At 44.7% G+C, this 72,089-nt stretch overlaps 1 protein-coding gene across 1 annotated transcript; it reads right to left on the bottom strand.

Moving 5' to 3' along the window:
• Positions 1 to 18,312: 18,312 nt before the first annotated feature.
• On the bottom strand, positions 18,313 to 70,003 carry TAF1A (TATA-box binding protein associated factor, RNA polymerase I subunit A; the record flags this gene model as incomplete). The annotated part of the gene is made up of 11 exons (XM_082250982.1): positions 69,956 to 70,003; positions 66,360 to 66,464; positions 61,603 to 61,760; positions 61,139 to 61,252; positions 59,442 to 59,640; positions 57,528 to 57,658; positions 54,647 to 54,805; positions 50,642 to 50,708; positions 36,869 to 36,992; positions 21,993 to 22,147; positions 18,313 to 18,401 (listed from the first exon to the last, which is right to left on the bottom strand). The coding sequence occupies exons 2-11, from the start codon at positions 66,460 to 66,462 to the stop codon at positions 18,313 to 18,315; spliced, it is 1,299 nt and encodes a 432-aa protein (XP_082107108.1). The 5' UTR covers positions 66,463 to 66,464; positions 69,956 to 70,003.
• Positions 70,004 to 72,089: the final 2,086 nt, after the last annotated feature.

Raw genomic sequence — 72,089 nt, 5'->3', positions numbered from 1 at the left:
CCAGAGGTTGTCTTTGGGAAATAGACGCATGAGTGCTGCCAGCACTGCTGCAGAGATTGAAGGGGTGGCGGGTCAGCCTGTCAGTGCTCAGACCATACGCCGCACACTGCATCAAATTGGCCTGCATGGCTTTTGTCCCAGAAGGAAGCCTCTTCTAAAGATGATGCAAAAGAAAGCCTGCAAACAGTTTGCTGAAAACAAGCAGACTAAGGACATGGATTACTGGAACCATGTCCTGTGGTCTGATGAGACCAAGATAAACATATTTGGTTCAGATGGTATCAAGCGTGTGTGGCGGCAACCAGGTGAGGAGTTCAAAGACAAGTGTGTCTTGCCTACAGTCAAGCATGGTGGTGGGAGTGTCATGGTCTGGAGTGCAGTGCTGGGGAGCTACAGTTCATTGAAGGAACCACGAATGCCAACATGTACTGTGACATACTGCAGAAGAGGAGGATCCCTTCCCTTTGGGGACTTGGCCACAGGGCAGTATTCCAACAAGATAACAACCCAAAACACACCTCCAACACGACCATTGCTCTGCTACAGAAGCTGAGGGTAAAGGTGATGAATTGGCCAAGCATATCTCCAGACCTAAACCCTATTGAGCATCTGTGGGGCATCTTTAAATGGAAAGTGGAGGAGCGCAAGGTCTCTAACATCCACCAGCTCCGTGATGTTGTCATGGAGGAGTGGAAGAGGACTCCAGTGGCAACCTGTGAAGCTCTGGTGAACTCCATGCCCAAGGAGGTTAAGGCAGTGCTAGAAAATAGTGGTGGCCACACAAAATATTGAAACATTGGGCCCAATTTGGACATTTCCACCGTGTACTGACTTTTGTTGCCAAAGGTTTAGATAATAATGGCTGTGTGTTGAGTTATTTTGAGGGGACAGCAAAATCACACTGTTATACAAGCTGTACACTCACTACTTTACATTGTTATACAAGCTGTACACTCACTACTTTACATTGTAGCAAAGTGTAATTTCTTCAGTGTTGTCACATGAAAAGATATAATAAAATATTTACAGGGGTGTACTCACTTTTTTGAGATACTGTATAGGTGTACGTTTAATAAACTGTGTTAAGCAGGTGTTAAGTTCTGTTAAGGCCTTATCCCAGAGGATCAGGGTGATAATTTCCTAAGAAGTGTTTAATAAACGGTGTTAACTAAGGTAGGAACCAAATATCTCCTCTCTTCACTGTACTGTGTTATCTCTGTGTTACCTACAGTAGAGTGACCAGAAGTCCATGATTTCCGGGCATCTTCGGACTGAGGACACTGTTCCCAGCATCTGTCCCCGGTTTTGTCCCTGCTTTGCAGGGCTGGAACTTGGTGGGTGCACCGCGAACTGGGGCCAGGGGGGAGCCCAATGTCCTGCTGGGCCTATCAGGCTGCCTCAGAGGGGAAGGGGGTGTCGAGCTCCGCCGGATAACACAGAACAGGGATCTTGCGCTTACACAGCAGCCACTGTCATATGAAGTCCCTCCTCCTGGACCGGCGCCTATGATAGACAGCACACTGGTGACGTCTATCATAGGAGGCAGGACTTCATATGACAGCAGCCGCGCTGGGTAAGCGCAAGATCCCCACTCTGTGTGATCCGGCAGCTCTCCATTCCCCATGCACTGATCACCCTGTATTGATCGGGCACTGGTGAGGCTGCATTGATCTGGCCATGGTGAGGCTGCATTTATGGGGCACTGGTAAGGCTGTATTGATCCGGCATTGGTGAGGCTGTATTGATCTGGCACTGGTGAGGCTGCGATGATGGGGCACTGGTGAGGCTGCATTGATCTGCCACTGGTGAGGCTGCATTGATGGGGCACTGGTGAGGCTGCATTGATCTGGCACGAGTGAGGCTGCATTGATAGGGCACTTTTGAGGCTGCATTGATGGGGCACTGATGAGGCTGCATTGAGCTGGCACTGGTGAGGCTGCATTGAGCTGGCACTGGTGAGGCTGTATTGATGGGGCACTGGTGAGGCTGTATTGATGGGGCACTGGTGAGGCTGCATTTATCTGGCACTGATGAGGCAGTATTAATCTGGCACTGGTGAGGCTGCATTGATGGGGCACTGGTGAGGCTACATTGGTAGGGCACTGGTGAGGCTGCATTGATGTGGCACTGGTGAGGCTGCATTGATGTGGCACTGGAAGACTGCATTGATGGGGCACCGGTGAGGCTGCATTAAAATGGCACTTTTGAGGTTGCATTGACGGGGCACTGGTGAGGCTGCATTGACGGGGCACTGGTGAGGCTGAATTCATGGGCACTGATCACGCTGCACTGATGGAAAACTGGTGAGACTGCATTGATCTGGCACTGGTGAGGCTGCTTTGATGGGGCACTGGTGAGGCTGTATTGATGGGGCACTAGTGAGGCTGTATTGATGGGGCACTAGTGAGGCTGCATTGATGGGGAACTGGTGAGACTGAATTGATCTGGCTCTGGTGAGGCTGCATTTATCTGGCACTGATGAGGCTGCATTGATCTGGCACTAGTGAGGTTGCAATGATGGGGCACTGCTGAGGCTGCATTGACGGGGCACTGCTGAGGCTGCATTGAAGGAGCACTGGTGAGACTGCATTGACGGAGCACTGGTGAGGATGCATTGATGGAGCACTGGTGAGGCTGCATTGATGGAGCACTGGTGAGGCTGTATTGATGGGGCACTGGTGAGGCTGTATTGATGGGGCACTGGTGAGGCTGTATTGATCTGGCACTGGTGAGGTTGCATTGATGGGGCACTGGTGAGGTTGCATTGATGGGGCACTGGTGAAGCTGCATTGATCTACACTGCTGTATTTGTGGACAGGTAAGTGTCCTAATACCAAAAGTCAGCAGCTACAGCAGTTGTTGACTTTACATTTTTTTGATGGAGCCTGGAGCTCTGCTTGATATGAATTTCATATGTTATGATTATCTAGGCTCACATCATTGATTAGCTTATATTTGTAAATCATGTTGTATATGTGATTTTTTTTTTATCAGTTATATTTTGCATAGGTTTTTTTTCTAAGAAATTAAGGAGACAGCTTACCTTTTGTTTAATTAATTTATGGTCACATTTAACCTAGTATTGAGGCGTTATTGAGTGTGGCAGTTTCAACTCTCTTCTCGTTAGTGAAGGTGTTTTTCTTTTAATTTAATAACACAGTTCCTGCCTCTGGGTGGATATGTTCACTCACTTCATAGAATCTATGAAGGGAACCATGATTGTCACCCCGGCTGGAAATCAAACTTATCTTCCTTGTTTCATCTCCATCACAATTCACAAGTGGGATGGGGAGATAACAGAAAATGTTATACTTGCCTGACGGTAATTTTCCTTTCCTGATGCATAAGCATGACAGAATACACGTATGGGTATAGGCTCCGCCCCTTCGTCCAATCAGGACTGGTTATACTATATAAATAAGTCGCTTCCCCTAAGGCTACATTCTCATAACTATACTCAAATGCGAAACCCCCAAGGGAGAGACCTGTATGCGGTCAAGCTTATGCGTCAGGAAAGGAAAATTACCATCAGGTAAGTATAACATTTTCAGTTTTCCTAACACAAGCATGACAGCATACACGTATGGGATGAAGCATGCCAACCAAATACTATAAGGGAGGGCCATGCTGAAGTGTTTTATTCAACGTATCCTTCGACTCACTTACGACTAAACTCAACTCCCCTGCTTACAACGTTGCTTGATTAACTTTGTAATAGGCTAAAAATGGTTTGTAGTATACAAGCCTAGTTAGCATCCTGTAAAAATAATTCTGGACCTTTGAATTCTGCCCATGAGCAAGCCACCTGTCTGGTAAAGTGGGCTGTGCACTAGATTGATGGATTAATCTTTGCCCTATAAGCTCCCTAGGCTACTTTGACCTGAGATGATGCCATCATCCTAGTTGACAGTGAAAGTCTTCTTCTGATCGAGCAAGGCCTGAAGAGGCCACTGTCTGACCATCTAGAGAAGGGCCATTTCCATGTATTTCTTCCACATAGAGTCCACTACCCAAGCTTGTGGTGACTAAAGCCCCGTACACACGTACCGATCGTCGGCCGAACGATCGGCCGTCTTTTGTCCAGGGCTGTCGTGTCTGTTGAAAAGTGCAAAAGACTGCACAAGAATTTTGTCCGCCGACTGCAGCCGACTGCAGAAGTGATGTCATGTAATGGTTAACTTTCCCTGTGTTTTTCCTTTTCTGAGCATGCCCAGTCTTGCAAATCTGCTGTCTGTCGGCCGAATTCTGTACTGACTGGCGAACAATCGGCCGCTCTGGTGTCGGCATACAAAAATTTTAATGCTTGCATGACAGATTCTTTTCGGCCGAATGTGCGCTGTCGGCTGTCGGAGGCATCATACTAACAAGCCTACAATCGGCAGATCGGTCATTGGCCGAAGCTTTTCGGCCAACGAACAGCACGTGTGTACGGGCCTTTAGACATTTCAGTTTGAACATGGTGGAAGCGCAATGTCCTGTTCCAGATGCAAGGATACAGACCTTTGTATGGTACTGGAGGAGAAGAAACTAGAGTTATTTTGTTTGATAATGGTAGCAATAAGGCAGTTTACCGCTTGACACTTGGATATCTGAAATCCTTCTCTCAGACGTGAAAGCCTTAGGAAATACTGCTTTAGTGTCACAGAAAATATTAAGGAAGTCATGCTCAGAGGAATGGAGGAGTGGGACAACCTTCCCAACACTAGTTGCACTGCAAGTTCTAAAGGGGAAAGAAATATCTGTACAGGCCTTTCGGAATTGGTTTACCAAGATGTGCGGCGATCACTGGATCTCAGGAAGTGAGGGCCTGACCAAGACTTGACTACCACTTAATCTCTTATCTCGGCTTAGTTGCAGACATCTTAATGTAAATAGCAAAATATGAGACAGGACTCAAATCAATGTGGCACCGCATCCCAATATGTAATTTACAAAAAAGAAAAAAAGAGAGAGGTGGTGAGACTTTATAGGTAGTCACTTTAATGGAGTTATCAGTGGCTACCCATAAAGTCCAACAACCTCTCTCTTTCTTTTTTGCAGACATCCTAATTTTTACAGTCTGGAGCAGAGGACTCCATCCTTAAATTCTCTGTGGTTTCCAATGTTCTAGTATACCTGAAGTTTGTAGCAGGTGCCCTGGCTTTCACAGGGGTACGAATACTGAAGGTGAGACCCTTAGATGAGCCATCAATGCTTGGTCTCCCAGCTGCAAGTTCTAACTTGGCTGAATTTGGATACACTTGGCCCCACTGTGTAAGGTCTGAAATCTCAGGAAGGAGAAAGGAAGTTCTTGGGCCAAAGACTACTTGAGGACAACGCGCCCTGCAAGGCCACCAGGACAATATTGCATTCATCACAGCTGGATGACTAGGGATCCTGAAGAGGAGCCCGGAGTCCACTGGGCCTGGTGGCTATATAGGCTAACCTGCCAACCCAACTGGATGTTAGTAGATCCACTGCTTTAACTTCAGGGAAGCTTCTTTGTGCAGGAATAACTTCCATTCATGACCATAGAGGTAACAGTCAGGTTGAGATTCATGGACTTGCTTGTTGGTCTAGGGACACACTCTTGACATCCAAGACTGTATTTTACAGTGTCTGACAGGAAGTTCTGGGAAGCCAGAACACAAAGAACAATAAGATGAGAGGTTCTACTGTTGGCAAAACTGAATGGGAGATACCTATGACAGGTTTAATAATATTGTATTCCTTCTTGCCATGAACATGCTGTCCTTGCTTCCGCAAAATGGCCACTACTGGAAGCAATGTTTTGGAAAAATGTCTTGAGTATGTGGAAAGGTCAAAAGGTTGTTGAATGAACCTGAAGCGAAACTCTCAGATGCATAGGTGTAACGAAAACATTTGTACACATCAGCTAGATCTAGAGAAAAACTACAGTTGCTTTATCTGATGGCTTGAGTGATTGTTCTCAATAACTCCATATGAAGTTTTGGATTTTGATTCTCTGTTCCATTTTCAGCCTAAATCTGCTTTTCAACTAAGAACACTGGATCAATGGCTCACTGTTGGAACAAGAATTCGTAACATTTGCTTAAAGCTTTAACCACTTTACCACCGGAGGATTTTGCTGTCTTACGTCTGGGCCTTTTTGCGATTCGGCACTGTGCGAATTTAACTGACAATTGCGCGGTCATGCGACGCTGTACCCAAACGAAATTTACGTCCTTTTTTTCCCACAAACAGAGCTTTCTTTTGGTGGTATTTGATCACCTGTGCGATTTTAAATTTTTGCGCTATAAACAAAAAAACAGCGACAATTTTGAAAAAATAACAATATTTTTCACATTTTTTTAAATGAAATTCCCCCCAAAAAATTGTAAAAATCAAAATTTTTTATCATTTTAGGCCAATTTGTTTTCTGCTACATATTTTTGGTAAAATAAAATCGCAATAAGCGTATTTTGATTGGTTTGCGCAAAAGTTATTGCGTTTACTAACTAAGGGAAAGATTTCTGTTGTTTTTGTTGTGTTTTTTTTTTTTTAAAGAGTAATGGCGGCGATCTGCGATTTTTTTTGCGGGACTGCGCCATTGCGGCGGACAGATCGGACCCTTGACTGACACTTTTGGGGTTACCAGTGACATTTCTATAGTAATCAGTGCTATAAATATGCACTGTTACTGTAAAAATGACACTGGCAGGGAAGGGGTTAATTTTATTGGAGAGGGAGGGGTTAATGTATGCCTGGTGCTTACTAACGTGTGTGGGGGGAGGTGACTGAGTGACACAGGGACAGATCTCAGGTTCAGCTATGCTGAACCCTGCAATCTGACCCTGCCTGTCACTTCGGAGATCCGCCCGCCCTGTTTACACAAGCGGGCAGATCTCCAGACTCGATTCCCCGACGATCGGGGAAGAGCAGCGGCGATCGCTGCTGCTCTTCCCCTGGCCCGACTTCCGCTGTGACTGAAAACAGCGGGAGCGCGCCGCCGAGAAGGGGGAGTGTCTGCCGACGTATGTCTACGCCGTCAGACAAGAGCCACTTTGCCGCAGTAGAGCTCTAGTGAGCAGCGGCAAAGTGGTTAAAGAGCCTTTTTGGGAATTAGAGGAGTGGAAAGAAAATTCAAAGGACTTCCTTACTGCACAGGCCCCACCGATCCTGAGCCTCCTCTGCCCAAATTTGCAATAACTCCTGCTATAACATTTACTGGGCAGATTTGAGTGAAAGGAACTTTTCTGCTCCTAGGGAGGAGCATACTTGGATTTAGGCAACCGAAAAAAAAAAAAAAAGATGATTATGGATCTTCTAATCTCTTCTATAGCTCTTTTCAGGCCCTGTCACCAACTCTTTGTTCTGGGCCTAGGTGACTGGCCTAAGGCATTAGTCCCAAATCTAGACATCACTTATTCCATCTTAAATAGCAGTCGACTCACTTTTGAAAGAGGCATATGCAGTCAGTGGGTTAAGCCATAGGGCTCGACTAACCACACAGAATACTAGAGAAACAGCATGCTGCATTGCTGGTCACTTAACTTTTACTCAGGGATCACACACCACAGACACTTATTACTGGTCCAGTTGGCCTTCAACTTTTCTACTGAGAACAATATAGCCTTGGCTACTGAAGTTAACTCCCATGCAGGCCACACAACACTACCTAATGGTAGAATAAACCTCATTTCCAAATCCATGTTGCTGTTCCCATGCCTCTGCGAAAGATATTGCATCATCCACTGGCAGACTGGCACTTCTGTCAAGTCTGAGAAGATTCCTTGGCCAACTGCCCTGCTAGCATAAAGACACATCTGGCCAATCTGATGAAAGCTCCTTGGCCCACTGCTTTTGAGGCAGAGGTACCCTTTAAACAAACATAGCTGTTTATTTAGATTAGTACCTGGGCGTTAGCGACTAGAGAACCACCCAGTCATTTTGAACCGCTTCAAAACAGCTGCCTTTTTGTTTACTGTGGCCTGATATGAAACTTGGTGCAGCACCCTCCTAGGTAGGTGCTAGTTAGAGAGTATAGTTTTGACTCTGTCTGCCTATCAGAGGAGCAGCAGGCAAATCTATATTGCTTTCTGCTTAACAGGGAGCAGGATCTGTGAGTTAGTTCTGCTCATAGTGCTCAGTGTGTAAATCCTCTGGTCTAGGGAGTGTTTCACACTGGTCCAATAGGGAGGCATATTGGACAGTGGAGGAAATCTGACCAATGGGTACACAGGCTTTGATACAGCCCCAGTGATTGGCACAGACTGATTGTCTCAGTGCATTGAGGGGTGTGGTATAAAATCCAGGAGCACATGTGCTGCGCGGTGTTTGGCTGTTGAGCAGAGTCCCAGGGGGAGGGTGGCAGCTGCCTCCTCTGTAGCAGTGGCACATGGTTACAGGCTGTCAGCCTGGGGACCAGAAGGAAGGAGCTAAACCCAGAGTTCCAGGAGAGCTGGCTGGAGGGGTTGAGACACTGGAGACCCTCGAAAAACAGTATCGTGAGTACAGGGGATTGTGTCTAAGGGCCTGACCTCAGTGGGGGGCCACCCCGCTGTAGGATAGTCAGAGGACAGGTGTCAGCAGGTCGAGTGAAGGGGGTACTAGATGTGTATCCCAAAGATAATTCATCCTAACAAGTAATCCTAAATTCATCTAAGTGGCAAGGTGAATCAGCAGCCTGCATCTTCAGACAGGAGTCCTCACCTATTGTGAATAGTTCAAGTTGGAGTATCCTACTCTTCCCTTGTCCCATCCCTAAAAAACAAAACAAAAAAAAAACAAACACAAAAACCACTACATCCCCAGATTGTTCATTGACTGAGCCGGAGAGTAAAGAGTTAAATTGTGCATGCTGCAGTTGCTAACGGTAACCCATGGGGATCCCAAGGTGTACAATTCAGCAGTCCTGAAGGGGGCAGTGCTATATTGGCGGGCACATCAGTTAATCACACCACCCAGGATGGTCCTTATTGTTATTTCCTTTAGTCTGCCCCTCCTGGCAGCACCTTGAATGTACAGCAGTTTTCTTCAGAGCCAGAGAGTTTTACCATCCATACTGCCCGTGCACTTTTTTTTTTTTGGATAGTATACCTACAGTACCTGACCCTCACATTAATGATCATGGCTGGTCTCTGGGTAAGCTCATACCTCAAGGATTTGAGCTGCAGGTTTGAGGTCATAATAAATGCCTGGCTAAAGTACTGGCTAGGACTTTAGCATTATTAAACTCTCAGAGGCCATCCACACATCCATCTGCAGACATTGAAGCAGCAAATGGACCTATATGCTATTGTGAGCTAGGATTAACCCCTCAGAAAAAGTAATTACCAATAGACAAATTATTTAAGGCAGTGTAAACTTAAGCAGAGCACCGAACTTCACTGCAGCATTTAGAAATAACAGGTTAATGCATAGCAATCATTAAACACATAGCAGCCCTTAACCTATAGAAACCATTCAACGTTTAGCAGCCAAAAGCAAGCATTAAAGGCATAGCAGCCATACAACGCATAGCAGTCATTAATGCTGAAGCATTACTATATCATAAGCAGCACAAGGAAGGGTTAACCACTTCAGCCCTGGAAGGTTTACTTCCTTAATTACTACTACCGCGAGCCAGAAGTTATCCCAACGCCATCTTGCTGCTCCCTGTCTACCGCAAGTCTGCCGGGGCACTATCCCCATCCACACATCCATCAGGAAGGGGCAGTACAGCCACAGGAAGCAGACAAGGAGCCATCTTGGAAGGGGGCAGCCACCCTATTAACAATGCCAGCGTTTTGCAAGGGAAACAAAACATACACAGAGCGCCAGACTAACCAAATAGTGTGTGGGGCCACAACTCACCAGGGAGGAGAGACTGGATCAGTCCCAACGAAAAACAAGGCAGAACTTTTTTACCTGGATCCAGAAACCAGTATCCTGCACCCCAGTACCTGGACCTGAGGGAGGCCTCCCTTATATAGACGGTTTACACCCGAACAGAGGGCGCTTCATCCAAGGATAGAGGCTGAACCTGTGCGGCTGGCCATATGAATAAGACAAGGTGAAGGCAAAAAAATAAAAATCTTCTTTCCATAGCTATAACTGGTTGAGCATTTGAGGGACAAAAAAGAGAATGCGACTTAGGGGAGGCAACCTATTTATATAGTATAACCAGTCCTGATTGGGCAAGGGGTGGAGCCTATACCCATATGTGTATGCCGTCATGCATTTGTCAGGAAAAGTAGTTTACAGAAGAAAGTCTGCATTTTCTGACAATTTTCTTTGCCTAAGTAAAGAAGAAAAAAAAAAAAAAAAAGGGGGGATTCAGATGTCGCATTTAAGACTAGTGGGTGTCATTTTGTTACAACTTTCTTTTTTTTGGGGGGGGGGGGGGGGGGGAGAATCTGTTTTGCTCATCTCTAACCTATTTACACAAGGCATTTGAACTACTGCGTCACTGCGTTTGTAGATTAAGATTGTGAGCTCCTTCTGTTTCTATGCTGCTTATCGTAGCCTTGCCTTATTTTTTGTTCTCAACAAATTGTAATACTACTTAATAAAAATTGTTATTTGAAAAAAGATTGGGAGCTCCTTTACTGGCATAGAGTGATGTGTGACGGATTAAAAACTCACCTACCAGAACATAAATTATTATTACAAGTACTTATTTACACAATGCTTTACGCATACCGTATTTATCGGCGTATAACACACACTTTTTCCTCCTGAAAATGGAGGATAAAGCAACAGTGAGTGTTATACGCCGATATAAGAAAAAAAATAAAAAGGCCAGGAAGCAGCGATGAGGTAGAAGGGGACAGGCCGGTCCAAGGAGAAGGAATGATGAGCTGTCATCAGAAGTCCCGCCTCCTAAGCCGAGCCGCGTGACGTCTATCATAGGCGCCGGGACTTCCAATGACTGCGATAGCTCGTCCTCCCTTCTACTCGGCCCAGCCCGCCCCCTTCTACTTTTCGGCGCTGCTTTCTAACCTTTTTTAAAAAGGATTTGGATAGTGTCATTGGCGCTGGCGAGGCTGCATTTAAGGACACTGCGCTGGTGAGGCTGCATTCGTGGACACTGCGCTAATGAGGCTGCATTCGTTTTATTTTAAATTTCAGCTTTTTTCCTGCAATTTCTCTCCCAAAATTAGGTGCGTGTTATACACCGATAAATACGGTATATTGTACATAGACATCAGTCCCTGTCCTCAAGGAGCTTACAATCTAAGGTCCCCAACTCACATTTATACATAAACATACTAGGGACAATGAGGACAGAAGCCAGTTACCTACCAGCATCTCTATGGAGCATGGGAGGAAGTCAGAGTACCTGTCATGGTCTTACCTTCTTGCTGTTCTCCTTCGTTTGACATGTGCTGGCGGCCATCTTGGTTTCTGGGTTTCTTGTAGCCTCCCACCCTGCGGCTCCTCCTTCCCACTGGGAGGAGCTGGATGCCTAGCTCATATATATAGGAGGTCTGTGGCTTCAGTTCCCTGCTTGGTCCTCCTGTGTTCACATGCTTCTAAGACTGCTGCTGCTTCTGGTTCCTGGCTTCGTCTGACTACCCTGCTGGTTCCTGATCCTGGCTTCGTCTGACTACCCTGCTGGTTCCTGATCCTGGCTTCGTCTGACTACCCTGCTGGTTCCTGATCCTGGCTTCGTCTGACTACCCTCCTGGTTCCTGACCCCTGGCTTCGCAAAGACTCTGCATCGGTTTCGCCATCCGTTTGGACTTTTGCTTTATAGCTTGTTTTTCAATAAAGCTTTCTTATTTTCACTTATCTGTTGTTGTACGTCTGGTTCATGGTTCCGTGACATTAGGACCAAGCCATGAATTCTGACGGTACAGGGCCATCCTCGCTACCCACGCTGGTTGCCAGACTTGATCAGCAGGATCACCTGTTGGGTCGGTTCGCCGTGGCGTTGCAAACCCTGCTTGAACGCACGGCACCACAGGCCATGAATTCTGACTGTACAGGGCCATCCTCACTTCCCACGCTGGTTGCCAGACTTGATCAGCAGGATCACCTGTTGGGTCAGTTCGCCGTGGCGTTGCAAACCCTGCTTGAACGCACGGCTCATTTCGCTCCCGTTGCCGATGGGTCGGTTGTCGCTCCTGGGCCCGCTCCTACTGCCGCTCCGGTTGTTGCGCCAGAGTCTACCCCGACACCTGTTGTTGCGCCTGCGGTGTTTCGGGGTATGTCCGGTTCTGCCCCCCTTCCACAGCGCTTTGGGGGAGAGCCAACTCAGTGCCGAGGTTTCCTTAACCAGGTGGGCATTTATTTTGAGTTGCTGCCACATGCCTTTCCTACTGAGAGATCAAAGGTGGGCTTCTTAATCTCGCTGCTCTCGGACAAGGCCTTGGCCTGGGCCAGCCCTTTATGGGAGAACAACAATCCGGTGGTTGCCAAGTTTTCCGGTTTTGTTGCTTCTCTTCGGAAGGTATTCGATGTGCCGGCTCGTGCTGCCTCTGCTGCGAAGCTCCTTATGTCCATCAGACAGGGTTCACGATCCGTAGCTGAATACGCCATTGAGTTTCGTACCCTGGCAGCAGAGGTGGGCTGGAATAATGAGGCTCTGGTCGCTGCTTTCTCTCATGGTCTCTCGGATGCCTTGAAGGATGAGGTTGCAGCTAAGGACCTACCAGTGGAGCTCGAGTCTCTTATTTCTTTCCTGATTTTGATTGACACCAGACTCAGGGAGAGACCTTCATTTAAGGAGAGTCTGCGGAGGCCTCCTAACAGATTGGCGCCTACCTTTGCTGTCCCACCCGTGCCTCCCTCTCCTCCCACGCCTCCTGGGGATGACTTGTCTGGGGGTGAACCCATGCAGCTGGGGTTTGCTCGCCTGTCCGAGGGGGAGAGGGTACTCCGGAGACGCGAGGGCCGATGCATGTACTGTGGTCTCGGTGGGCATTTTCGGTTGGCATGTCCGAACCGTCCGGGAAACGCTCGCACCTGAGATCCTGTCGGGGGCAGATCTTGGGTGGAGTCTATTCGTCCCCGGTTTCCCGTGTTGACAAACCACTGATCACTGATGTCCTCTCCTGGGTCGGGGGCTCGGTGACGACCCAGGCGTTGGACTCTGGTGCTGGTGGTTTGTTCATTGATAGTGTGTTCGCTGCCGCCAATTCCATTCCTCTGCAGGCTCGAGGTTCTCCTCTGGCTCTTGAGGAGATAGACGGCAGACCCCTTCTGCCGCCACACGTGACTCATGAGACCCTTCCAGTGGGGTTAGCCATTGGTGCCGTCCACAGAGAGTCGGTCTGCTTCCAGGTTATTTCGTCTCCACACTACTCGGTGGTCTTGGGGTACCCCTGGCTCCAGAAGCATAATCCGATTTTCGATTGGAGGTCGGCCGAGATCCTCTCGTGGTCACCGCAGTGTGGGGCTAGTTGCATCCATGGGCCTTTTAAGTTGCTGTGTACTTCCTCGGACTCTCTGTTGCCCCCTGAATACGAGGAGTACCGGGATGTATTCGATAAGGTGCGCGCGGTTGCCCTACCTCCGCACCGCCCATACGATTGTGCCATCGAGTTACAATCTGGTGCCGTTCCTCCTCGTGGCAAAGTCTATCCACTGTCGGTAGCGGAGAATGAGGCCATGGAGGAGTACGTGAGGGAGGCGCTTTCACGCGGACACATTCGCAAATCCTCGTCCCCGGCAGGGGCTGGATTTTTCTTTGTGAAAAAGAAGGGCGGTGAATTGAGGCCTTGCATCGATTACAGAGGTCTCAATCGCATCACGATCAAGAATGCTTACCCGATACCCTTGATTTCCGAGCTGTTCGATCGCCTTAAAGGGGCCACGGTCTTTACCAAACTCGACCTGAGGGCGGCATATAACCTCGTAAGGATCAAGGCGGGCGATGAGTGGAAGACCGCGTTTAACACCAGGACCGGTCATTATGAATCCTTGGTTATGCCCTTTGGGCTGTGCAATGCGCCCGCAGTCTTTCAGGAATTCATCAACGATGTTTTCCGTGACCTGTTGCAGCAGTGTGTGGTGGTCTATTTGGATGACATCTTGGTATATTCTGAGTCCATGGAGACCCACATTCTGGATGTCAAACGAGTGTTGCAACGGTTACGAGAGAACAAGCTGTTCGGTAAGCTTGAGAAATGCGAATTTCACCGATCCCAGGTAACCTTCTTAGGTTACATAATTTCCGCTGAGGGGTTCTCCATGGATCCTGAGAAGGTTTCGGCTGTCTTACAGTGGCCCCAGCCCAGTGGTCTTCGCTCCCTGCAGCGCTTTTTGGGCTTCGCCAATTATTATCGGAAGTTCATCAGGGACTTTTCCATGCTAGCCAAGCCTCTCACGGATCTGACCAGGAAGGGCAGTAATTCCCAGGTCTGGCCGCCCGAGGCCATCCGAGCTTTTGAGGCTCTAAAGTCCGCCTTTGTGTCGGCTCCGATTCTGTCGCATCCCAACCCTGGGTTGCCCTTTGTCCTCGAGGTGGACGCGTCTGAGACGGGAGTAGGCGCCCTTCTGTCTCAGCGTAGAACACCAGAGGGTCCTCTGCTTCCTTGTGGGTTTTACTCCCGGAAACTGTCTTCCGCGGAGTGCAACTACCAGATTGGTGACAGGGAGTTATTGGCCATCGTGCAGGCTCTTAAAGAATGGAGGCACTTGCTCGAGGGTTCGGTGGTTCCGGTCCTCATCCTGACGGACCACAAGAATCTGACCTACCTCTCTGAGGCCAAGAGATTGACACCACGTCAGGCCAGATGGGCTCTGTTCTTGTCACGTTTTAATTACGTGGTCTCCTACCTACCCGGTTCCAAGAACATCAGGGCGGATGCCTTATCACGGCAGTACTCCGACCTGTCCAGGGAGGAGTCGATTCCGACTTCGGTCATACCTCCGAATCGGATCCTGGCCGCCATTCGCACCAGCCTGACCTCTCCCCTGGGTGAGCAGATTTTGGCGGCTCAATCTGCTGCTCCCTCTGGGAGACCCAACGGCAGATGTTTTATGCCTGAGGAGTTGCGCACTCGGTTGTTGCGAACCTACCATAACTCCAAGACCGCGGGGCATCCTGGAAAGAATCAGCTGTCCTGGGCTGTTTCACGTCTGTTCTGGTGGCCTTCCCTACGTTCCGACATCGCCGCATATGTAGCGGCATGCTCCGTTTGTGCCCAGAGTAAGTCCCCTCGGCACCTTCCGTTGGGCCTTCTGCAACCTTTAGCCACCGGGGAGCGCCCATGGTCACACCTGGGGATGGATTTCATTGTGGACCTCCCTGCATCCCGAGGCCATACGGTCATTCTCATGATTGTGGATCGGTTTTCCAAAATGTGCCACTGTGTTCCTCTCAAGAAGTTACCCTCTGCACAGGAGTTGGCCACGATTTTTGCCAGGGAGGTCTTCCGGTTGCACGGTTTGCCCAAGGAGATTGTGTCGGATCGGGGGAGTCAGTTTGTGTCCAGGTTCTGGCGCGCCTTTTGCTCCCAGTTGGGGATTCATCTCTCCTTCTCCTCGGCCTACCACCCTCAGTCCAATGGGGCCGCAGAACGATCCAATCAGGCCTTGGAGCAATTCCTTCGTTGCCATGTCTCCGATCACCAAGACAATTGGGTTGACCTCCTGCCTTGGGCTGAGTTTGCCAGGAACACGGCGGTGAACTCTTCCTCTGGGACGTCTCCCTTCATGGCCAACTATGGGTTCCAACCTGCCGTGTTACCGGAGGTATTCTCTCCCCAGGATATTCCGGCTGTGGAGGATCACCTTTCCGTCCTACGTGCTTCTTGGGTACAGATCCAGAAGTGCCTTGAGGTCTCTGCGCAGCGCCAGAGACTCCAGGCTGATCGCAGACGAGCGCCTGCTCCTTCCTACCAGGCCGGAGACCGTGTATGGTTGTCCACCCGCAACCTCAACCTTCGAGTGCCCACTCCCAAGCTGGCGCCTCGCTTTGTTGGTCCCTTCCGAGTGCTTCGCAGGGTAAACCCGGTAGCCTATGCCCTTGCGCTTCCTCCTGGCATGCGGATCTCCAACGTGTTTCATGTCTCCCTGTTGAAGCCACTGGTGTGTAATCGTTTCACTTCCTCGGTTCCTCGGCCTCGTCCGGTCCGAGTGGGCAATCGTGAGGAGTATGAGGTGAGCAATATCCTGGACTCACGCCTGGTCCGCGGTTGGGTGCAGTTTTTGGTTCATTGGCGTGGTTATGGTCCAGAGGAGCGTTCCTGGGTTCCCTCCGCAGATGTCCATGCTCCTGCCTTGCTCCGAGCCTTCCACGCACGCTTCCCTCAGAAACCGTTCTTTACTCCGCGGAGGAGGGGCCCTTGAGGGGGAGGTACTGTCATGGTCTTACCTTCTTGCTGTTCTCCTTCGTTTGACATGTGCTGGCGGCCATCTTGGTTTCTTGTAGCCTCCCACCCTGCGGCTCCTCCTTCCCACTGGGAGGAGCTGGATGCCGAGCTCATATATATAGGAGGTCTGTGGCTTCAGTTCCCTGCTTGGTCCTCCTGTGTTCACATGCTTCTAAGACTGCTGCTGCTTCTGATTCCTGATCCTGGCTTCGTCTGACTACCCTGCTGGTTCCTGATCCTGGCTTCGTCTGACTACCCTGCTGGTTCCTGATCCTGGCTTCGTCTGACTACCCTGCTGGTTCCTGATCCTGGCTTCGTCTGACTACCCTCCTGGTTCCTGACCCCTGGCTTCGCAAAGACTCTGCATCGGTTTCGCCATCCGTTTGGACTTTTGCTTTATAGCTTGTTTTTCAATAAAGCTTTCTTATTTTCACTTATCTGTTGTTGTATGTCTGGTTCATGGTTCCGTGACAGTACCTGGAGGAAACCCAGGCAGGCACAGCGAAAACATGCAAACTCCAGGCGCGTAGTGCCATGGTTGGGATTCAAACCAATGACCCTAGTGCTGCTAGGCGGAAGTGCGAACCACTTAGCCACTGTGTTAAGGTCTTTATAAAACAATGTGTATAAAAGTAATTTTAAAACATTCTTATGGAAGCTCAGACTCAAGGGTAGGAATGTATGACACAACAAAACATTTTGGGAACAGACTTTATGATGCTCTCTAATAACATATTGTAGCTTGTGTGATAACTGATCACAGTCTGGTGTACACCTGTGTGTTGCAGATTATACAATCTGCGTAATGGAAACTCATGATAAACACGTTAAAATTTGAAAAAGCTTTAAGCACTATTTGCATCTAAATTGGCCATGTCACAAAGGAATGCATGTTTTTATTAAAAAAAAAAAATTGGTTATGCGGTCTTTAATAGTCAAACACATGAGTAAAAATGTTATAAATTATGACCAAAGAGAAGTCTGGGAATCCCAATGAAGGACACGACAGGCAGTCTCTATAAAATAGCAACTTTCAGCAGACAGCTCTTCCTCTAGAAATGTTCTCAGTAGTCAAAGCCAAGTGCACACGTCTATAATTCCCCTATGGAAACAAAATTATAATATAACAGGCACAATATATACCAAGCTTAAAAAAAATGAACCTTTTTTTCCAGCAATGACAGTCAATTGGTGTGGAGAAACTAAAATGCTGTCTCTCTTCGAGCGCTTTCACACTGATCGGTTTTCGAGTCACGCCCCATTTGCAGCAATGGAACCGTTTAAATCAATGCGACTTAAGTCACAGCGATTCTGAAAAAAAGGTTGCTGCACTGTTTCTGTGCAAATTTAGTGCGACTTGCATTGACATCTGTTAAATCAAGTTGCAGATGTCAGCAAGCTGCAGATGAAATTGCATTGATAGTCGAGTCGGCTTTTGAAGCGTTGCTGAAGAAGCACCATTTCAAAGCCACACTGTTGTGAACCAGGGCTAAAGTGGAACGTTACTTAAAAAAAATAAACCCTGCAAACAAGCAAGATTTGCAATGCAGAAGGGACATTAGGTCTATTCTGCATACAAGCATTCATACCTGCTTCACATTGTACACGGAGTTGTGCACATGTACAGTTTGGTATCTGCCAGGGTGTCACATCATCCTGGCCCAACCAATCAAGATGGTTGAACATTTCGAACCTGGAAAAAAATTGACCAAAGGGAATAGCAGCTGGTGAGTGAGCTCCCACAGGCGAGTATAGTTTTACTTTAAATGTCTATATATTTATGTTTGTTGATTGCCTATAAAGTCACTTCTCTCTATATATATATATATATATGCACGTAGTGACAGGATAAAAAAGAATATATAAATACAGAGCCGGTTTAACATTCCTTTAATCCACTTAGAAAGCATCAATGCACACCCAAACCAACATACTTATTTGTCATATAAGAACAGGGAGCAAGTCTATCAGCCAGAAGAACCTTAGAACAGGCTCACAGCAGGGTTTCTCCTACAGAAAACTGAAGAGATTCCATTCAATTGCAATGTGCAGCAGTCAGGAGTTCCAGTCACATCTTCAAAAGGTTTATCACCCGATCGAAGGCTTTTCTCTGGTTGTTGTCCCCCAACTGGTACACCGATAAAAAGTAACTGCAGTCTAGAAATGAAAAGAAAAAAAAATGATACATTGCTACAAATTTAAGGGTTAAAGTCTCACCTTACCTTCAGTCTTGCACAGCTGTATAGGCTCCTCTCCTGTACTGAAATAGACTACTTTGGTTTCACTGCACCAAAGTGAGCATTCCACAGTGTGCTTCAGAAGCTGCAACACGTCTGCAAGAGCTCGCTTCCTGGCTGGGGGGATTATCATCTAGACCCCCCCCCCCCCCCTTTTATATTTAACACACTGCAAATGCAGCCTGCCTAGGAACCATCACTTGTCCAAACTGATACCCATCCATCACGGCATTTTGAGATTTGCACAATCCCCCCCCCCCCCCCCCACCAAGAACCAGCCCCACTTCCTGCACAAAGGCTGAGAGCGGTTTTCAGGAAACTACATAATTGCACTAAAAATGGTGTCAAACCATATCGCAGCAGTGTGAAGCGAGCCTTAAAGTGAAACTCCAGACAAACCGCTATTTAAAATAATGAAATAAACAGGTTTACTTTTTTAAATGGTTGCAAAAATGAAATTTCTCATGACAGATATCCTTGCAAAGAAAATACTTATGCCCCGTACACACGTACCGATTGTTGGCCATAAATGTTCGGCCAACGTCCGATCGGCCAATTGTCGGCTTGTTAGTATGATGCTTCCGACAACCGACTGCGACTTTTCGGCCGAACAAAATCAGGTCTGCATGCTATAAAATTTTTGTTGGCCAACAACAGAACAGCCGATTGTTCGTCAGTCAGTACAGATTTCGGCCGACAAACATCAGATGAGCAATACTGGGCATACTCAGAGAAGAAAAAACACACGAAAAGTAGACCAGAACATGACATCACTTCTGCAGTTGGTTGTTGTTGGCCGACAAAATTCGTATGCTGTCTAGAGCATATTTCAACCAACACAACAACACTGGACAAAAGACGGCCGATCGTTCGGCCGACAATCGGTGCGTGTGTACGGGGCTTAAGAATACTTACCTCTCCCAGCATGCCTCAGAACTACTGATGTGATGAAGAGAAATCACCCAATCAAGTCTACTTAGAAACAGACCCTTCCAGAATTATCAAATCCCTGTGGTCCACCACTACACTCAGTAGTTCCCCTTGCCTACTTTAAAGGCTCCACAGGACAAAGTAATGAATTGGGATCGAAAGGAGGAACAACTGAGCAATGTGGGGTCCGTATACTACTTTTTTTGATCAGAAGACAGTGAATCACTGACCTTCACAAAAGTACTGATATCAGTAGATTGGCATAAAAGCTTCCTTTCGAATGGTCATTAGATGTAGGGAAAGTTATAACATGGTGTTTGAGGAATAATAACCTTTACGTGTGTGTGTGTGTTCAAGTAAAAGTGTCTCTGAGGCTAGGTTCACACACATGCGATGCAGGAACCAGTGTGATCCCTGTGCAGGTTCTCGCATCGCATCATACTCGCAGGCAGTTCACACTGCTCCGAGAACCGCCGCAGGTGTCAACAGAAAGTTAATGATACCCCCAAATCAGTTAGCAGATTGCAGCAGAATGTGGTGCGAACTGTGAAATCAGATCGCATGTGTGTGAACACCTATGTGATCCGATTTCAGTGAGGACCAAAAAAGGGTCCTGCACTATTTTGCTGCAAATGCGATTTCAGCCATACAAACTGTATGGCTGGATTCGCATCGCACAGACATTGCATGTGGTGTGCACTGCAATGCGGTGCAAATCAACATGCGATTTCTGGAATCACATATGTGTGACCCCAGCCTAACTTTACAGAAAAGATGATATCAACAGATAGATATTTATAGAAAATAGGATTTTAGTTGCTCTATAAGGAGCCAAACTAAACAAAACAATCATCACAATAAAAGTTGTTAATTTTATTCTATCTGGGGACTGGACGCTGGATAGGAAATCATCTGTGCCCAAATATTGCTCCCATTACACCGCCTTCATTTTAAAGGCCCAACTGAATTCCCAGTTAAAATCAGCTAAATAAAATCCTGATTAATCAAAGTAAAAGTGGTCAAAGTCTAGGGTTTATTTTGTTTAGAAAACAGCCAAAGTAGAAAAGCCTGTCACCCGCCAGCATGCTGCTGAAAAAAAATGCTCTCTGTGTAGAAGCTGTGGTCGCTCTGCAGTTGTTCGACGTGTCACTCTCCACCCCAAGTCCACACTACACCTCTCCAATCAGCAGTAAGCATTAAAACTTTATTCCTTAATTTGAAGGTAACATACAAGACTCTGTTACCACTTCAATACCGGGCACTGTCACCCCCTTCCTGCCCACTCCAGTTTTCAGCTTTCAGCGCTCTCACATTTTTTTTTTTTTTTTTAAATCTTTTTATTGAGTTTTCAACAGAGAAAATAAAACAAATGAATGACAATTCAAAATGAAAATCATGCAACACTGTACCCATATGAAATTTGTATTTTTTTTTTCCCCACACAAAGAGAGCTTTCTTTTGGTGGTATTTAAAATCACCACAGGGTTTTTAATTTTTTGCTAAATAAACAAAAAAAGAAGACCAAAGTTTAAAAAAAAAAAACACCACAACATACAGTTTAGTTCCTGCAAAAAAAAAAAAAAAATTGCAAATAAATAATCTTTCTTCCTAATTTAGGCCAAACTCTACTCTGCTACATTTCTTGAAATATGAAAATAACCCAAATCAGTGTATATTGTATAGTCTGTAGGAAAGTTAGGGGTCCACAAACTATGATATATCTCTGAAAATTGATCAGTCCTGATGTACTGAGAGCTCATATCATTTCTTGATTGCCAGAAAATGCCAGGACAGTACAAATATCCCCCAAATTACCCCTTTTTGGGAAGTAAAACTGTTCAAGGTAGTAGAGGCATGGTGAGTTTTGGAATTTTTTGGACTGTCATGTCAGTGCAGTACAGCGTTTTCATATAACTGGTGTGGCAGAGATCAGGGACACTGACTGGTGACAATGTAAAAAGAAAAAATAAAAAAATAAAAAATTTTCCAATTTGGTTTCTTTTTCAATGATTTATTTTCACACTGACCAGAGCAATACATAATACTACTCTGGGGAAGTAATTAGGATTTTTTATTTATTTATTTATTTATTTTTTTTTGCAGGATTGCTTAAAACAAGTGATTTTCATTGGTATAAGCAACCAATTTTACTGAATGAAATTGATTCATTCAGTGACTTTTGTTGTGATTAGCCAAAGCTAATCAAATGGTACAGATGGGTTGTGATTGGCCCTGTCTGTACCATGTGATCACTGTGACCAATCTCAGCTAGCAACACAATTGTATACAATGGATGGCATTAAAGGAAACCATCTATTGTTCACAACTGTCATGTGATCTGCTGTGATTAGTCACAGCGAACACATGACACTGGCAGTGGGCCAGTACAGTGATCAGTCATCGGCTGTGTCCAGTGGACACAGCCAGTGACAGATCACGCCGCGCATCCTCCCAGAACAACAGTGCTCCCGCCAGGCTGTCATTTTACTTAACACCGGGTGGGAAGGTGTTAGATCACTAAATATATATTTCACAACAACGTTAGTTAATAATTGTATCAAGAAAAATCAAGAACACATACCTTGTCCCTGTAACATGGCAGCCACAGAGGCCTTCCTCATGACGAGTTCTACACAATTCTCCCAATCCTTCTTCATTTGGAATTGGGTAAAGTGATAGGATGGCCACCAGTCACTCCTGGAATTCCATGCCTCCGTTATCCAAGATGTCTGACCACTGAAGAAGAAGAAAAAAAAAAAAACCTCACATTAATCTAGAGTAAATCTTATTTAAAACAATGTACAATATCTACTGCATTTTTATAAGAAGGCCCCCCAGTTGAGAAAAGAAGAAGAAAAGAAGAACGCATTTACAGCAATGCTCACCTTCTCCTTGCTGTCCCACTCCATAGCCAATAGTGGATTCTCATCCAGGTTGATCAATCCTCTGTCATCTAAACCACTACCCACGAGTCCTCATAGACCACCTCCTGGGGGTGCCTCCCACTGGATTGTTCTGTGCACCAGTAGGGACCACCCACCACTGCAGGAAAGAAGACCCCCCCATACCATGAGACCAGAAAGAGGACAGTGGAAAAAAAAAAGGAGGTTGGCATGAATGGAGGGATGCCCAACTAGACAAGCTATACTTTTTTGAATGGGGAGAGGAAATATTGGGCGAACGTCAGCATTAAGGTGTTATAAGCAACTTAAAGCGAACCTTCCCCCCAAAGTATATGCCATGTTGCCCTCCTTCCCTCTCCCTCTCTCACGTTTTAATTGATGACAGCACTTCTGTACTTCACGTATAGTTGTGAATTATTATACAGAATTTATATAGTGCCAACAGTTTGCGCAGAGCTTTACAATATGAGAGGAGACAATACAATTTAATACAGGAGAAATTAGAGGGCCCTGCTCATTAGAGTTTACAACCTAGAAGGGAGGATCAAGTGTAACAAAAGGCAATAACTGTGGGGGATGAGCTGATGGAGAAAATAGTTGTTAGGTGTGTGTAGGATAGGCTTCTTTGAAGATCGAGGGGGTGGGGTTTTTTGATCTTAGGTGGTACAAGTAGGTGTTGCCTCCGTCCCTATATTTTGAAGAAAGAAGGGGTTTTCTTGGTGTCTCAGGCCAAGGGAATGGGACTTTATGGGCAAGTAAGTATCAATTAAACAAGGTGAGAAATTATATATATAAAATAAATCTATCAATTTATTACCAATATTACATAGGTCAAAAAATAAATAATATCATCTCAATGTGAGCATTGGTGTTGGGTATAGGCCCAATGTGAGAAGGATGAAGAAAGAGTAAGGATTCTAAATTGAATCCGTGACATAAGTGTTATTTGTGACAGTTTATGGATCTTGTCTCTGTGTATCCCGTGTATGTTCAGGATTAGATGATTCACAGAGTTTCATCCATAAATTCTGACGCTTCGGCTGTATTAGCCTTTATCAAAGTTCTCTGTCACCCAGCTGTAATATATAATTGACGATATTTTAATGTTTCCATTGTTTGGAAAATATGCATATAATTAATATATATATATAGAGGTGAGTAAATACATACTTTAAAAATCTTGTTTCTGCAAACCAAAATAAATCCCTCTGTCTCCTCTAAAACTGCAGCAAGGAGTCGTAGTGTGCCATGGTCTGGAAGGATATATTAATATTAATTGTAATGTCATATCATATCGAGATGTAAAGTCATATACTGCCATTGTTGGCTACTCACATCCAGATTGGGAGGTAGTTCTATATAGGTATATGTTGTTCCTCTAGTGGTATCCTGGATGGTTCTGGAGGGGAATATATGTATATAGCTGACATTGTATCTTACTTGGTAAGTAATTCATGTGGGTATTCAATGCCCAAATGGAAAAGGACTTACATTTGCAAGGTTTGTGAACGAATTGGATGGAGGGAGGGAGGGATGTCTCTCCCAATACTGCAGTCCAAAGTGGGAAGCTGCCGCCAGTAATCCGTTTCTGCAAAGGGGGGGACCATGGGTTATATCCATGTAATGCAATTTGGTGTATGAAAATATTTATTTAATTTGTGACTTTGGTAAGATAAAGAAAACTTCCATCCAAACTTACATTTTGAGGGAGGTATGGTATAGAAAGGAGGGGAGGGGGTTGGTATCCTTCACAGCCGCTGGCCACGTCCGTCCTGTTCCCTCCTTCCGAGGGAAGTGAGAGTAGACGCCGGCTCCCCGGCCTTATAAAGCCGCTCGCGCATGCGCAATAGGCGCTGCACGTAGTCGGCTTCTTCCGTCAGTGACTCAGGCTCATTGTACTGCGCAAGCGCCTGGGTGATGCGCGCGCAGCACGAGCCGGTCCTGACAGTTCGGCCGCCGACACGGGATGTGTGAGATCTGGAAAGTAACCCAGCCGTGACCGGCGGGTGTAGGGGAAAGATCTTAAATCCCTTTCCGTCTCAATGATGGCCCCTGTCCCAAGGGGCAGGGGCTTTCCGTGCCGGGTGCAGGGTAGAGGGGACCAGAGTGGTTTGCTTGTGAGACAAGATAGTATTATATAGACAGCGGTTATACATAAGTAAATAAGAAAAAAACACAAAAGGGAAAAAAAGGAAATACAAATTCCATGTTATTTTGGTTTGCAGAAACAAGATTTTTAAAGTATGTATTTACTCACCTCTATATATATATTAATTATATGCATATTTTCCAAACAATGGAAACATTAAAATATCGTCAATTATATATTACAGCTGGGTGACAGAGAACTTTGATAAAGGCTAATACAGCCGAAACGCGTCAGAATTTATGGATGAAACTCTGTGAATCATCTAATCCTGAACATACACGGGATACACAGAGACAAGATCCATAAACTGTCACAAATAACACTTATGTCACGGATTCAATTTAGAATCCTTACTCTTTCTTCATCCTCCTCACATTGGGCCTATACCCAACACCAATGCTCACATTGAGATGATATTATTTATTTTTTGACCTATGTAATATTGGTAATAAATTGATAGATTTATTTTATATATATAATTTCTCACCTTGTTTAATTGATACTTACTTGCCCATAAAGTCCCATTCCCTTGGCCTGAGACACCAAGAAAACCCCTTCTGGCTTCTTTGAAGATAGGGGTTTTCAGGGATCGCTTAAAATTTAATAAAGTAGCAGATAATCAGACAGATTGGGGTAAGGAGTTCCATAGGATTGGAGAGGCTCTGGAAAAGTCCTAGAGGAAAGCATGGGAGGAGGCGACGAGGGAGCTAGAGAAGGTTTTGAGAGGAACGAAGAGAGCGACTAGGTTGGTATTTTGAGACTAGACTAGTGATGTAGCTGGGGGCTAAATTGTGGATGGCTTTGTAAGATGTTAGTATTTTGAATTTAATTTGTTAGGTGAGCGGAAGCCAGTGGAGGGATTGACAGAGAGGAGTAGCGAACAATGAGCGATTGGTAAGGTGGAGGAGTCTGGCAGCAACATTCCTGATGTATTGAAGGGGGGATAGCCTATGCAGAGGTAAGCCAACGAGAAGGAAATTGCAAAATTTGAAGCTCGATGTGACCAGGGAGTGAACTAGGAGCTTTGTTTTGTCATTGGTTAGAAAGGGGCGTATTTTGGAGATGTTGTGGAGGTTGAGGCGGCAAGATTTGGACAGTGTTTGGATGTGGGGCTTGAAGGAGAGTTCAGAGTTCAGGACTACACCTAGGACCTTGGCATGCGGGCATGGGATGATAGTTGTGCCATCGATTTTGACAGAGAGATCAGGGGAAGGGGCACGTGGTGGAGGAAAAATTATAAGTTTGGATTTGGATAGATTGAGTTTGAGAAAGTGATGTGATAGCCAGACTGATATATCTGCTGGTGAAGTAGTGATAAGTGAGGAGACTGAGGGAGTGAGCTGAGGGGTGGATAAGTAGATTTGGTTATCGTCAGCGTAGAGATGGTATTGGAAGCCATGGGAGGCTATCAGCTGACCCAGAGAGAAGGTGCAGAGTGAAAATAGGAGAGGTCCAAGAACAGAACCTTGGGGGACCTCAACAGAGAAAAGAAGAGAAGAGGAGGAAGTAGCATTGCAAGGAACGTTAAAGGTGCGGCTGGCTGGATAAGTAGGAAGAGAACCAGTGAAGAGTAAAGTCACGGAGACCAAAGACGTGGAGTTTTTTGAGGAGGAGGGGTTGGTCAACCGTATCAAAGGCAACAGAAATGTCCAGGAGTAGGAGTACAGAATAGTGTCCATTGGTTTTGGCCGTTAGTAGATCGTTTGTTAGTTTTAGGAGAGTAGTTTCTGTGGAGTGTTGAGGCCAAAATCCAGACTGAAGTGAATCAAGAAGGCTATTCCTTGGCAAGGTGGTTGCTCAGTCGGTTGCAGACCAGACGTTCAAGGGGTTTGGATAAAAAGGGGAAAAAAGGAAAAAAATGGCGTATGTTGTGAAGATTGGTTGGGTCCAGTGAGGGCTTTTTAATTATAGGGGCTGACTAGTGCATGTTTTAGAGAGTTGGGGAAGATGCCAGAAGAGAGGGATAGCATGAAAATGTGGGTTAGAAGGTGTAGAATAGAGCCAGAGGGTGAACGTAGCATTTGCAAGGGAACAGGATCCAGAGGGCAGGTGGTTAGCTGCATGTTAGGAAGTAGTTTAGCAACTTCATTCATAGTGGTGGGGTTGAATGGGGGGAAGTAGCGACTGTACCTGTGGGCATGAAGTGTAAAGCATGGTAGGTATCTGAACAGCAGAAATCTCCTCACAAATTGTATCAATCTTCTGTTTGAAGTGATTGGTGATCTCTAGGGTAGTGAGTGAGTTTGTGGGTGGAGCTAGTGGAGGACGAAGTAGAGAGTTGAAGGTAGAGAAGGGTTGCCAGGGATGGGATGATAAGTTGTTTATGGGAGTGATAAAATAGGTCTGCTTGGTAGCGTGGAGACTGTAATTGTATTTTTAGAGAACAGATTTATATTAGTTGAAATCTGAGACCTAGTCTTACGCCATATGCACTCAAGAGCACGGCTATACTTTTTCAGACTCCTAGTGTTATCTGTTTGCCAAGGTTGAAGGGGTCAGGGACTGATTCCATGTGTAGTGAGGGGGCCAGTGTGTACAGGGAGGCTAAAAGTGAAGCGTTCTAGACAGAAGTGGATAGGTTGGTGCAGGACATGGACGAGATATTGTCATAGAGGTGGTCGGTAACAGAGAAGAGAAGAGAAGGGTTGAGATGACTTTGGTTTCTACAGGTAACTGTATGGCAGTTGGAGGGAGAGGGGGTGGAGGAGAGGGAGTGAAACTAATAAGGTACTAATCAAGGGGAGAGGGAAAGAATAGTTCTATAGGTTGCACAGAGTTCATAGGTTGGAGAAAACAAGGTCTAGAATATTGCCTTGAGAGTGAGTAGAAGCATGTATCCATTGCTTCAAGTCAAAGGAGGATGTTAGACTAAGAAGTTTGGAAGTGGCAGGAGTGTTTGTATTATTAGGGATTTTGAAGTCGCCAAGAATGATTTTGGGGATTTCAGAAGAGAGAAAGTAGGGTAGCCAGGCAGAGAAGTCATCAAGAAAGGTTGATGGTTAAATGTTGGTCCAGGGGGCGGTAGATCACAGCTATCCTTAGAGAAACTGGAGAGAAAAGACAAATGCAGTGTGCCTCAAATGAGGAGAGTGACAAAGAGGGAGGTGGGTGAAGTACCTGAAAGGTGCTATGTGGGAGACTAAAAACAAGAGAACCCTTCCCTCTTCCGCAAAATCGGGATGACCAGAAGTAAGGGAACCTCAAGCTCGCTCTCTCACGGGATAGGAAGTGAGGGGTCCCTTTTATCTCCCTCAGTGGGACAGGAAGTAAGAGGACCTCTCTCTCTATCTCTCTGTGTGTGTTGCTGGGCCGGCAAGTGAGGCAACCCCCCACCACCACTCATAGGACAGGAAGTGAAGGGACCATTCTCGCTCTCTCTCTCATTGGGACAGGAAGTGAAGGGACCCCTCTCCCTCTCATTGGGACAGGAAGTGAAGGGACCCCCCTCTTTCTCTCGCTCATTGGGGCAAGAAGTAAAGTGACCCCTCTTTCTCATTGGGACGGGAAGTGAAAGGACCCCTCTCTCTCATTGGGACAGAAGGTCAAGGGACCATGTCTCTCTATCATTGGGACAGGAAGTAAAGGGACCCGTCTCTCTCTCTCTCATTGGGACAGGAAAGGGACCGTCTCTCTCTCTCTGATTGGGACAGGAAAGAGACCGTCTCTCTCTCTCTCATTGAGACAGGAAGTGAAGGGACCTGTCTCTCTCTCTCTCATTGGGACAGGAAGTGAAGGGACCCGTCTCTCTCATTGGGACAGGAAGTGAAGGGACCCGTCTCTCTCTCTCTCATTGGGACAGGAAGTGAAGGGACCCGTCTCTCTCTCTCTCATTGGGACAGGAAGTGAAGGGATCCGTCTCTCTCTCTCTCTCTCATTGGGACAGGAAGTGAAGGGACCCGTCTCTCTCTCTCTCTCATTGGGACAGGAAGTGAAGGGACCCGTCTCTCTCACTCTTATTGGGACAGGAAGTGAAGGGACCCGTCTCTCTCACTCCCATTGGGACAGGAAGTGAAGGGACCCGTCTCTCTCACTCTCATTGGGACAGGAAGTGAAGGGACCCGTCTCTCTCACTCTCATTGGGACAGGAAGTGAAGAGACCCATCTCTCTCTCATTGGGACAGGAAGTGAAGGGACCCGTCTCTCGCTAATTGGGACAGGAAGTAAAAGGGACCCGTCTCTCTCTCTCATTGGGACAGGAAGTGAAGGGACTCGTCTCTCACTCACTTTCTCATTGGGACAGGAAATAAGGGACCCGTCTCTCTCTCTCTCATTGGTACAGGAAGTAAAGGGACCCATCTCTCTCTCTCATTGAGACAGGAAGTGAAGGGACCTGTCTCTCTCTCTCTCATTGGGACAGGAAGTGAAGGGACCCGTCTCTCTCACTCTCATTGGGACAGGAAGTGAAGAGACCCATCTCTCTCTCATTGGGACAGGAAGTGAAGCGACCCGTCTCTCGCTAATTGGGACAGGAAGTAAAGGGACCCGTCTCTCTCTCTCATTGGGACAGGAAGTGAAGGGACTCGTCTCTCACTCACTTTCTCATTGGGACAGGAAATAAAGGGACCTGTCTCTCTCTCTCTCTCATTGGTACAGGAAGTAAAGGGACCCATCTCTCTCTCTCATTGAGACAGGAAGTGAAGGGACCTGTCTCTCTTTCTCTCTCATTGGGACAGGAAGTGAAGGGACCCGTCTCTCTCTCTCTCATTGGGACAGGAAGTGAAGGGACCCGTCTCTCTCTCTCTCATTGGGACAGGAAGTGAAGGGACCCGTCTCTCTCTCATTGGGACAGGAAGTGAAGGGACCCGTCTCTCTCTCATTGGGACAGGAAGTGAAGGGACCCGTCTCTCTCTCTCTAAATGGGACAGGAAGTGAAGGGACCCGTCTCTCTCACTCTCATTGGGACAGGAAGTGAAGGGACCCGTCTCTCTCTCTCACTCTCATTGGGACAGGAAGTGAAGGGACCCGTCTCTCTCTCTCACTCTCATTGGGACAGGAAGTGAAGGGACCCGTCTCTCTCACTCTCATTGGGACAGGAAGTGAAGGGACCCGTCTCTCTCACTCCCATTGGGACAGGAAGTGAAGGGACCCGTCTCTCTCACTCTCATTGGGACAGGAAGTGAAGGGACCCGTCTCTCTCACTCTCATTGGGACAGGAAGTGAAGGGACCCGTCTCTCTCACTCTCATTGGGACAGGAAGTGAAGAGACCCGTCTCTCTCATTGGGACAGGAAGTGAAGGGACCCGTCTCTCGCTCTCGCTAACTGGGACAGGAAGTAAAGGGACCCGTCTCTCTCTCTCTCTCATTGGGACAGGAAGTGAAGGGACTCGTCTCTCACTCGCTTTCTCATTGGAACGGGAAATAAAAAGGGACCCGTCTCTCTCTCTCTCATTGGGACAGGAAGTAAAGGGATCCATCTCTCTCTCATTGGGACAGGAAGTGAAGGGACACCTCTCTCTTTCTCATTGGGACAGGAAGTGAAGGGACTTGCCTCTCTCATTGGGATAGGAAGTGAAGGGACCCTTCTCGCTCTCTCTCATTGGGACAAGAAGTGAAGGGACACTTCTTGCTCTCTCTCTCTCATTAGGACAGGAAGTGAAGGGACCCTTCTTGCTTTCTCTCATTGGGACAGGAAGTAAGGGGGCGCTCTCTCTCGCTCTCTATTACTGGGACAGGAAAAGAAGGGACCCTTCTGTCTCCCTCATTGAAGCAGAAATTGAGGGGACAGATCTCTCTCTCTCTCATTGGTACAGGCAATAAGGGACCAATTTCTAAACAGAGTTCAGTGGAGTGGGAGAAGGTGCTCCGCAGGTCAATGTTGACATAAAAAAAAAAGTGATTCTACTGTACAATTTTAGCACCTTTTTGCCCTAACATATATGCACAGCTTACCTTACCCAATATACATGAACCCCTTCTGTCCCAATATAAATGAACCCTTTCGTTACCAGATGTCTAGATGCAGTTAGTGACATATTGAAACAACTATCTTTTTCCATTCCTCAAGAACTACCTCTTTTAGAGCCTGAATGCTGGATGGAGAGTGATGCACAACTTTTCTCTTCAGAATTCCCCATAGTTGTGTGATTGGGTTCAGATCAGGAGACCTACTTGGCCACTAAATCCCTTTCACCCTGGTCTTCTTCAGGAATGTAACAGTGACCTCAGATGCGTGTTTTGGATCACTGTCATGTTAGTAAAGTGCACAAACACATATACATACTACCATTCAAAAGTTTGGGGTCACCCAGACAGACAATTTCATGTTTTCCATGAAAACTCACACTTTTATTGATCAAATGAGTTGCAAAATGAATAGAAAATAAAAAAGACATTGACGAGGTAAGAAATAATGATTTTTATTTTAAATAAAAAAATTTTCCTTCAATAATAAATTTTGTCCTTCAAACTTTACTTACATCATAGAATTCTCCATTTGCAGAAATTACTGCCTTGCAGACCTTTGGCATTCTAGCGGTCAATTTGAGGTAATCTGAAGAAAATTCACCCCACGCTTCCTGAAGCACCTCCCACAAGTTGGATTGGCACTTCTTACGTACCATACGGTCAAGCTGCTCCCACAACAGCTCAATAGGGTTAAGATCTGGTGACTGCGCAGGCCAATCCATTACAGACAGAATACCAACTGACTGCTTCTTCCCTAAATAGTTATTGCATAGTTTGGAGGTGTGCTTTGAGTCATTGTCCTGTTGTAAGAGGAAATTGGCTCCAATCAAGAGCAGTCCACAGGGTATGGCATGGCATTGCAAAATGGAGTGATAGCCTTCCCTATTCAAAATCCCTTTTACCTTGTACAAATCTCCCACTTTACCAGTACCAAAGCAGCCCCAGACCATCACATTACCTCCACCATGCTTGACAGATGGCATCAGGCACTCTTAAAGCATCTGTTCACTTGTTCTGCGCCTCACAAATGTTCTTCTGTGTGATCCAATGATCCCAAGCTTAGATTAGTTTGTTCATAACACTTTTTTCCAATCTTCCTCTGTCCAATGTCTGTGTTCTTTTGCCCATCTTAATCTTTTCCTTTTATTTGCCAGTCTCAGATATGGCTTTTTCTTTGCCACTCTGCCTAGAAGGCCAGCATCCCGTAGTCACCTCTTCACTGTGGATGTTGAGACTGGTGTTTTGCAGGTACCATTTAATGAAGCTGCCAGTTGAGGACCTGTGAAGCATCTAAGAGACTCTAATGTACTTGTCCTCTTGCTTAGTTGTGCACCGGGGCCTCCCACTTCTCTTTCTATTTTGGTTCGAGCCCATTTGTGCTATTCTCTGACGGGAGTAGTACACACCGTTGTAGGAAATCTTCAGTGTCTTGGCAATTTCTTGCATGGAATAGCCTTCATGTCTCAGAACAAGAATAGACTGTTGAGTTTCAGAAGAAAGTTATTTTTCTGGCCATATTCGAACCCACAAATGCTGATGCTCCAGACACTCAACGAGCTCAAAGGAAGGCCAGTTTTACAGCTTCTCTAATCAGCACAACAGTTTTCAGCTGTGCTAACATAATTGCACAAGGGTTTTGTAATCATTAATTAGCCTTTTAAATTAGCTAACACAATGTACCATTAGAACACAGGAGTGATGCTTGCTAGAAATGGGCCTCTGTACACCCATGTAGATATTCCATTAAAAATCAGCCATTTCCAGCTAGAATAGTCATTTACCACATTAACAATGTCTAGACTGTATTTCCGAATAATTTAATGTTCTCTTCATTGGAAAAAAAAAAACAATGCTTGTCTTTCAAAAGAACATTTCTAAGTGACCCCAAACTGTTGAACGGTAATACACACACACGCACTTATTGTAAAGGGGTTCTGCCCGCCGGTTGACACGTTTGTCGCCGGCCAACTTAATACTTCTTCAATTGGTTAATTGACATGTTTGTTTTTGTAAAAATGGCATCTCTGTGCGGTCTACACTATCGAACTATATGCTTCCTATACCATTATATTGTATGTTTCCGCCAAATTTTCGTGCTCTGTGGTTATCCAGAGATATTATTCCTTAAACATTGTGTGCTTAGTACCTTGTCATTTTATGTTCCACCATTACACTTGTTTGTATTGCAACGTTTGACTAAATAAAGAAAATAAAGGGTTAGCCTGCTCAATGTACAATGCATGCTGAATAAAGTTAATGTGAAAAAAAGAAACATATTTGGTTAGGGTGTGGCGTTATACTTTCACTTCCTGTATCTCAGGGAGCAGATGGACCCTGCTCAGCCAATGCACCTGTGGCATCACTTCTACATTTCTCACAGCTGTATATGTGGTTTAACCGTATGATATAGGGCAGAAAATAAAAACTCTGTATTTGCATGTGTTATACAAAAAGCAATTTGTTTTTATTTGAAATCCAATGCTTTTCTGGCTGAAGAAATGACCTGCTACATCTGGCACTGTAATCAGAGTTGCAAGTTATAAATTTAGGCATGGTTATATTCAGTAACTTGATCAACTTTCAAAAAATGTGAAGCATTCTTAATGAACTGCCTGCTGCTAGAGAAGGGGGAAAAATATGTGTGTGTGTGTGTGTGTGTGTGTGTGTGTGTGTGTGTGTGTGTGTGTGTGTGGTCCTTTTTGCAGGTCTCCAGCCAAAACAGCATTGAATTTTATATAAAAAAACAAAAATTGGATTTTTGTGTAACATACAAATAGAACATTTCATCTCTACAGTATATCATACCACTAATCTGCATTTGCAGTCCGAGGATGGAACAAAGTCTATGGCACTTAATTATGTTTAAAGGCATTGTACACTTTACAATTTTTTGTTTTGGTTTTTTTAACTAGGTTTTAGTATACAATTATTGTAAACTTGTTTTTTTTTTCCAATAAAAAAATAATGTAATTTCTGTCTGTCATTTAGTTCCTCTGCTATCAGCATGAATCACTTCTGACAAGTCTTCCCGTGTGTGTGAAGAGAGGCGTGTCCCTTCCATCCAATCAGCTCTTATAGCTCTGCAGTAAGTGATCAGAAAAAAGGGAGCGGAGAGCTAAAGTCACAGACAAGCTTTTGTAGTTTTTTTTTTAATAATATAGGAAACATGTCATACTTACCTGTTCTGTGCAGTGGTTTTGCACACAGCAGCCCCAATACTCTTTTCGGGTCCCACACTGGCGCTCCTGGCCCCTCCCTCTGGAGCAGTGCCCCCAAAGAAAGCTGCTCCCGGAGCCGCTGCTCTATGCATCCGACACAGAGCTGCAGCTCGGCCCGGCCCTCACCTTATTGTCTCACAGGCTGTGATTGACAGCAGTGGGAGCCAATGGGCTCCTGCTGCTGTCTCAGCCAATGAGTAGGGAGAGTCCCCATTCAGCCAAGGCTATCAAGAACATCACTGGATCAAAGAGGGCTCAGTTAAGCATTTGGGGGGCAGCCGCTGCATAAAAAAGGTTTTTACCTTCATTCATAGAATCTATGAAGGTAAAAACTTTCAGCCTTTAGAACCACTTTAAATATTGAGCATTTTGAACAAATGTAGAGAAGAGAAGACTGCAGATAAACAGGTACAACTTATGAAGGAGGATTTGTTTTTATTTCTGTATATCACCTGAGGCCAATTACTTGACTGGGTATAGCTAAGGATTTACAATTTGTTTAAAGGAGAAGTGGTATAGCCAAAGCTCATTTGGCTGTACATCTCCTATGGATCATAGGAGTGCAATTCCTTTTGCACTCCTGTGACTCATTTTCAGAGAGTGGGCTGAAGTCTGCTCTCTGCTGACGTCACAGAAGTCAGTCCACGCACAGCGCCATCTGGACAATAAAAGTCGGGACCTGCCAGGTGCCTGGACTGACACCCAGCTCAGCCTCTCAGCGAGCCGGCTGCTACCCGCACCTTCAGAGCTCAGCTCTCCAGTTAGCGAGGTGGGGGCAGAGCGGATTGACGTTGATTGACAGTCAGCAGCTCTCTGCCCGGCAAGCTGTCAGAACCGAGCGTTCTAATGTGTTGGATCGCTCAGTTCGCAGTGTAGAGGCGCCAGGGGACAGATGCAGCATCGGACCGACGCTGCATTCACCTAGGTAAGTATGTATATGGGGGAAAAAAAAAAAAAAAAGAAGGAGTCAAGTACCTGGTAACTTTTTCTAAGAAGTCTTCCAGGGCAGCACCTGAGAGATAGGCTCCTCCCACCTGAAACAGGAAACACATTAGTCCATCATATTAAAAAAGCTAGTCATGCCTTCTGCCTCAGTAATATCAAAGCACCGAATGAACCCTCAGTTAGCTTTTGAATCCACAAAACCCCTTTTATAATATTTTAGGGTGGGAACGGATGCTGTCCTGGAAGACTTCTTAGAAAAAGAGTTACCAGGTAATGTAACTATTTTCTCCAATAGTCTTCCAGGGCAGCACCTGAGAGGATGTCCCAGGCAATACTTACTAGGGAGGGGAGAAAGTTTGGAGCACCTTGCAACCAAATATCTGGTAAGGACTGGACAGCTGGTCGATGCGGTAATGCCTTGCAAAAGGTATTGAAGCTCGACCATGTCGCTGCCCTGCAGATCTGCTCCAGTGTTGGTCTGGCTCTTTCTGCACTTGATGATGCCCAAGCTCTGGTCGAGTGGGCCGTGACTCCGCTCGGCAGGGCAAGGTTTAGTGCTTGGTAGGCTGTCTGAATAGCAAGCTTTATCTAGCTATCGTACTTTGAGACCGACTTCCCTTTGTTCACTCCTGCATGGAGGATGAATAGAGTGGTTGTTTTCCACCACTCTTTAGTTCTCTCGAGGTAAGCTATCAGGATCTCTCTTACATCTAGCTTGTTGCAAGTGACTCTTTTCCTGCTATCCATTGAATTTGGAAGGGAAGGAAGAACCACCTCCTGAGTTCTTTAGAAAGTTGAAGAGACTTTTGGTAAGAAGGCTGGATCTGGCGTGAGAATAATTTTATCTGTCCGAACAGTAAGGTTCTATCATGGATAGAGCCTGATTTTCGCTGACTCTTCTTGCTGATACCAGCGCCACCAGGAGTACTGTTTTTAGTGTAAGGTATTTATCCAAACTTTCCTCCAGTGGTTCAAAGGATGCCGAGAGGAATCCTTTGAGTACCGTGGAGAGGTCCCATGTTGGAGTTCTGCGGAACTTCATAAGTGTGGCTTTTCTTAAGAGAAAAGGAATCTTCTTATGAGTGTGTCTTCCACCAGCCCAATATCTAGGTGAGAAGAAAGATAGGGCCGCCACTTGAACCTTCAAAAGTGTTGAAATGCCCTTGTCCGCTCCTTCCTGTACAAAATCTAAGACTGCTGGAATAGCCCCCTTGTTGGGGTCTCCCTGGTTCTAGTACCAGAAGACAAACTTTTTCCTCACTTTTTCATAGATGGCTCTAGTCACCAGTTTTCTGCTGGCTAAGCTGGTGTCAGTCACCCTGTTAGACAGACCTTTGCTCTGTAACCTCATCCTTTCCGGAACCAGGCCGAATACTTTGTGACCTTGTGGCTTGGGTGGTTGACCAGACTAGCCCTTGCGACAGGAGGTTCAGCATGTCTGGAAGTGTTAGATGAGGCTGTATGCTGAAGTTTCTTAAGTGACTGAACCATGGTCCCCTCAGGCTTGAGCCTGCATGGGACCTTGGTGTTAGTTGCGGGTTTCCTTCGTTCACGCTCTACCCTAAGCCCTGCAAGTAATATATGCTCTTTTGTAGATTGGCATTTTGTTTGTCTCGTCTGCTGATTCACAGAATAGTAACTGGCCTGGATATGGCTCTTACCCTATGACTTGCTGCCAGATTTTTTAGGGTTTCTGACATTAGCTTTGAGAATATCCTGGGTGCTGGAGAGATGGCAACCAGCAGAGCTGTGTACAGAAAATGTGGACTGGAAGCCGGGCCTTGCACCGCAAATCTTAGGCATCTTTGAAAGCTTTTTCTATCGGTACATGTAGATGTGCATCCTGCAGATCCACTGTGGCTATGAAGACTTCCAAGTTCTTGTTTGGGGGGGGGGGGGGGGGCGCGAGAGGAAATGCTATTGAGTAACCTACTGCTACTGTACCAAAGAAAAAAAAACTGTTTTCCATGATTTCCTTCCACTGGCGAGTGAGCCCCTGCACTGCCCAAGGTTTGCCGAGCTGGATGAGAGACTGGTCAGGGAGCCTCCTGCAGTTAGCACAGAGACTGAAAAAATAACAACTAGATGTAGCTCCTGTGGGTCCAGAGGAAACACAATCAAACTGAGGCAGAAGGCATGACAGGCTTTTTTATAATGGTGGACTCATGGGTTTCCTGTTTACGGTGGGAAGAGTCTCTCAGGTGCTGCCCTGGAAGAAGATTAGAGAGAAAAAAAAAAAAAACATACTTTATGACATGTCAGGAATTTATTCATACAGTCAAGACCCTACCAAAATAACCATTGACAGCAACTGTTTTACCATGAGGACTTCACTCACCATTGCAGGGTTTTCTTTAGGCGCTTTGCTAAATGCTTCCATGCTACTACACTGTCCTTCCAACCTGAGTGATCCAGGAGGTCAAACAGAACATGCAGTGCAAGCTGGTGATGTTCACCTGACCCTGTCAAAATAGAACAATCACAGGTGTCAACAGAAAGTTGTGATTTTCAGCAAAACATGATTTACATTATGGAGTCTGTCACTAACATTAACACTGCAGTTTTTATTTTTCTGAGTCCCCCTTATAACATATTTTTATAGCGTTGATTCTTCCAGTAGATCAGTTCCCCCCCACTTCCATTAACAGAGTGACAACACTGTTCATTCTGCATTGAAATTGCATAGCAGTGTTGTCACCCTCTGTACAGGGAAGCCTTTAAAGGATATGTGGTTTCAAATGAACTTTGAATAAGGTACAACCAAATTAAAGCCCAACTCCTGCTTACTTAATTTGTCACATTAACAATTTTTTATATTATTGGGAAAAAGGTTTAAAACTATATGAATCAAGCTGGTTGCCATAGGCACCCCTGGCATTGTGGTTTGTCCCCAACCCCCGTTTATTATGCTGGACAGCTTGACCTGCATGTAAAATGTGAAAGAAAGAAAAATATAAAATTAGTTCAGGTGAAATAAAAGGAATTCATAGACCTGATACTACTATCATTCCAGGTTTAAAACCTATACAATTATCAGCACACTATTTTTCAATTTAGTGGCTTTTTGAGTCCTTCTCCACAAGGTACAAACTCTTAGCTATAACTAACTAGACCTGCAATCAGTTTGACAGCTGAGGCCCAGATTTGTCAGCAGTGCTATGAGTACTGATCACTTGATCTGTGCTAGTTAAAATGTAAAAAACTGATAGTGGCTAAATTAATTTGATCCCCTGCACACTTTGTAAGTTTGCCCACTTATAAAGAAACAAAGGGTCTATAATTGTTATAGGTGTAATTTAAAAGATCGAGACAGAAGATTAAACCAAAAATCCATTAAAAACACATGATACAAATGTTATAAATTGAGTTGCAGTTCAGTGAGAAAAAGAAGTATTTGATCTCCTACCAACCAACAATAATTCTGGCTCCTGCAGACTGGCTACAGTTATGTGCTCATGTGGCACACAGATTAGTCCTGTTAACCCCGCTGTGGCCGCCCCCCCCCCCCCCAAACAGAGGCATCGGACTCGGCCGCAAGACCGTGGCCTAAATTTTCGTGGACGCCCAGCCTGAGCCCCAGCGGAGCTGACCACCCAGTGGAAGTGGAGGGGAGGACGGATGCCCAAACGGAGGGTAGTGTCTTCAGCCACTCTCACTGGGGCAGCCCCACATAGCTCCCAACCAGTAGGCCGCAAAGCCACATGATCAAGCCCAACAACAGCGGCAGGGGCCCATAGGACAACCCTGCCCTAGTCGCCAACCCCTGGGGTGGCAGGGAACCCTGCTCAACCCCCCCCCCCATTGCGCACTAGGAAAAAACCCAGCCAGCAGCAACCCCAACAAACCCCCCTTAAGAGCATATGGCAAAAGACAGCTCATAATCTCACTGGGGGGGGGGGGGGGGGGGAGCGCAAGACACACAGTCGGGGGGGGTAACCTGGGGGTCCCACCATCCCAGGGAGGGGCCCACATCAACCCCAAAACCCTCCAGGGGTAGGGGGGGTAGGGGGGACAGCTACTTACCATACCAAGAACAGGGTGGGCACCTCTCCTGACAGACCACCGCTCCATCAGAGGCCAGGTCGTATACGCCCTCCCGAGATGTTTAACTCACAGGCCAGCACCTATCAAGTGGAGTTATGTCGTGGCCGACCTAGCGCGGAGCTAAGGCCTGCGCTGGCCAGACTGGGGGGATCCTCTGGATCTAGATTATCCAGTCCATCGCCCAGTTCCAGCAGTTGATTGTAGATTCTCACAAGAACAAAAAAAAAAAAAAGTACCAAAAGATAGGAAAAAGTTCCATTTGAAAAAGGAAAAAAATTGCCAGGACCAGAGATCCCAGCATGGAAATAGGTATTTACTTCCGACTAGTCAAAAAAAGAAAAAAAAAACTGAGTGCCTATAGCCGAGAACGGGAGTATACCCCCTTGGACTGCCCCATAGGCATAGTCAAACTTTTTCCTGCATAGTGTCCTACTCCTGTAGGGGGCAGTATAACCCAATGGTCAAGAAGATAAGGAGCTGTGTTTGTCAATGAACGAAAAATAAATATTGTTTTTTTTCAGAATTGTTGCTCTTTTTTGGTTTATAGTGCAAAAAAATAAAAAAAATTGCAGAGGTGATCAAATATCACCAAAAAAAAAAAAAACGATTTGTGGGGGGGGGGGGGGGAGGGACATTTTATTTGGGTACAGCGTTGCACGATCGCTCAATTGTCAGGTAAAGTAACGCAGTGCTGGATTGCAAAAAAAAATGGCCTGGTCATTAAGGGGCATAACCTTCCGGTCCAGAAGTGGTTAGGAAGGTGTCCCTAATGACAACTCGTTATGTGTATGAAAGACACCTGTCCTCAGAAACTTTCTTCCACTCAAACATCACCATCATGGGCAAGACCAAAGAGCTGTCAAAGGACGTCAGGAACAAGATTGTATACCTGCACAACGCTGGAATGGGCTACAAAACCATCAGCAAAAAGCTTGGTGAGAAAGAGGTAGCTGTTGGGAGTGATTATTTGGAAGTGAAAGAAATAGGGCTCTTTCACACGGTCCGCTCCGTAGGCAGATCCATGTTGCTCAGCGGGGATCGATCCGCGATCCCCGCTGAGCCGGGCGGGTGACAGCTCCGTCTCCGCTTGCAGAGCGGAGAGGGAGGTGTCTCAGCCCCCGCTGCCCTCTATGGGGGATCGGATGAGAGCGGACCGCTTGTCCGCTCTCATCAGATCCGATCCGCTCCGATTACTGAACAGATGGAAAAATAGGGTTTCCATCCGTCCAGATTTCAAGCACAGGATCGGATGTGGATGGCAGCGGGTGTCAGCGGAGGTGTCTCCGCTGACACCCGCTGCCCCATAGAGCTGCATGGAGGATCCGATCAGATCCGCCTAAGAAACTGACAGGCGGATCTGATCGGATCGCCCGTGTGAAAGAGCCCTTACAAAACTAGTATCAATTGCCCTCACTCTAGAGCTCCATGCAAGATTTTGCCTCATAGCGTAAGGATGATCATGAGAAAAGGGAGGGATCATCCCAGAAAAGCCCTGGTTATCCTCAGCTGGAACTGTAGTTTCAGAATTTGTACATACCTTTACTGCAGAATTGCTACAAAAGACAAAATGTACGATATGCATTGTATAAATGCAAATCTACAAAAGTGTTTTGCCCACTGCTGCACAAATGCAGCAGCTGTACTCTATAATAACTCTAGGAACTCTGCCATGATCTGTTCTAGCATGTCTAGTTCAGAGGTCATGAGCTTTTCTCTGCCCCTATGCATAGTAGTGCACTCTGCCCTCTATAAAAAGGGGTGGTTTATGACCTAGCATAAACCAGTGGCTTTATGGTTTTAACCACTTTAAGACCGGAAGGATTTGCCCCCCTTAATGACCAGGCCCTATTTTGCGATTCGGCACTGCGTGACTTAAACGGACAATTGCGCGGTTGTGCGATGCTGTACCCAAATAAAATTGACGTCCTTTTTATCCCACAAAGAGCTTTCTTTTGGTGGTATTCACCTGTGCGATTTTTATTTTTTGCGCTATAAACAAAAAAAGAGCGACAATTTTGAAATAAAAAACAATATTTTTCACATTCTGCTATATGACAGACATTCTCAAAAAAAAAAAAAAAAAAATTAAAAATCAAAAATCTAACATTTTAGGCCAATTTGTTTTCTGCTACATGTTTTTGGTAGAAAAAAAAAAAGAAGAAAAAGAAAATTTGCAATAAGTGTATTTTGATTGGTTTGCGCAAAAGTTATTGCATCTACTAACTACGGGAAAGATTTGTCATTTTTTATGTTTTTTTTTTTGTTTTTTTTTTACTAGTAATGGCGGCGATCTGCGATTTTTTGTGGGACTGCGACATTGCGGTGGAAAGATCAGACCCCAACTGACATTTTTTACACTTTTGCAGGTACCAGTGACATTACTACAGTAATCAGTGCTAAAAATATGCACTGTTACAGTAATAATGATACTGGCAGGGAAGGGGGTTAACAGTATAGGTGATCAAGGGGTTAAATGTGACCCTAGGGGAGTGATTCTAACTGTTGGGGGGGCGTGGCTTCTAAAATCACCATAGAGACATGTGATCCTATATAGAAGGATCACATGAGCTGTGATCATTTCAGGGAGAAGGACGGTCGGCTGTGTTTACAACAGCCAACCCTCCTCTCTTAGCGGTGAGCGATCGCAGGTGTCAGACAGCAATCAGAGCCACCTGACACATGCATCCGCTTCCCCACTGCCGAGTAGGGGTGGGAGCGCGGCGCTCGCTCGCCCCCTAGCTTTCCGCGCGCAACCGACGTAGGTCTACGTCGGTTTGCGCAGGAGAGCCACCATTTGTAAAAACACTTCCCTCAGCTTTTCCACTAGCAGAAGACAAAGAGGTGAAGAAAAACTAGGCAAGGCAGTGAGTGGAAGATTAAGAATGCAATATAGCAGGGGTCTTTAAACTATGGCCCTCCAGTTGTTCAGGATCTACAATTCCCATCATGTCTAGTCATGTCTATGCATGTCAGAGTTTTACGATGCTTCATGGGATGTGTAGTCCTGCAACAGCTGGAGGGCCGTAGTTTGAGGATCCCTGCAATATAGGGTAGAAGACCGGTAAATTAATTGGTCTAAATGCAAAAGAAGCTATTTTTAACTACTTTTTCAACATAGTTATGCTTTAAGACGAACCTGATCTCCAAAAGTAAAGAAAATCGATGTTATAGGGAACATCTAGAATTTTATTTATTTTATTTTTTTTTAGGTGAAAGAAGCAACTCCTCTAATACTTTCAATTTTGCCCAAGTGTTCTGTTATTATTGGTAGGATTAATAAAATTGTGATGTGCATTGTATTAGAGGTTGGCTTAACCTTATATAGGATTAGGTTCTAGCACACCATTTGGGTTTATGTTATCACTGTTATACCATTCTGGGGAGGTCTTCCTTCGTAGATGGAGTGTGTTTTATCTGTGTGAAAACCTAATAAAAATTTGGAAAAAAAATAAATAAAAAAGTAAAAAAAAAAAATTGTACCCAAGAAGTGCCCTGGATTTTACAGTTTGTCTTTAAATTCCACCTAAAACCTGCAGTGCAGTTCCTGTGCCTACAGCCTCATAGCTGTTATCTCTGCAGTGTCAGATCACCCATGGGACTGCTGCTTCTGACTGCTAGTCACGGGTTATTTGGAGTGACATTCAGTGCTACTTGCTGTTCTCCATGTTGCAGGGAAGCTGTACCTGAGGTTCTGAAGTGCAAAGATCTGACTTGAGGAAGCAAAGACGGCCACTTTTCACACACTTTAGCTTCATTGAGCCCGGCCTTTTTAAAGCTCCAGTGAGAGGAGCAACTGCACAACAAGCCAACCATGACATTGCTTTAAGATGTGCAACCATGGTTCTGCTGTGCGCGCACACACACACACACACACACACACACACACAGTTTTATGAACTGCCATGGACTGGAAAATTCTCTTATCCACAAGTAACAAATAATAGAATAGCAACAAAAAAATAAATAAAAAAAACCTATGAAGCTTTCTTCTTTAGAAGACATGTTTATTGATACAAAAATGAAAGCCCATTACCATGGTACATTAAAAGAATACCTGTGATATGCCCATCTGCTGCAAACCATGTCCATAGTAAATATATACGTGCTTGCCAGGATTTAAAAACTCATTTTAATCCTAATTCTTTACATGTTAAAAAAGTCTCTGGCGGTAATCCTGAACAAGGTCTATTAATTCCAGAATCATCCCACATTATAATCCTCAAAACGGAGAGCATGAGGGTATAGTGTAAAATGTCCATAATTATATATGGAAACAGTTTTACAATAAATTGTATAGCACAATTGTGAAAGATACAAAACTGCTTATTCACTGCACCCCTGCCACAATGGGATGTGTTAAGGCTCTAACTTTGAAAAAAAGAAAAAGAAAAAATAATTCAAGTATTGTAAATAAATCAAATCAATGTGCCCCATATTAATCATCAATGTCCCCCTAGTGGCCAAGTAAGTTAATACCTTAAAAATAAAAAGGTGGCTAGAATATTATTTTTTTTTTTATTCAAAAGATTTTTATTAGAAGTCATGAAAACAGTACAGATCATTTACAACATATTGTCAGAGAAATAAAAAGGAGTATTTTAGTGATATACAATGGTTGCATCACATAATAAAGATATCACAAAACCGGAACTGCAAATCAGAGATAATCAAGAAAAATAGACATAATGACAATGGCATCGAAAGAGATCAAACATTGGAGTCCCATGCAGACCATTTGGTCTGAGTGGCTAGAATATTATATCAAACGGGTGTTACAGATATCCATCGTGAGCTGCAAATAATTATAGTAACTAGTTTAAACAAAGACATTAGTTTGAACATATTTACTTATAGAAGGTGAATAGTGAGTAATTCAGACTGTCACTTTCTAGGAGAACACCTTCATGCACCACCTTGTAATTTGCACCTTCTTAGACAGAGCATGCTGCGACACAGACCCTTTATCATTTAAAATTAAAGTAAAAACTATAGGCAAAAACTGCCCCCCCCCCCCTTCCTCTATTAGATGGAGTAAGGCAAGGTAAAAATCCCTGTCAGATTTTTTCTTTTTGGCCGTCTGTGTCCCATTTCAGAAATTTCCCTAACTTCTTGTCCCATAGCCTAACAGGAAGTGAGAGGAAATCCCTGCAAATTAAGGTAATCCCTTGGGGACCCCCAGGTCACCAGACCTAGTGTCCCCATTAGAAGATTTCCCTTCTATTACTTTTCTGGGGACAACTCAAAATTTGGGATTTTCTTTACATTCAACAATCATGGTAAACAGGGAAAACATAAAAGGGTGAATCTCCTTAATGGAGATTAAGGAGCAAAAAAAGAAGGAGCAAAAAAATAAATAAAAGAAGTTGACAGGAGTGCTAATCCCTCTTCACTCTATCCAAAACAAAAAAAAAGTTTTCCGTTTAGTTCTACTTTACCATACCACAAAGCGACTCCTTAACAAGCCAGCCATGACATTGCTTTAAGATGTGCAGCTGTGGTTCTGCTGCGGGCACACAAGCAGCAAAAGTCAACACAGAGATCTGCGGCACTGGTGCAATCATGAAAAGCCAGCCACGTGCATGTTTTATGAAAGGAGGCACTGACTTCTGCATTATTATCAACTGTTAATCTCTCTCTCTGTCATCGTATCGTAGTAAACACTGATAATGAAAAGCAGGTAGAAGTTAAAAAGAAAAGATAAAGTTTAAAAGAAAATAATTTATTATCTGAGCATGATGCCAGCAGCTTTGGGTTTATACAGCTGTAAGTGCGGTGGATAAAAACGATACAAATACCAACAACTAGAACACATCTGTGCACAACTTACGCCACCTACTGGAAAGTTGCTATATTACATTATATTTGAGTAAAAAGCTAAAACTACTTAAACCGAAATTTCACTCTCTCAGTCAGCATTGACTATTACTTTTAATCCTTATGCTGCTAGCATTAGTAAATAGATAGGAAGGTATATAGATAGGAAGGTATATCATATTTAAGCCTCATGAACACTGCAGCTGCTAAACTGAAGTTTAGGAGCAGTTGGCCTTTTTTTTTCAGCAGCCCCTGAACTCTCCTCTATGTTATCTTATGTGTACATGTACACTCAGTCATTTATAGTAGTTTACAGGTAGTTAAGGTTACAGGAGTTTTTGAAAGCAGAAAAATCAGAACTGTAGTTTACTGGCATTTCAAACGCCGAATGCTTGTAACCGCCGCAAACTGCGGTTTTGTGCGTTTATAAGCGTTTTTAAAAAGGGGAAAATATTTGATACTTTTAGAACATATGAAAATGTTGAAAAAACACAAACTTTCACCACATGCTGTTGCCTGCATCAATGGATAAGTCCAGTAGCGACAAACTCTGGTCCCCTCACGTAATTTTCTACATCTTTGGAGCCTCAGCAACATCAGGAGCATTTCCTCACACATGCTCATGATGGGATCAATAGCGAAAACACAAAAAAAATAAGATGGCTATCTACAAGCACAATTTTCTTTCTGCTGCTGCTAATTTCTGTACTACTTTTGGTGACTTCAGGGAGCGATTTCCGTATACATCTGTGCAGGAACCCACGTGGATTACTGAAATCGCCCCCCCCGAAGTCGGGCTGAAATGCCGGGTTGAAATTATGCGAGTTCAGCTGAACTCGCACGATTTCAAAACCGCCTCAGTGTGAACCTGGGCTAAATGCTCACAACTGCTTCTAAACTCACATTCACCGTCGGTTTCCAGCGTTCAGAAAAGGTTTTTACCTCTACGTGTACATGAGCCCTTAGTTACCTCCTGGTTTTCAGGTCTAGGAAAATAACTTCATACTTCCAGGGAGACTTAAGGAGGGGAAGAGGTGTTTACTGAGTGAAGCACATCCTCCAACCTGCATGCCTGAGCTAAGGGCAGATGGATTCAAGGAAGTTAATGCTACATGAATCATCTGCCCTTACTCAAGATGGCCATGAGGAAAAAATGCTACGGGTGTGTATTTCAAAGTGATCTCAGCAAAAAGCATGGGATGGATGGATGGGGGGATTTTCTTTGACTATTAAAAATTAATTAACCACTTTACCACTAGAGCATTTTGCTGTCTTACGTCCAGGCCACTTTTTGCGATTCGGCGCTGTGCGACTTTAACTGACAATTGCGCGGTCATGCGACGCCGTACCCAAACTAAATTTACGTCCTTTTTTCCCCACAAACAGAGCTTTCTTTTGGTGGTGTTTGATCACCTGTGCGATTTTTACTTTTTGCGCTATAAACAAAAAAAGAGCGTTTATTTTGAAAAAATAACAATATTTTTAACATTTTTTTATATGAAATTTTAAAAAAAAAATTTAAATTTTTGGCCAATTTGTTTTCTGCTACCTATGTTTGGTAAAAAAAAAAAAAAAAAAAAAAAAAAAAAAAAAAAAAAAAAATCGCAAAAAGCGTAGTTTGATTGGTATGCGCAAAAGTTATTGCATTTACTAACTAAGGGAAAGATTTTTGTCATTTTTGGTGTTTTTTTTTTTTAACGAGTAATGGCGGCGATCTGCGATTTTTTTTGCGGGACTGCGATATTGCGGCGGACAGATCGGACCCTTGACTGACATTTTTGACACTTTTGGGGGTACCAGTGACATTACTGCAGTAATCAGTGCTATAAATATGCACTGTTACTGTAAAAATGACACTGGCAGGGAAGGGGTTAATTTTATTGGAGAGGGAGGGGTTAATGTATGCCTGGTGCTTACTAACGTGTGGGGGGGGAGGTGACTGAGTGAGACAGGGACAGATCGGATGTCCAGCTATGCTGAACACTCCGATCTGTCACTCCCTGTCACTTAGGAGATCCGCCCGCTCTGTTTACACAGGCGGGCGGATCTCCAAACTGGATTCCCCGACGATCGGGGCAGAGCAGCGGCGATCGCCGCCGCTCCTCCCCTGGCCCGACTCCCGCTGTGAATGAAAACAGCGGGAGCGAGCGCCGCCTACAGGGGGAGGAGTCTAGCGACGTAGGTCTACGTCGCTAGACGATAACGAGCCACTGTGCCGCAGTAGCAGCACAGTGGCTAGTGGTAAAGAGGTTAAACAGCGTTTTGGTTTTTGGTGCTCAGATGCAGTATAGTTTTGCTTTAAAGTGGCGTTCCAGTCAAAATCTAACTAAGCCTAAATCTAGGAAACAACAACAAAAAGAAAAGGGGAGCACCGACCTAGTGCATTACCCCTAAAAACATTTACTAAAATATTAAAAAGTATATATTATACTCACAAAACAGGTGTGAATGTACACACATCAACATGATATACATATAATCTCCAAGGTACTGCGCAATGCTGGATGGCATGCAGTATATCACATAAAACTGTTGTGGCTAAGCTGACGCGTTTGGGGGGGGGGAGCCCCCTTCCTCAGAGCCAAGAATTGCTGCCGACGAGCCTAAATCTACTCCCACCCCCATTCTAAGACTATTTTATCGAACCCTGTTAAAGGAGGACACCTGCCTTTACACGCACATGAACTTTAATGGCATCCCAGTCTTAGTCCATAGGGTTCAATATTGAGTTGGCCCACCCTTTGCAGCCATTACAGCTTCAACTCTTCTGGGAAGGCTGTCCACAAGGTTTAGGAGTGTGTCTATATGAATGTTTGACCATTCTTCCAGAAGAGCATTTGTGAGGTCAGGCACTGATGTTGGACGAACACTGATGAGTGGCGATTTTTGCTCTGAGGAAGAGGGTCCTCCCTCGAAACGCGCAAGCCACATCAGGTTTTGAGGACGCCATCACGCTATCCAGCAGTAGAGAAGTGTCCCGGAAGCCAGCAGTGCCCATTTCCTATATGCTTGTTCATATGCTACGTTTGTGAGTATATTGTACGCTACCCTTCTTTGATTTTAATAAACTTTTAAGTGGTAATGCACAAGGTCGGTGCGCCCTTCTCTTGTTGTTTTTTTGTAGTGCCTTTTGGATACCCTTGGTCCTGAGGGGGGCAGCAAGACCACTTCATTTGTGTCATAAAACCGCCTAGAACATTCACCTTCCCGCATACCACTCGAGCGCAGGAGAGATATTGTATTTTCGAGAAGGCCTCCCCTCTAATTCATCCCAAAGGTGTTCTATCGGGTTGAGGTCAGGACTCTGTGCAGACCAGTCAAGTTCCTCCACCCCAAACTCGCTCATCCAGGTCTTTATAGACTTTGCTTTGTGCAGGTGCTTGGTGCACAGTCATGTTGGAACAGGAAGGGGCCATCCCCAAACTGTTCCCACAAAGTTGGGAGGCATGAAATTGTCTAAAATGTCTTGGTATGCTGATGCCTTAAAGCAAAAGTACAGCCCAATACCTTAAAATTCTCCCCTGCAATCATTCATGCAAGCGGAATTAAGCCCTATGTCTCAAAAGGAAGAAAAAAACCCAGTTTTTCTCCCTTTATTTTGCAGTATCCAGTGCCTGTCACATGACTTCAATGCCTCTTCCTTCAGAGTCCAAGAGCAGCAAGTGGGTGTGATTACTGCAAGCTAGTGACATGACTTGCAGGGAGGGAAGCTGTTACTGGGTAGCCAGTGGGCATATACAGGATGGGAACAGCTGATCATAGGTTCCTGTCCAGTGTTCTCTCATCAGTACGGGTGCGTTGTACAACCTAACTCATGAGAAAATGAAGAAATAATTCACACAGGACACGGGGGGGGTTTGTGCAGTGCACATACACAGTATAGCTGTGCTGGGCTCTAAATGAAGACTACCATAGGAGAAGAGAGATGGACACGGGGGGGAACTGTCAGTGTAGCTGGAAGTGCTCTGGGGTCTCCGCTCACAGTCTACAATGATCACGTTACATTAAAGGAAAAAGTACAGGCAACCACTCTAAGGCCATGTTTGCACTAGTGCGACTTGTCATGTGACTTGACACACAAAGTCGCATGACAAGTCGCAGCCAATTGATTTCAAAGGCATCCGTTTCCATCTATGTGACTTTGAAAAAGGTACGTGCACTACTTTGATGCGACTTTGATCCAGAGAGTGTAAAGTTGGATCAACGCTGCACTCAAAGTCACACTCCAAAGTCGCACTCTAGCCTAGTGGCTACATTTCCACTAGCGTGACTCCAAAGTTGTGCGATTTAGAGTGCGACAGTGCAGCTTTGATCCCACTTTACACTCTCTGGATCAAAGTTGCTTCAAAAGATGCATCAAAGTAGTGCAGGTATCTTTTCAAAGTCACATAGATTGGAATGGGTGCCACTAATATCTAGTTTATCTGCTGCTGGAACCATGAAGAGTGGATATAACATACTTCCAAATCCTGCCCTCTCCCTCTCTCTCTCTCACGAGAAGCTGCTAGCCTAAAATGAGGCTATCAAGGATAGGAGGGATGGGGGGTGGGGCTGGGCAGGTCTAGGCATGCCTGTCTAAGAAAGACCGACATCCTTTTGAGGAAGAGAAAGACAACTTAGCAAATTCAGATAAAAAAGGGAGATAGTGTTGTCGGTGAGGAGCAAAGAAGCTGATTGTCCAGCTTAGATAAGACTTTCTAAGCTAGACAAGCAGCTAGCCAGAAAATGAATAATATCAAAGATAAAGATATTTACCATAATATTAAAAAGAAAAATTTGGTTTTTTGACTAGAGTTACCCTTTAAAGGATAAGTCCACCCTAACAGTAAAATCCCTGCATCTATAGACCTACACAATCTAACACTACCCTATCTAGCCCTGTAAAGAAGAAATCTTTACCTTTTTTGAAACAGATTGGACCCAATCCCACACTGAGTGGTCAGCCGTGGGTTTCACTGTGAAGGCAGGTGCAGAGGACACAGCAGACAATGGAACCACAATAATAAGTCTATAGGTGACGTCACTTCCCATTCATTTCACAGCCATTGTTGGCCGTGTCCTCTGGAGAGCTTCCGCCGTTGGAGATCGGGTCGGGTCAGCTTCAAAAAAGGTATGTATACGGATTTACTTTTACAGGGCTAAATGGGTTAGTGTAAGATCATGCAGGTCTAAAGATGCAGGGATTTTAGTTTTAGGTGGATAGGGTTATCCTCACACCATATTCCCCCCTCCACCAAATGATTTAGAGCAGTGCACAAAGCAAGGTCCATAAAGACGTAGATGAGCTAGTTTGGGGGTGGAAGAATTTGACAGGCCTGAACAGAGTCCTGACCTCAACCCGACAGAACACCTTTGATAAAAAGGGGACTGTGAGCCAGGCCTTCTCAACCATCAGTGCCTGACCTCACAAATGCGTTTCTAGAAGAATGGTCAAATATTCCCTATAGCCACACTGCTAAACCTTGTGGACAGCTCTTCCCAGAAGAGTTGAAGCTGTTATAGCAGCAAAGGGTGGGCCAACTCAATATTGAACCCTATGGAATAAGACTGGGATACCATTAAAGTTAATGTGCGTGTAAAAGCAGGCATTCCAATACTTTCGTTAATATAGTGTAGATCGATATGGATATCCAGATGCCAGGTGTCCCCACCGCCTTCCTCATTCATCTAACTCCAATGTCTCTGAAGAGATATAAAACACTCCCTACAAATTAAATTTACCCAATGCGGCCAAAGCATGCATCCAGCTATTTTGGAAGCAGCCTATGGCTAACCAGGATCAATCAAATTTTCACAATAAAGGAATTGATGGCCGCAGGCCACAAAAAAATCCCCAGCCCAGTTGCCACATGGAGAAGCCGAGAGTGCTGGCGGGAACCCCAGGAATGGAGGATTGGGGCTCCTGTGCAAAACCCTTGCACAGAGAAGGTAAGTATAATATGTTTTGTTGTTCATTTCCCCCCCCCCCAAACAAAACAAACTTATTTTAAAACTGATAAAAAGTTTATGCTTTTAAAAGCACGCTGACAGATTATTAGTGTAATCTTTATTACAGGATTGATATGGATAAACCTAATAATTTTATCTACACTGCTCACAGAGTGTTGACAACCTTGTTATAGACGGTGTCTGCACTGTCAGTATCACTCAAACACACACACGTCCAAAGGGACAATTGAGACAAAGAAAATCATTAAAATGTAACAAAATATGCATGCACACACGCATGCAATTGCTACAGCTCATAATTTACCTGAATTTCTTAGAAGTCTACTGAACTCCAGCATAAGCTTGTGTGATGGGGCCAGGGCATGCAGAATCTGGGAGGAAAAAAAATGGTTAAAAACACCAATAAAAAAAAAAAAAATTGCTCTGCCTCTTCCTGGCGTTAAACCCATTGATGCCAAGAGGGCTTTGAAGTCTAGATCAGCCTTTTTCAACAAGGGTGCCGGGGCACACTAGGGTGCCTTCTAGACTCTTCAGGCATGCCTTGGCAAAATGCCTAAAAATTGCCCAACAATTGTCAACAAACCAGAAGGTAGATCAAGGCTGCCTTTTTTAAGCCACAGTGTTTTAAAGTGTTGCATTACAAGTTTGGGAATTGTGTTGGCCAGCTGCTAGTGTCTCAACAACTGATGGCAAATGTTGATCAGAAGAATACCAGGCGCCTGAGAACATTGTTTGCCCCTTACCTGCCCCTCTTTGTCAACACTGAGGTCACATTAGCTGGTTGAGAGAGAGAAACTGGGGCAGAAGTGAAAAGCTGAAATGCTAGTCAGTACCAATGTGCAAAGGTACATTGCATTTTTAAGAATAAATCATCTCTAATGTTGGGTGTCCTGTGTGTGTGCATACTGCTGCAATATGTAAAACTAGTCAAGTTTTTACATTTTAGAATGGGTTGCGTTGAGATTGTGCAATATTTTAAGGGTGCCTTGACAGAAAAAAAAGGTTGAGAAACCCTGGTCTAGATAACAAATGTTGGTGAGCTGGGAAAAAAAACCCATCCCTGGTAGTGAGGCTCTCTATAAATGCAAGGGTTAAATGCTTGGTTTAGTCCAGAGTACCAATGATAAATAGGTATTTTGATGTGCCTGTAAATTCTATGCCTTGGAGTACAGTACAGAAATTGATTCTTAGACCATTGGTTATATGCCACGACCTTCAGGTATTTGGACATTGGCAAAAGCTTTGATGGGACTGTCCTTCAATGTACCCAAAACACCGCAGCAGGGTGGAAGTCCCATAGAGGGACCCTGTTTGGAAATGTAAAGGGTCAGTTCTGAAGGGAAGAATGGGTAGGCAGCCATAGAGGAGAGCCCTAACCATAAAAGATGAATCATAAATTGTCTGACTTACATTTACGGTTGGATATGAGGATGGAGAATAACATTCTCAGAGAAAATGATATAAAGAGCCAAAGGGAAGCAAGAAGGGTTGGCTTCCTAGTTTCCATGAGATGGATACTTTGTCCCCATGTAGCATAAGAAAAAAGGGCTCCCAAAAAGAAAAGGCAGAATTCCGACTGCCAGGAGCAACAAAGAGAAGAAGGCTGTGTACTTACAAAAGGCACTTTAGGGAATAAATGCCATAACACAAAGGCAGGGGTCTGTATGGCCAAGAGCACCTGAGGAAGGCCCCAGAGGGACACAACTTTGCAGCGGGCAATAGAGAAGAGCAACGTCCTGCAAAAGAGTGCACAGAAGTGCAGAAGTCAAGGAGAGCTGAGGAAGAGAAAATTCAAGCCTAAACCAAGACCTGTGGAATACCACAGGCTATGGGTTTTTACAATTCCAAACAAAAAGATGCGGGACAATGAATGGGAACAGGGATTCCTATCGTCACACTTAGTGAGAGCTAGAAATGCTGGGAGACCTCTGGAGAAGAGTTTGTAGAGCAGTCATATAACAAACGTAGGTTGGTTAAAAAGGCAATTCGAACAAGGGAAAAAGAAGAAGGGTATATATGATGATCAGATTCCCCCATTCACACATTCAAAGGTAGATAGGGGAATCAATCCCGCTGTGCTAATGTGGTCTAACAGGAAGCCTTCCCCACCTTTTGAATACAATAATCAGTTCTGCTGGCCATAATGCTGAAAAACCGGACAGGATGGTTGTACTGAAGTCGATCGGTAGATTGACTTCTGTACAACCAGGAAGCCCATACATGGATCAAAATCTGGCCAGTCCCTGCTGAACTTCGATCCAGGTATGGCCCACTAAAAAGGATACTAAACCCAGCACCCTGCATTCAATATATCTGGTCTCCCATAGCACACAGAAATGCAATAATTTTAGTAAATATGAACTGCTAAATACCTTTTTTTCACCAGCAGTATATATCAGTCTTGTGACTTCTATCAGTGTCTTGTTCAATCTTGTAGGAGGAGTTTTCATACTGCTCTGACTGTCCTGCATGACCCCTGACCCTCTGTCTGGACATAGCTGATTAAGGCATGTGATCAGCACAGGGCCAGAGAAGACATGATCAAAGAGCCTTTTTACACAATGCAGATGATTGACCCCTTTGTTTTCACAGTGAGTATAACAAGCATGCTTTACTGCATATACAAACTGATTTTACTGTTGCGGGTTTAGTAACACTAAGGCTGCACACAGATGTTAGACATGCAGAAAAGATCACAAAAAGATTTGTAAACAACGTAGAAGGGAAAATATTTGTATCCATTTCACTGTGTTTAGCAATTTTCCTGTCGTTTTTTTCTCTTTTCCTCCCTAGCATAGAAAAAGATTACGGGCCATGAAAAGTAAAGACATAACTAGGTGCAACTGCAGTGCAAAGCATTGTGGCTGCAATATGTTGCACTGCAGCAAAATTAATCCCTGGTCACGATCGGCAGATCCACCTGATAAACATAACACAGCAAACTCAAAAGGGTTGCAACACAATTGTATGCTGGTTTTCAGGGGTTTAAACTAAGTAGTGAGGTGGCAGCACAACTCCTCCTCACCATCCCTCAAACCCCATCTGAAGAGTGATCCATTGCAGCAGTTCATTGCAGATCTACAACTGGATACATTTGTGACAGGTAATAGAGTTCTGCCAAGCGTTCTAGCCTAAGAGAGGCATAAAGGTGACTTAATAAAAGGCAGAAACAGTAATGCCTCCCTGGCCTGCCTGTCCGCTAGTGCAAAGTGATTCCTTAGTGATGTCATTGAAGATTTACAGTTGTTACATGGGGGTACACAATGGCCATGCTCAACCCACTCAGTAACACCTACTCAAATTAAATCATGATGTGGGTTTAAAGTGAACCTGCGAACAGAAAAGGGCAGGGGGACTTTTCAGTGACTATGCTGTTCCAACCCACAGGCACTCATGCGTGAAGCTATCACTAGCTTCCCTGCATAGAGAAGACAGCCAATGGTATAATTTATAAAACATTTGAATATATATAAAAAAAAAAGCAAAGATATACACTTCCTACATATTGAGGGCTATAATAAGTATAAAAAATATTGCTGAGGCTACAGTTACAATTAGACAAATCTATATGTAGCACCCTCCTAGATAGGTGCTATGTAGGAAGAATAGTTTTGCTCTGTCTGCTTATCAGGAGAGTAGCAGGCAAAATATAGTTGCTCTCTCTGCCTATCAGGGGAGCATGATTGATAGTAAGGCCTGCTCTATATGCTCAATGTGCGATTCATGTGGGCTGAGGGAGTGTCCCTACTGTATCCAATGAGGAGGTTTGTTGGGACAGTGGAGGAAACCTGGCCAATGACGCACAGGCTTTTGTAACTATCCCAGTGGGTTGGCACAGTGAGAGGTGCATCATGGGATAAGGTATAAAAGCCAAGGGCACATGAGGCAGGGGGTCTTTGGGCGGAAAGCCAAGTCCCAGAAGGAGGGTGACGGCTGTCTCCTCTTCTGAAGCTGTGGAAGGTGGTCACAGGCAGTCGGGCTGGTGAACCAGAAAGTGTGAACTTAATCCAAGCAGGAACATTTAAAGCAACTTCACTTTAGTGGCAGAGTGAAGCAGCGGCCTTGCCGCATTCTACAGTTAGCTGTCCACAAGACTGTGAATAGTTAATAGCTGGAGTATCCCACTCATCCCTTCTCCTATCCAAGTTCTCGATAAAACCACAAAAACAACATCCCCTGGACTGATTATTTACTGAGCAGAGAACTTTCATTGCTGTTTATCTGCTGTCAGTTGCTAAGGGTAACCCAGGGGAATACAAAAAGTGTAATTCTCAGCAGTCCTCTAGGGGGCAGTGCTACATATACTTACTTTTAATACTTTAATAAGTGCTTCATTGGAATCCCCTCTCCTCTTCTTAAACTCATACAGGTATACGTGGGCATTGGGGTTTGCTGGGTTCTTGTTGTTGTAGGCATATTCTATCAAAACCTGTTCAGCCTCTTCTTCATTCCCTGAGGATTCCAGGAGCTGAAACAAGGCAAACAGTGGATTAGGTAAAAGGAAGGACCAAAGATCACATGATACATACAACATTAGCTCATGCTGTAATGCTCTGGCAGTGCAAATCTTTATGTTCCTTTTGGTACCAGAACTTTAAGCTCATTTCCAAAATTGCCACAACTCCTATACATCCCTCTCCTAAACTACCCTTCTACAAATAGATATTTTTCAATCTTGAGCCAAAACTGCTATAATGCATATATAAATAGCTGCAGAACTAAAAAAAAAAAAAAAAAAAAAAAAAAAAAAAACACTCTTGAACTCACTCTATGACCCGAACACAATGGACATCATATAAATTCATTTATTACATAAAATAAATATGGTGTCTACAATAAAAACGTGGTGAAACAAAAAACGAAACAGCTGCCCCTTTAAGTGGATGAATCACTTTCAATGTGCAAAACAAAATATCAAAAGTGTAAGGCGCTATCGTGCAACCACTAAATAAAATATACACATTAAATGTCCATGAAAAGATTCTTTCACAGAATATATAAATCTTCAACTTCCTGAGACGAATGCATGGAGGCTGAGTGGCCGCCGCTCTCATCCTCACTTCCCATTGGGTCTACTGTGTGCATTTCCTGGTGCTTGAACGCACGCTGACTCTTCGGAAGAGTGGCGTTTGTGAACCATGCTTGAGGCTGTTTATGTTGGTGCTGACGGTAGCACCAAAAAATGTGAGTTCTTTTTTGTTTTGTTTTTTATCTCCAATTTTCGGTAGATAAATGTATTGCACTATTACAGCTATTATCCATTTTTTTGGGTACTTGGTAAACCACGGAGGAGGATAACAGAAGTAGTATCTGTGTGCTGTTACCATGTGGCTGGAAGTGATCTGTGAGAATTACTTGTTCTAACCCAGTGTCTTAAGGCTTGCTAAAGTTTGATGTTTGGTGAGTGTACATCTGTGGTTGAGCACTAGTCACTTCTGAGCATGGCGTTTGGAGGACTTTTGATAGGAAAATTGTGGGTTTTTTTTGGAAATCTCACAGAAATGTTTTATTTTTTTGCATTTACACACTGTGAAGATTTATATATTCTCTGAAAGAAAATTTTCATGTACATTTATGTGTATTGCACTGTGAGATTTTGTTTGGTGGTTGTACAATAGCGCCTTACTTTTTGATATATTTTTTGCACAATGGACATCATAGAAGACTTCCAATGGAAAAAAAAAAGTTTGGCTTGCAAAACCATAAAAACAACAACAGATTCCGTCCAAACTAGTCCTAATGGTTTCCAAGCATAAGAGGTTTGGCGCTTCTTTGAAATTGCAGTAGGATTTTTGAATTCTCTTCAAAAAGTTAAAAATCAAAAAAACGGTTGCACTACTTTTATAGCAGTTCGGTTCTAATTGTACAGATCCAGAGTAGGTGAACTGTAAGCTCTGATCGCACTATTCTACCAACGTAAAATGCACAAACTGTGCAAGAACAGCAACAGCTAGGAACCATTTGGCAGCGGCAACCTGGAACCTTTGATTGTATATGAGAATGTGTCACTGAAAGTCAATGTTATGAGTGAACAGTTGTATGCCAGTTACTGAAAACACTGCCTCCCTAGGCTGTGTCCATACAGGTTACATTAAAATGCAGCCCTGCAAAAACTCCATTATTGCAATTATCAGCCTGGAGTCACGGTTCACATTGGTGCGATGCAGGAACCCTGCAAATCCACTGCGGGTTCGCGCATTGCCCCCCGGCTCACAGGCAGTTCATACTGCCATATGCAAACTGCTGGGAGTGTCAATATAAAATTACTGACACCCCCGGATCAGTTCGCATATCGCAGTGTGAACTGTCAATTCGGACAGGAATCGGATCGCATGGGTGTGAAGAGGTGTAAACCAAAAAAAGGGTCCTGCACAAATTTGGTCCGAATGCAATGCAAATTCAGCCATATAATCTGTATGGCTGAATTTGCATCGCACAAACATTGCATGTGATTTGCATAGCAGTGCAAACCACATGCGATGTCTGGCATCAATATGGTGTGAACGGGCCCTCAAACTTCACCATCAGCTGGTCATTACTCAGCAGTTTAGGTCTCTGCTGTGCACACCTGCTCTCTTTAGAGCAAATTAAGCAAGACCAGAACTTCCAAGTCTGCCCCTGATCCACAGGTTTGCTTTTGTCCATTATAGAAGGCTGCCCATCTAATTTCTGAGCATTCAACCCTTTTGGAGTAAGACAGTGGGACAGCTCCCAAGTCAGAATACACTGATCAGCGCTGAAGTTAATTGGCTGCATGCACTGACTGAACACAAATTTTCTAACAATTCTGTTAAAAAAGGAGAAGTCCATCACTAGGAGACTTCTCTCAAATCGGAAAGGCCATAAAATGGATCTAAATTGGCCCAGTCCTTGCTGAACCTGGCAAATTTCAGTCCATCTATGGCCAAACTTTAGTTTTACCATGCTTACCTTGATCATCAGCTTGTTAACTCTGTTATTTTCAATCACTGCTGTTCACTGGGAACCTGGGTTTGCCTAGGCCTGACCTGGCTATCAGTAAGCGGACTTGGCCATTTCATTTTGTTTCATGACCATCCGTCTGAGGACTTACACCCTTTGTCTGTTCTACCTGACATTGGCTATTGCCCCTGGCAGCTTTTTGAAAGCTGCTGATACATATAAACACTGGATTCTTACCTTAATTATAGTGATCACTTAGGATAACTTACATTCACATAGTTGAGCACGAAGGAGTCCCAAACTCCCGGAAACTGTAGGATTTCTTGGAAGGTGATGCTGGCTTGTCTGAAGAATCCACTCATATCCTTGGTGGCACATAACTGTGAATTGAAATCCATCTCTAGAAAAAAAAAAAAAAAATTATTCTTAAATTTGTATACATAGCTCCATACCAACACAATATGCCCAAAACCAGGGATATTAACAATCCTCATCCCACGCAAAGATTAAATAGAAGTTTGGGATTCTTTAAAAAAAAAAAAATGTATACTCACCTAGGTGGATGCACCATTTGTCCCCTGCCGGTTCTAAGACTGAGAACTGAGCGATCAATTACAGCTGAACGCTCAGCTCTCGGTCTTCAGACTGCTCTGCTCCTCCAGGGCATTCTGTCATGCTGGGCAGCCAAGGGGGAGAGAGTGGCTGGCTCATACTCTCAGCGCCTCGCTCAGAGGCTGAGCAGGCTGCCAGTCCAGGCATCTGGGTGGATCCTGACCATATGGTCAGGATCTTCTGTGACGTCAGCCGCTTCAGCCCACTGTCAACTGAAAATGGGTCACAGGAGTTCAGTACAAAGCACACTCCTGTGATCCATAGAAGTACAGCCAAACAAGCTTTGGCTATACTTCTCCATTAAAGTCTGCCCACTTTTCTTTCCTTGGAAAAAAAAATGACCTGCATCTTAAATCGGTTGTAAACGCTCTATTCAAACCTCAGTACATTGCAACCCTCATTAAAGCTATTGATCGCTGCCTGTCAGTCTCCTTACTTATTTATTCTTCTAGCAATCCGTCCCACAATGTTTGATTACGTCACCTGCGCATGCGATTCCTGTCCTTAGATTTACGGCGCATTCTGTGTGCTGTCTCCCGACATCATGCCGTGTACGTGAGTCCCGCTCATAGCGGCACGGCTTAGAACATTCACAGAAATGGGCAGTCATTCCCTGCTCTGTTCTTCTCCCCAGGTGACTGTGTGACGAGATTTGAGCAGGGGAAACAAGGAAGGGCAGAAATGACATCCACAGGGGAGGCAGAAAACATTACTCAAGATGGCGCAGCCTAATCCCTAATCAAACTACTAAAAAATAGCAAGTAAGAGGCATTTTTACATACATTACTGTGCAATGATTGAAAATACTTTTAATAATGACTGTACATATAAAACAGAATGCAGAATTTACTTCCTCTAATACAATAAATTAGAATCATGATCTACTGAGAAAAGCACTATTGATGTCTGGAAGCATTTACAGCGATTAACCCCCCAGGATGCCTTCTTTTCAGAGGTATATAGGCTTTATTTTTTTGAAGATGAACACTAGGCAAACAGCTAAGTGGACAGTTAAAATACTTAATGGGAGAGGTTTAACTGCTAAATGATTTTCAGATTATCCAGCCCTGATAGAAACACAACTCTACCACACAGCACAGCCAGGTGGCTGACACCACTTACAGATGAGGAGTACAGTGGTGTCCTCTCTCCAGCCCTAACCTGCTGAATGGACAGTGAAAGAGTAGCAGCAGACTGATGAAGTCATCCCACTGCTATCTCCTCCTATTAACATTGTCTTAAGATTTTCTTTTTCAGCACACTTGACACCAGCCCTACCCTTCCTCATCCCGTTGATACAAAGTACATTTCAATTATTTACACTGCTTGCAATTGTAAAAAAAAAAAAAAAAAAATCACTTTTAACGAATGTATAACTAATACACCGATTTGCATCCTTTATATCAAGCCTGGAGTAGAGCTTTAAACTATTGTAAAATGTATTAGGTACCTAAACATCAGACATCCTCCCCCCCCCCCCCAAATGTAACAAATATTAAAAAAAAAAAATTGTAGCAGCATTGTGTTTATTGCACAGTCAGGATACAGACAAGAAGATTGTGAGAGATTACCACTTTGAGTAACTGCATATCTTTTGTCCAGCCACGAATAGTAGTCTAGCACAGCTCTGTAAGCTTGCAACAGCTTCAGGAGTTCATTTTGTGAGATGGAAGTCTTGCCATACCTCCAGCTCTCGGTGGCAGCCAACGTCCTGTAGGCTTCCTCAGTCTGACCATTGCACAGGAGGGAGTACACCTGCTCCAGGCTTATCTGAAACACCACAAGCACAGGTTACCAATTTCTATTGCGAAACTTTACAATTTCTGCCACTTTTATACAGCCACATATGCCCTTCCACCCCTCCAAAACAGAGAGACCCTTTAGCCTTAAAGCCCTCTAGCTGAACCAGTAGAAAATATATACATATACACACACATTATTATATAATATATATATATTTTTTTTTTTTTTTTACACACACACACCCTACTAACTTATAACGTGAGGTCAGAGGTACCCAGGAGCTGGACGCTCCTAAAGTGTTGGCTTCCCAGTGGATTTTGGGAGACCAATTCTAGTGATCGGAACAGTGTGGTTTCTTACTTTGTTTTATGGCTGGCAGATTGCAGGGATCACCATTACTGATACACATCCAGAGAGGGGATGCACTTGTTTCTTTGTCTTTTCTCAAGAAATTAGAATACTGTCCTGGCATCATACTCTGAGTCAATTTCTGAGTGCCAGTAGTGTGCGTGGAGAAGACAATGGGTGTGCTAGTAATTCTAGCTCCAGGAAATGCAGGATCTGGATCTCTATACATAGTGAACACAAATATTCTTCTTTGACAAAAGACAGAGAAAAGTCTAAAGCACAGGACTTCAATATAAGAGACGATGCTATTAGCCATTCTATGTTTCAGCTGTGCCTGGGATATAAGGCTCTGTGCAGAGGTAACAATCTCCGTTAATTATCCCTGCAAAGCACTTGCTGACCGTTGGCAGGGCACTCTATGTCCGCTGGCACCCGCCAATCGTAAACAAGGCAGAGTCCTGGTCTGACAAGGGAGAAGAGATGGATTTTATTTTCCTGCAAGGCAGGGACTAGAATCCATCATCTCTTCCCCTAGTAAAAACTGCACACATAATAAACACAAACAACCCTTTCCAAGCCAGTGTCATTAGTACAGTGGCAGTGCATATTTTTATCACTGGTTCCCACAAAGTGTCAGTTAGGGTCCGATTTTCCACCTCAATATCGCAGCCCCACTATAAAAGTTACTGATTGCCGCCATTAATAGCATAAAAAAAAAAAAAATTAAATAAAAAATTCCAGTATATATGCCATAGTTTGTACACGCTATAACATTTGCATAAACCAATCAAATGCTTATTGGGATTTTTTTTTACCAAAAATATGTAGAATACATACATATTGGCGCAAGTTTATAAAAAAAAAGATTTTTTACATTTTTTCTTTTTATTGGATAGGTTTTATAGCAGAAAAAGTAAAAAATATTGTTTTTTTTCCCCAAAAAAATTTTAGTCTTCTTTTGTTTATTTTCTGAGAGATACATCATGGGCACTGCCACTGTCAATTCTATTCTGAAGATGTGGTTTTTCTAGCTAGTGCACTGACCAATTGGGATTAGTAACTGACTCGTAACTAGTATATGTAGCTGTACAGTCAGAAAGCCTGAGTTTTACGCTTGCTCCAGCTCAATGGTTGGTAAGCAGCAAGACTGGTAATGTGCGACATGCAGCCCCCTTACCGGAAGGTAACTAGTCACACCAATGTTCTTAACGGTTTCATTAAACACATTGATGTCTTCAGGCATGCTCTTCGGGTGATTCAATAAGATCTCATTTCCCAGCCGCCATATAATCTGTGAAAAACAAAGAGAAGAGTTAAGCAAATGCTTCAGAGACCCACTGCAGCTTTTGTTCCACTTTACCACTTTGTGTACAAAAAGCCCAGGGCTGCTGTAGGTTTGGAACTGAAGTGTACACTGGCTGGGCTCCGAAGGCAAACGTTTTTTTTTTTTGGGCCAATATATTTCATTTCAATCTCAAAACATTTTCTTTTTTATTTTTAAACTTTCAGTAATCCTAGTAAAATGATAATCCGGGGCTTGCTATGGTTTACTACACTTTGCTCAGCTTTATTCAAAAAGCCTGAATGTAGATGTTTTCCATTTGCAGGGATAAACACATTGCAGTATAGGAATATGATTACCTGTGGAGCTTTCGTTATCAATCCACTACTTTGGCTCTCCAGGATCTGCACATAGGAGATGAAGAGACAAGCAGCCCTCTGCCATTCGTTCTTATACAGAGCGTCATGGAGGAGATTAAAACATGCGCTGGATGTTTTAGTAAAGCTAGTAGACATATCTGTATTAGGAAAAGAAAAAAGTGTTGGGGTCAATAGAGCAAATCATGGGAATTCATCACTTTGACCTAAACCAGAAATACAAAGCAACTAGTAAGCCTGAAATCAGTTCACCAACATTTAATAGCTTTGGACACAGGACCCTATACATTGGTGGACAACTTTCCTGATTTGGGGGCTGTCAGACTGCAGACATGCAAGGGAGATGGTCAGAGAGAGATCATAACCATGCTACAAGCTATAGCCAGAAACTGTAGACATACTAAACGAGTTCATGCTTCAGCAAACAGTCCCAGTCTGTTACCACATTACATGAGACTGCCATTACAGGGCAATAGAGAAACACAAGCTACAGTCTGCAGGGGCTGCAAGGAAAGTGCCAATGGGCTGCAGGTTGGTCACCAAGCCACTGTATAGAAGCAAAACCACTTACTCCATGTGCCAGGAGCTTTGTAAATCTGGTTACACTGGATTACACCGAATTTGTCAATTTTGCCCTTCAGAACAAAAGCGCTGTTTCTACTTTGCGGAGGAGATTCACCCTCTGAGACCAGATGACCATGGTCATCAACAGAATGGTAAGGGGAAATCCAAAATTACACCACTTACAAATTTATTATTAGTATTTTCACATTCACCAAAAAAAAAATTTAAAACGAATATAAAAAAAAGAAGAAGAAAAAGAAAAAAAAAAAAAAAAAAAAAAAAAAGAAGAAGGAAGAAGGGTATGCAAACTAATATAAACCAGTAATACCAAAGACAGCCGCACCACACACACAGCTATCAACCTATTTAAAATCATAATAAACAATAGTGCCGTGCTATCCAAAAAATAAATAAGGGGAGGGAGTCATTATGGCGTAAAGCGCAGGGTGGAGCTTCCTTCACACCTGTCAGAGCTGAGGTGCCTTGGATCATAGCAGCTACAACCAGTCTGTGTTGGGATCATAGTAACCATCAGGGAGCAGCAGGCTTTCATCACACTCTGAGAATGGATTTAATGCTTTATTTTACGGACTTTGAGTGTAATTTTAAGCATAAAATAAAGTGGTTTACCAGCCTAAACAGAAAGCACTAGTGGCGTTTCCTCTTGTATGTTTTTTTTTATGCTGTACACCTTGGAGCTGTATCCTGGGGAGAAGAGGAGTAGTAGAGCGTCCATCCAGGCAAAGCTGATCTTGGTCTTATGCCTCGTACACACGCAACGATTATCGGCCGACCGATTGGCCGTCTTTTGTCCAGTGTTGTTGTGTTGGTTGAAATGTGCTCTAGACTGCACACGAATTTTCTCGGCCAACAAAAACCAACTTCAGAAATGATGTCATGTGCTGGTTTACTTTCCGTGTGTTTTATCTTCTCTGAGCATGCCCAGTCTTGCTCATCAGATTTTTGTCTGCCGAAATCTATACTGACTGACGGAAAATCGTCCATTCTGTTGACGGCCAACAAAAATTTTATAGCCTGCACACCAGATTTTGTTCGGCAGAAAAGTCGGAGTCGGTTGTCGGAAGCATCATACTAACAAGCCGACAATTGGCCGATCAGACGTTGGCCGAAATATCACGGCCAACAATCGTTGCGTGTGTACGAGGCATTAAAAGGGACATATGCTAAGTCCGGTATAATTTAAAAGGACAAGTTAACCTTTTGAAGGATGGGTCATGGTGGTCAGGGGGGGGGAAACTTCTTTTCCCACCCGATGACACAATCTAGAAAAAAAAAAAGCACACCCGCATGCGTCATTCATTTACAGTGTTCTGTGAATGTGAAAACTACAAATACCGACAGCCTCTGAGACAGTCGCCTTGTAGTTCTCAATGAACTACCAGGGTCCTGTTGATTTCTCTAATGGGCCATACACACTATAAGATTTTCTGAAGACTTTTTCCTTTAGACTTACCAAAACCACATAATATGAGGTCAAACCTGAACACTTTCAATTTGTATACAATCTGGCAGGCCCTTGCACTACATAGAAAAGGTAAATCTGAAGGAAAAAGTCTTCAGAAAATCTTATAGTGTGTATGGCCCTTAAGTAGTTCACGGTCTCTTCTATTAGAGTAACTGCCTGCCCGTGTTAGAGCCAGGAAAAGACAGCTACATAGACAAGTCTACAGGACCCTGGGATTACACCCACAATCTGCTGATCGTGGGTGCAATGCTTTAAAGCAGGGGTAGGCAAACTTAAAGAGGTGGAGATCTACCTAAACAACATTGGAGAAGTCAAAGATCACCAGGCACAGTTGCCTCCTCACACCTAATTTAAACCTCTAATTGCCATACTACTATGTTGCAATTGTGTGCATTGCCTGACAATCATGGGTTTAAATCCCGTGGTGAGAAGGCAACATACAGTGGGGAAAATTATTTGATCCCCTGCAGGTTTTGCCCACTAACAAAGAAATTAAGGTTCTATAATTTTTATCATAGGTGTATTTTAAATAATACACAGAATATCAACCAAAATTCCGGAAAAAACACATAAAACAAATGCTATAAACTGAGTTGCAGTTCACTGAGTAAAATAAGTATTTAAGTAAAAACATGACTTAATACTTGGTGGAGAAACCCTTGTTAGCAAGTACAGAGGTAAGACGTTTCCTGTAGTTGGTGACCAGGTTTGCACACATCTCAGGAGGCATTTTGGTCCACTCTTCTTTACAGATCTCTAAATCCTTTCAGTTTCTAGGCTGTCTCTTGGCAACTCAAAGTTTCAGCTCCCTCTATAAATTTTCTATAGGATTAAGGTCTGGAGACTGACAAGGCCACTCCGTGACCTTAATGTGCTTCTTCCTGAGCCTCTCCTTTGTTGCCTTGGTGGTATGTTTTTGGTCATTGCCATGCTGGAAGACCCATCCACAACCCATTTTCAGTGTTCTGGCTGAGGGAAGAAGGTTCTCATCCAAAATTTTACAATACATGGCCCTGTCTATTGACCCCTCAATGTGGTAAAGTCGGCCTGTACCTTCAGCAGAGAAAAAGCCCCAAAGTATCATGTTTCCAACTCTGTGCTTGACTGTAGGGATGGTGTTCTTAGGGTCATAGTCAGCATTTTTCTTCCTCCAAACATGGGCGAGTCGAGTTAATGCCAAAGAGCTCAATTTTGGTTTCATCTGAACACAGTACTTTCTCCCAATCCTGCTCTGAATCATTTAGATGTTCATTGGCATGACTGTACACGTGCCTTCTTGAGAAGGGGGACTTGCCAGGTTAGAAGTGTTGCCGACTTTGACCGTAAGAACACCACCCCTACAGTCAAGCACGAAGGGGGAAACATTATGCTTTGGGGCTGTTTCTGCTAAAGGTACAGGCCAACTTTGCCGCACTGAGGGGCCAATGGATGGGGCCATGTATTGCAAAATCCTGGATGAGAACCTTCTTCCCTCAGCCAGAACACGGAAGATGGGTTGTGGATGGGTCTTCCAGCATGACAATGACCCAAAACATACTGCCAAGGCAACAAAGGAGTGGCTCAAGAAGAAGCACATTAAGGTCATGGAGTAACCTAGCCAGTCTACATACCTTAATCCTATATAAAATTTATGGAAAGAGCTGAAACTTCGAGTTGCCAGCAAGAGGCAATAAACTTTAAGGATTTAGAGAAGATCTTTAAAGAAGAGTGGACCAAAATCCCTCCTGAGAGGTGTGCAAATCTGGTAACCAACTACAAGAAACGTCTTACAACTGTGCTTACCAACAAGGGTTTCTCCACCAAGTACTAAGTCATATTTTGCTTGGGGATCAAATACTTATTTTAGAACATTTGTATTATGTGTCTTTTCTAGATTTTTTGTTGATATTCTGTCTATCATTGATAAAAATTATAGACCCTTCATTTCTTTGTAAGTGGGCAAACTTACAAAATCTGCAGGGAATAAATTATTTTCCCCACTGTATCGCCACCTCACTTTTCAGAGTAGCAGCAGTGCCTGCTTGCACTTGTGAATGAGCCCTTAGTTGCATTCGGCCGCAACACCCTTAGTGCTCATTCACACGTAAAGTGGGGGGGGGGGGGGATTAAAACTCGTGTTGCAGTGTTGCCCAGGGTACCCCCAGTCTCTACCACCTTAGCTTCTGAGGCAGCAGCCAAAAGGTGTACACATGCCGCAGCAGGAATGAAACCCCCTGTTGTCTTTGGTGGGTGCTACCGCCTGCCAATCGCAACCCATTCAAGTAAATGGGACCACTCCGAACGTGCCCCACAACTGCATGCTTCTGCAGGGGCCAAGGGGCGAAAGCAGGTGGTGAGAAAGCAATACAATGCTGCCCGTTTAACCTCTTGTTCCCTGTACTGCACAAGGTTGAAGGCCCTTGATGAAGAGCGGCCTCGTTCACTTGAATGGGTCATGCTTGGCACGTGCTATACCCACCAACCATGGCAGGGCGTATAACTCCTGCTGTGGCATGTGTACACTCCTGGCCAATGCAGCTAAAGCTTTCCATCCATTATGGTGTTCTGCAAGTCCAATGCCAGAGTGCACAGGAGTAAGAATGAACAAGCACCCCAACATGCAAAAACACACATTTCCGTACATTGAGCGAATACATGTGTTACCCCAGCATAACAGTGAGAACCCAGCCTAGACATTTTAAATAATTACCTTTAGCTCTTGTTGGCCTCCTTGGAAGACACATCCCATAAGCTTCATCTTGTTCTGGTTCCTCTTCCGTCGCTTCATCTGAATGGTCGCTGTCATTTTCCATATCTGAAAATAAAAGAATTATAATTTATAATAATGATTCGCAGCAAAAACAGTGATTTTACCGCGGTGCGTTTTTCATTGGACAGGATTCAAAACTGCAACAAAAACACAACATGGGTGCATTTTTGCTGCATTTTCAAGAGGGAGGTGCGTTTTTTTTTTCTGACAAAATATACACCAAAAATGCGGCAAGCAGGATTTTTTACACCGCAGCAGATCAGTGTGAAGACATATATAGGATTTGAAAAGGGATGCATTTTTTCTTCAGCTTTTCTTTGCTTTATATAACACAAAGGCGCTTCAAAAACTGCTCAGTGTAAAAGCAGCCCAACAAGAAAAAATTATATTTCAGTAGATTCTGGAGAGTTAATAGGGAACTTCAGGCAAACAAATAAATACACAGATGAAATACATATACTGGAGCATTTTATCTGACAAATAATTTGTATTCCTGTATATCCAGTCCTGAGACTTGCACATGCTTGCCAGAGAGCACAGACAGCTGGGTGACCCCACTTCCAGTTAAAGCGAAGTTCCACTGGCTTTTGTGTTTATTAAAAGTCAGCAGCTACAAAAAGTGTATCTGCTGACTTTTAATAAATACACACTCACCTGTCCCACGGTCCAGCCTCAGTTCTCTCCATCTTCTCCCCGCGTCGCCGGCATCACTACTGTGGGTACCCGGCTGTGACAGCTTGCGGCTTCACAGCTGGGTGCGTACTGCGCATGCGCGAGTCGCGATGAGCGTCGTGACTGGCCAGGCAATCTTTTGGAACCTGTGACGTGTCCCAGAAGATTGCAGGGGGGGGGGGGGGGGGGAGAGGAAAAGTTCCACCCGAGCCGCCTAGGAGGCCCAAGCGGAGGTGGGAGTGGGTACCTGTCAAAGCTAGGTACCCCCCCCCCCCCTCTAATTATCTCGCAGTTCAGAATTAAAAAGTGATTGTAAAGTCTTGTTTTTTTTTTTTTTACAAACATGTAATACTTACCTCCTCTGTGCAAGTGGTTTTGCACAGGGAAGCCCATATCCTCCTCTTCTCGGGCCCCTCTTCTGTGCTCCTGGCCCCTCCCTTATGTTGACTGCCCCCACAACAAGCAGCTTGCTATGGGGCACCCAAGCCAAGCTGCAGGTTTGTGTCCATTGAGACACAGAGCTGTGGTTCAGCCCCGCCCACTCTCTCTCCGGATTTGCTGACTGACAGTCGCGGAAGCCAATGGTGCCATGGCTGTATCCCAGCCAATCAGAGGGGAGAGTCCAAGACAACTGAGGGACTCATGGACATCACTGAACTGCATAGAATGCATTAGGATAAAAAAAAAACCTTCTGATTTTACAACTCCTTTAACCGGTTGCCTTTTTACTGCGGCAGTGCGGCCCTCCTGCGCAAACCGACTCGGCAGCAGGGACCCCGATGCACGGGGCAGGTGGCTCCGATTGCTGCCTGACACCCGCGATCGCTCCCCGCAGAGAGAGAAGAACGGTCAGCTGTTGTAAACACAGCTGACCGTTCTTCTCTCTGGAATGCAATCTGTATGGCTGAATTCACATCGCACAGTTATCGCATTTGCATAGCAGTGCAGTGCGAATCACAGGCGATGTCTCACATCACATACGTGTGAAGCGGCACTTGTATGAAAGATGCTGTGCCGCAACCGCTCTTCAATGGCATGTAAGGCACAGTTGTGGCGCAGTGCTGCTGGTTTTCAATGGTTAACACAGATGGTGACAACATGTTGCCTACAAGCCTTCTGTCAAAAGCCTCTGAAAAGTAACCCACCATGGATCGCTCTTCAGAGGGGTGGCAATGACAGCTATACATGTAAACAAACCCCAAGTGCCCTCCTTGTCCTGTGTGCCCACCAAACGTGGCAAGGAACGCATGTACACCTCCAAACACCATGTGCACTATTCTACACATAACCAGCCATAGCTGAAAGGATATAATGCAGGACATGCACAGCGTGATCCATGAAGACAGGGTGAACCACGCCCCCAGATATACAGAGGAGGACTCTGGGGGTACCATGACAACCGACCATCATTTACCAATCCTGGAAGAGCGGCCAAAGGATAATCATTCCCTCCACACTGCTTAGGAGCGGAATGAGAACACGCCTTGCTAGAACACAGGTATCAAACACAAGGCCCGCGGGCCGAATTCGACCCCCCCAGACCATTTCATGTGGCCCTCGTACCTCTCCTGCAGCTGCGGCACCCCCCTTGTTTCTGTAGTCGGCAGCAGAGAGGACAGAACTCCTCTGTGCAGCTGTAGAAAGGCTTGTCTTTGCCCCCCCCCCCTCAATCCGCAGCAGAGAGGAGGGCAGAACTCCTCCTACAGATCCTGCACCTCTCTGTGCAACTGCAACACCACCTTGCCTCTCCCTCCCCTGGTCTCAACATTCAGCAGACTCTGGAAGCTGACTCCAGCCCTCCTCTGGTTCTCCTCCAGACCCTGCACTTCTTCCCAGATCCACCCGCATCTTCTTGCTGGCAGCAGCACAAGGTAAGGGGTGCATTGTGATGTAAGGAAGTGCGGGTAACTCTTGACTTCTGATGGTGGGGGCTCTTTACATCTCATGTAAGGGGGTGTGGGGTGCTCTGGACATCTAATCTTACAGATATAACCGGCCCGTCGAGGCCAACCATAACGCAGATGAAAGTGAGTTTGACACCCCTTACTATAAGAGATCCAGCAACCCACAAATTCCCTCCAAGTGAGCTTCCATTGGAAAGATTTACCTTCACCTCCTGCCAGGACAGGAAATCCCAGGAAATCACTCCATTGGGGACACAAAATAAGTCACATTGTGAGGAAGGGTCAGCACAGTGGCTTGGTGGTTCGCACTTCTGCCTTGCATCACTGGCCAGATAACTGTCTGCATGGGGTTTGCATGTTCCCCCTATGCTTATGTGGGTTCCCCTGGGTACCCCAAAGACAACGGCCGGTTAATTGGCTCCTATCTGATCTGCCCCTGTGTGACATTCTACTGTCAGGATAACTACCTCACCATTTGCCCCAACATCAGATAGAGAAGCTCTATAGGAATAGAAAAATAGAATGTCTGACATTGTTTTTATTGCAGGCTCCGCCTTCCTGTCCTGGCAACACCTGAACCTCCTATTTGTTTTCCTGGTGTCACAGAACCAGGAAGTGGTGGAAATCCTCCCTATGGGGGTCACAGACAAAAGATTGTAAGGAAACATCTGACTCACTAATACTACACAGAAATAGTCTGGGGTTCAGGTATAATGTCTGTAGGTAGTCTGACATGCAGTAAAAGGGGATGTCATGGAGCTGAGGGTCCAGGAGGTCTATAATGAATAGCATGCACAGTCAGATAAAGGACACTTCCTCCAAATCACAGGCAGACAGCTGCTGTGAGAATGCTGGGCATTGTAGTCCCAGTGAGGATGGTGATAATCTGATGTCTCTTATCAGGATCACACCTTCCTGCAGACTCCACCAACTAAAGACCACAAATAACACCAAACTTACTGTAACTCGCCCTGTACTCCTTTCCTAAGGAAATAAAATCCCCATCAGAGCTCCAAGCGATAAAGATTTCCCATCCATCTTCATAGGGAACTCTCACAGCTGCAGCACCATGCTGCTTCCGCCTTCCAGGGCGACATCGACAACCATCCTGTGATTGGCAGGAAGCTGGAAAAAGCGGGCGGGATTAATCTAGATCAGGCAATCAGGGGAGAAGGGCCATCTTGTGGCTGAAAGAAACAGTGCAGCTAGAAGTGAAGCGGCCATCTTGAGGCTGGCAGAAAATAGGAAGCTGCAGCGCCTCTCTATTGGTTGGCAAAAACAAGGCGCGGCGGCCATCTTGTGGTTGGCTCAGCCTGGATGTGTGAATTTTCTTTAGAAACTTCTTTTAAACGCCAAATAAACATAAGATATTTGCATGGTTGTATTTCCTCATACCATCAGTTTATATGATTGGTTTTCAGTGATAACAGAACATGGCATTTTGGATTTCAAGCTGTAGATAAAGAGCATAGTTGCCAACATTCTCCAAAATTTTTTAGGCACGCTTATTTTTTCTGTAGGCATATAATATTTTAATTAGGGTCGGGGGCAATCATTTGTAGGCGCGGTCTAGAAGGAACGTAAAAGTGGGGTGTGGCAAAAAATGTGTGTGGTTTAAACTACGCTAAATATTGGGGTGTGGCTTAGGGGGGTGGTAAAACAGAGTCTGAGATGACTTACATAGTGGAGAATGTGGTAATATACAGGGAATGGGGGAGGGGGGAAAGAGGGAGGAAGGGAGAGAGAAAAAGGGATGGGGGGAGGGAGGAGGAGGAGAGAGAAAGAGGTTTGGGGGGGGTGGGGGGGGAGGGGGAGAGAGAAACAGGGATGGGGGAAGGAAGGGAGAGAGAAAGAGGGATGGAGGGAGAAAGAGGGATGGGGGAGGGAGGGAGGAGGAGAGAGGAAGAGGGATGGGGGGAAGGAGGGAAAGGGAAGGGGGGAGGAGGAAAGAGGGATGGGGGAGAGAGAGAAAGAGGGATGGGGGAGGGAGAGAAAAAAAGGATGGGATGGGGAGAGGAAGAGGGATGGAGAGAGAGAGAATGAAAAAAAAAAGAGGAAAAAAATGAAGAAAGAGGGGGAGAGAAAGACAGAATAAGAGAGGGAGAGATAAAGAAAAAAAAGAGGGATGGAGGGGGAGAGAGGGAGGGAAGGAGAGAAAAAGAAAGAGAGAGGGAGAGAGAAAGAAAGAAAGAAAGAAAGAAAGAGAAGGAAAGAAAGAAAGAGGGACGGAGGGAGAGAGAAAGAAAGAAAAAGAAAAAAAGAGGGATGGAGGGAGAGAGAAAGAAGAGGGAGGTATGGAGTGAAGGAGAAAGAAAGAAAGAAAGAAAGAAAGAAAGAAAGAAAGAAAGAAAGAATGCGGGTTCCTGCCTACTAAATACAGGTTCGGCCACTTTGTTCTTTGCAGATAGATAGAGATTCTAGTACAGTTCAGCCATAATAAACCTTGTTCTTCCTTACCTTGGGCAGCTGGCTTAGTTCTTGCCACAGCAGCTCCATGCCACAACACGGACAGTAATAGTCAGTGCACCCATTGGCTGGGACGCAGTGCAGCCCGCCTCCTGCTACCTCCTCAGCCAGTAGCTGACTGAAGTTTTCTGTGACATCCCTCCCTCTCCCTCCATAACCCTGTCCCAACTACCAACCCACCCAGCTTACTATGTAGGCGTCCCGGAATGACACCCTTTGCCGACCATGCTCACGCCGCATCAGGTGAATGTCCCAAGCAAATCAGGACTGTTGGCAACTATGAAGAGAGTATATATATATATATATATATATATATATATATATATATATATATATATATATATATATATATATATATATATATATATATATATATCTGGAAGCATTTATTACAGCCATTTAATGAATCCCTAGGATGCCTTCTTGTCATAGGTACATAGGCTTTATTTTCCTGACCAGGCCAACAGCTAGGAGGACGGATAAAATACATAATGGGGGCTGTTTAATTGTCCATCCATCCCTGATATATATTACACAGCTCTGCGACACAGCACTGCAAGGGGGCTGACACCACTTACAGACATGGTGTCCTCTCTCCAACCCCAGCCTGTTGACTGGACAGTGAAAG

Source organism: Pelophylax lessonae (genome assembly GCF_965119305.1).
Source record: "Pelophylax lessonae genome assembly, chromosome: 3".
NCBI classification, from domain to species: domain Eukaryota; kingdom Metazoa; phylum Chordata; class Amphibia; order Anura; family Ranidae; genus Pelophylax; species Pelophylax lessonae.
The sequence above is the reverse complement of the archived record's forward strand: the minus strand, read 5'-3'. Positions and strand labels throughout refer to the sequence as shown.